Genomic DNA, 63,602 nt, shown 5'->3' on the forward strand with positions numbered 1-63,602 from the left:
CAGACGGGTAACACTCGGTTAAAACTATTGCAATATAATTGGCTGATGAGGGTGTATATCACTCCAGAGAAACTAAATAAATTTAGTGCAGATATTCCGGATACTTGTATCAGATGTGGTAAAGACAAAGGTACACTTTTCCATTGTCTGTGGGCATGCCCAAGAGTGAAGGAATTCTGGGAAGAATTAAGGAGGGAGATTCAGAAGATATTGTTGATAAATATTGAGCTTGACCCGAAACTGTTTCTATTAGGTCTTTATCCACCTGGCCATAAGATTCAGAGTAGCGAACAAAGATTTCTAGATTTATGTTTACTACAAGCCAAAAGGGCTTTAGCTTTATCGTGGAAAAAGATAGGCAAACCCAGTATTACTCAGTGGTTTAGGGAGCTGTCATTGTGTCTTCCTCTGGAAAGAATCACATATACTTTGAAAAATAAACAAGAGATGTTTGATAGGATATGGGGACGGTTTATCCAGTATATTACGGTTAATGATTTATCTTATTTAATGGTGGAAACTGAAATTGTTTAATTGTATTCTCTGCAGCTATTTGGTCTTGTGGCCATAAGGACTCTGTTATTGTTACCAGTCTAAGTGCCCTTATTTTATTTTAATATACTGTATTTATATGTATGTACTGTATGTTTGTTTTGTTTTTGTTTTTGTTTTGTTTGTTTGTTTTTTTAAGTAATTGTATTGTCTGATGTATTATGTATTCTGTTGTATTGTCTGTTTGTAAAAAAGAAAAGAAAAATGCAATAAATATATTGTTAAAAAATAATAATAGGTACACTAGACTACATTACTTTTTGGTTCCAGTTGTACACTCTCAGATGTATGAAGGTCCTTGAAAATAAAATGTTTGAGAACCACTAGCTGTGCTGGTGGACTCCTAATGTGCCATATACACTATACAGTAGTGTCATAGTAAATCAGTGTCATACATATTCTGAAGAAAATCTGGAGACATTCAGTAATTGGGTCGTATGATCAAAATAAGAACATTATAATGTTATGTAAAAACTACATCTAAAAAGTAAAATACAAGGACATATTGATGACCCCTGCTGTACATGATGGCTTAAAATACAGGATGCATGTTAATCATGGTGATCATAACAATGTTTGGCATAGCTGACTCTGAACACGATCCAGAGTAGTGATTTGTTTACCTTGTGTTCAAAACAATGCAGCAACAACAGACCTGCGGAAGTCAGAGAAATCTTCAAGAATTCCCTGTGGTTGATTGATTTAATTGATTGCTTGATTAGTAGACAGCTGTGCGAGTGGGAGTGAGTGCATAAAAGATCTGACTTCAATTCAGTCATGAAGCATGTCTTTCCTTCCTGTTGCAACTGCAGATTCTAGCTCATCATTTTGACACAGTGATTGAGGATGGGTGAGTCTTCTTTAGTTATTTGACTTTAGAGTTTTTAATGGTGCTTGGGACTGAACACATTAGTTTGGGGTCGGTCATGGCTATATAGGGCTGAGGGAACATGCTTGTTTTGTATGAGTTTTTTATTTATTTTTTACATTGAATCTGAACTTACTTTAATCAGCAGATACAGCACACAGCTGCCACAGCTGCCACACCAGCTGCCACGCAGCTGCCACACCAGCAGAAACGACTGCAGAAGCAACAGGAAAGAAGGTACTTATTGTGTATGCCCACCAGAGCCCTCATTCATTCAATGCTGCTGCTAAAGATGCTGCTGTGGAGGTTCTAACTGCTCTGCAGGGCTACACGGTGGAGGTTTCTGACCTGTACGCTATGAATTTTAAAGCCACAGCTACTGCTGAGGACATCAATGGTGAGGCTTTGAGCTGTTTAAGACACTAAATTCATCTCAATCAGCTTGTGCAGGGAAAATCAAATGTGCTCTCATCTGCAGGAGAGGTGCATAACCCTGACAATTTCCAGTATGCAAATGAGACCAAACTGGCATGGGAGGAAGAAAAGCTGTCTGCTGACATCACTGTGGAACATAAGAAACTCAAAGAAGCTGACCTTGTCATTTTTCAAGTGAGTTCTCGAAAGGGAAAGAACTGTTTGCTAAATATTGCTTTCCCTCAACATGAACTAACTTGTGACTTGTTTCAGTTTCCCATGTACTGGTTCACTGTCCCTGCCATCATGAAGGGCTGGATTGATCGGGTGCTCACATTGGGCTTTGCCTACACTCCTGAGAAGAGGTACAGTCAAGGAATCTTCAAGGTAAGGACTAAAGAGCTCTGCATTGGTACACGGTATACTGTATTGTTGCGGCATGTCTTTGAAATTTGAATTACTTTCTAGGACAAGAGAGCCATGCTGTCTTTCACCACTGGGTCTCTGGAGTCCATGTTCAGTGACCATGGAATCAATGGAGACATGAATGTCACCCTGTGGCCAATACAGGTATTGGCAAACTAACTATCCATTTCTAACTGTGTATACATGTGATACATTTCAACCAACATACTGATGTCACTTGTCCCCATTCCAGAACGGAATCCTGCATTACTGTGGCTTCCAAGTTCTGGCTCCTCAGATATTCTGGGCCCCATCACGTTTTGCCTGTGACATCCGTGACACCATGCTGGTGACCTGGCGATCAAGGCTGAAGGGTCTCCTGGCTGAGGTGCCACTTTCCTTCACTCCCTCTGACAGCTTTGATGGAGAGACAGGCTTCCAACTGAAACCTGAGATCAAGAAGATCCAGGCAAACAAGCAGTTTGGCCTGACGGTGGGAACCCACATTGGAAAACCGCTTCCGCCCAACAACCAGACACACAGATACGCAGACTACTTCGGTTAAGCTGGGGTCTGAGTAACTGTACTCTAAAAGTGTCATGTCTTGTTCTGAAATCAAGTTTAATTTTAAGCCTAAATACATTGTCAAGATCTGTCCCTGGTGTAGAGCTCCATAAAATACTCTTTGTCAAAGTGTCTAACCCACCCTGTTGTGCGTATTCTACGTCCACCCCAAAGTGTCTAATTCAGCCATAACATATGGTATGCTTGTGCTGCAGTCTCTAAAACTGTTGTGCAAGTCATGTAGGCTTATAACATGTGTGACCACTTATTAATTGTGCCTATGCAACTGTACTAGTCAAATTGGTATGTACTAGGTAATGCCAGGAATGCAACTAAAAAGTATCTACAGCAACATGAGTTTTATTCTGAACAAAGCCAGTATAAGTGAGCTCCTGGCTGCTAAAAGATCTGTAGCTGTTTTGTCACTATAGGCTTGCTGCATTTTACGTTGCTGCATTGAATATTCAGACTTCTTCCTATAGTCCATTCTACTATTAGACTCATGGAAAACTCTGCTTTTGAATGAGCATGCAATTACAGAAAATATTACGAGATCTTTTGACAGACCTTTATTGATCCTGAAAGCACACACCTTACAGTGCACAGCCCTGGCTAGGCAACCCAGCCAGGTGGAGATATGCACCAGAGGAGCATATATTTCTAATTTTATACAGTTTTCTAGTCTGGGAAGTGCCGTTTCCACATTAGAATCAAAGGGTTCCGAATTGGGGTTTAGGAGCTTGAAGGTATGGATGAATATCTGGTTTAAACGGACGTGGTTTTTTTTAATTTCAAATTAAAGTTTGGTGAGCATTCATTTTTCTAAGCTTCTTAAAAATCACACCTGTTTGAAGTGGGCCCTTTTATCAGTACATCTCATTCCGGCCAATCACAATTTGTGTCCTTTTGTCTTCAATGTTTGTTTACACACTTGTCTTCAATGTTTGTTTACACACTTTTGTCTTCAATGTTTGTTTATACAAACACTCAAAGCTGGGCGTAGGAGGCCCTCAAAAAATAAAAGTGATGCGTGATTATCTCCAATCCAGTTCCCTGTAAAATGAGGTTGTGGTGTGTACTGGGACGATCGTGAGGTCAATAGTATGGAATTTTAATATGAACATAAGCAGTGATGAGCAGCTTTGGGATATTCTTTAATGGAAGTCAGATGATGGACTGTCTCATGGTTTAATGCTGTATTCAGAATGAACCATGTTCACTGAACAGACATTGAAACCGCAGCTACTCACACATAAACACAAACAAAGCCAGGGCGAGCATACGTAGCCCATTGAAAACTGAAGAGAAATTCTGCCCAATTTCCTGTATTTAGCTATTAAGCCTCGGTTGGCGTTATTTGAGGAGCGTTTAAATCTTTTCACATGTCTCTCCAAATCCTCATTAGACCGCCTGCAACTGGTTCAGAACACTGCTGCCAGATTTCTGACCAGGTCCAGGAGATCCTGCCACACCCATCTTGTTTTCCTTGCACTGGCTCCCAGTAAATTATAGAATTAATTTTAAAATTCTTGTCATCACACACAGAACCCTCCATGGTCAGGCACCCCCATATATTTGTGACTTACTCCACCCATATGTTCCTAGAAGGCCTCTGAGATCCTCATCCCAAGCCCTGCTAGTCGTTCCACCCACAAAACTAAAAACTAAAGGTGATCGAGCCTTTGCTAGTTTCGCCCCCAGGCTATGGAATGACCTCCCGGAGCACCTGAAATCTGTGGCCTCAGTGGACCTTTTTAAAAAACTTTTAAAGATCCACCTTTTTAGACAGGCCTTTGTAACATAGTGCTGTATTGATCTCTTGATTCTTATTATTTATTTTTACCAGTGCCGTTTGTTCTGTTTTCTATTTCTTTGCTTTATTTTTCATTCTTCTTCTTCTTCTTCTTAATATTACTATTGTTACTATTGATATGTTTTGCTTTTATTGTTGTGAAGCACTTTGTGACTGATGAAATGTGCTCTATAAATAAAATGTACTTACTTACTTACTTACTTACTTAAATAAACTTTATATCCATCACATAGTGATGCAAGAATAGAATAGAATAGAATATTTCACTGAACCAGAGCAACACATTTTAAGCACAAACAGGAGAAAAACATACTTAGCGTTACATCCTTATGTGGAATACTTTCCTTCATGAGGACTACTCTATTTTATGCCTCACCTGCATGTTAGTATTTGCACAAAGGTCTACGATACATGTTATGTTACTGTTCTATGGCTGCACTTTATATACACCACTCATTCTTGAGATAAGGGACAAAACCTTTTTCAAATCAGATTTTTTTTTATTTTAAGAACCATTAAAATGAAATGGATGTATTTGTAGACACAGGTCTCAACTACCAATCTTGAGAAGGAACAGGTTTTTCGCATAACATTTATTTCTAAAATGGGACATTTATGCACTTTATAACTGATTTATGTCAACTCCGTCAGACACACTAAAATCCCTTTTATTTTAATTTGATAATTTCAACAATACTATAAAGTCCTCAGTTATCTTATAATGGCTTTTAGTAGTCAAGTTAAGTAATACAATTAATTTAATATTGTTTTATTCCAATATCACACTATTATGAAATATCCCATTTCTCAAATCCTTCATTTTCAACCTTTACTTTCAATATTATAACATAAAAACCATGTAAAAAAAAAAAAAAAAGCATCATTAAGTAGTATTTCAGTTGGTGTTTCAATACATAAGCACAAAATATTTGACATTGAATCATCTATTTCTTTGGACAAAAACATCATGTGACCAACGTCTGACGGAGTTGACGGACATCTGACGGAGTTGACAAGTTGAACTGATTTAGGTTCTAGACCACCTAGGATCTTGATTCTGGTAACTAATCCCACATTTTCAAGGATGAGGAATACAGTTAGTAAGAGAAATCTATGAAAATCTGGGAACTAAATCGTTACCAAGAAATTTCTTCACCAATGTGTTTCTAAAGGTGTCTAATAACATGTACTAAAAGTTTGAAATTCAACTCCCGTGGGAAATTGAGTTATTCGCATAATATGTGACCATACCCTTAACATCCTATATAAGGCAAAAAAGTCCAAATTTCATCATTCTTTAAGTAGCATGTGACATATGAAACTAGGGGGTTTTCATGATTCTGAATCCATTCCAAGCATTAGTTTTGCACAAAAAACACTCCTTGGGAGGAAAACGGCCTCACAAACGTGATGAGGTCAGCACATTTGGTCAAGTGGATATGGCCTAATTTAGCCCAAGGAGTGTTTTTTGTGCAAAACTAATGCTTGGAATGGATTCAGAATCATGAAAACCCCCTAGTTTCATATGTCACATGCTACTTAAAGAATGATGACATTTGGACTTTTTTGCCTTATATAGGATGTTAAGGGTATGGTCACATATTATGCTAATAACTCAATTTCCCACAGGAGTTGAATTTCAAACTTTTAGTATATGTTATTAGACACCTTTAGAAACACATTGGTGAAGACATTTCTTGGTAACGATTTAGTTCCCAGATTGGTCAAATACCTGATAAAATGCCCTTACTAAGTGGTACTATTTAGATTTGCCCTGTGACCATGGCAGCCATTTTTCAAAATGGCCGCCACTTGCTGTTACTTTACAATAACTCAAGTTCTACACCACCTAGGATCTTGATTCTGGTGACTAATCATACATTTTCAAGGATGTGGGATACATTGGTACTATTTAGATTTGTCCTGTGACCATGGTAGACATTTTTCAAAATGGCCGCCAACTTTCTGTTATTTCCCAATAACTCAAGTTCTACACCACCTAGGATCTTGATTCTGGTGACTAATACTACATTGTCAAGGATGAGGAATACAGTAGTACTATTTAGATTTATCCTGTGACAATGGCAGCCATTTTCAAAAATGGCGGACCTGCTATTATTTTACCAATTAGTCAGGGAATATTATCAGAATGTCAAATCTGGGAATACATTTCTTACCAAGAATTTTCTTGTTTGTAAAGGTGTCTACTAACATATCCCACATTGGTTTCTATTGAACCACCCTAGGGGAATTTTTGACAGCTGCTGAAAGTTGGGTACCATCAACAACCAATATAAGGCTAAATGTTCTAATTTTCATTATGCTTTAAGTAGCATGTGGCATGTCAAACGAGGGGGTTTTCATGATTCTGAATCCATTCCAAGCATTAGTTTTGCACGAAAAACACTCCTTGGGCTAAAAACGGCCATAGCCATCATCACAGATGTGATGAGGTAAGCACATTTGGGCACATTTGGGCAAGTGGCTATGGCCAAACTAGGGGGTCTATGGCCAAACTAGGGGTCAAACTCCTTGGGCTAAATTCGGCCATATCCACTTGCCCAAATGTGCCCAAATGTGCTGACCTAATCACATTTGTGATGACGGCTATGGCCGTTTTCAGCCCAATGAGTGTTTTTCGTGCATAGCTAATGCTTGGAATGCATTCAGAATCATGAAAACCCCCTAGTTTGACATGTCACATGCTATAAGCATAATGAACATTTTGCCTTATATTGGTCGTTGATGGTACCCCAACTTTCAGCAGCTGTAAAAAGTTCCCCTAGGGTGGTTGAATATAAAGCAATGTGGGATATGTTAGTAGACACCCTTCCAAACACATTGGTGAAGAAAATTCTTGGTAAGGAATTTATTACCAGATTTTATTAATATCCCCATACTAAATAACGTTCTAATAATGTTCTAGACCACCTATAGACCCGACTTCACCAACAGAGACCCGGGTGACACCTAAACAACAAGTTTGGACAGCCCCCCGAATTAGTGTTACGGAAAATAGCAAGTGTCTTGGAGGCAGCCAACATCTGTCGAGGCGATGGGGTGGCCTTTGAGAAGTTTGCGCTTCAAGTACAGTCGCTGGTAGGCATGCTAACAACCCTAGGCCCAGAGGGAGACACAGCACTTAGATTCGGCTCACAAGTTGCACGACTCCTCAACAAGCTGCCACCAGAGATAAGAGTTGAATTCCGCCGCACAATGCTCTGCGGCCCAGGAGCAACCAACACCCTTTTGGAGTTCTCGGAGTGGTTGAAGCACGAGTCCTAGCAGTGGCGAAAGTACCTGGCAGTGGGCCCCGGTGCAAATATTTTGTGTGGGCCCCCTAAAATATAATAATACTAATAATGTGCTGCGGGGGGGGGGGGGGGGGGGGGGGGGGGGGGGATGTGAAATGATGCCCCCCGCCAAAAAAAAAATCCCAACTTTGTCTGTCCAGTGCTCCCCCAGTGCCTCCCCAGTACATCCCCAATGTCTGCCCAGGGCCTCCCTAGTGACTCCCCAGTGCCTCCCCAGTGTCTCCCCAGTGTCTCCCCAGTGCCTCCCCAGTGTCCCCCCAGTGCCTCCCTAGTGCCCCCCCAGTGCCTCCCCAGTGTCTCCCCAGTGCCTCCCCAGTGTCCCCCCAGTGCCTCCCCAGTGTCCCCCCAGTGCCTCCCCAGTGCCTCCCCAGTGCCTCCATAGTGCCTCCCCAGTGTCCCCCGAGTGCCTCCAGAGAAAACACCAAAGAACACCACGGTAGCACATTGCATCCTGTCGGTTGGGATAAACAACAAGGGCCACGCTACCGCTTCAGCACAGAAGTCGATGAGATCGAGCATCGTAGCAGCACAGAACGCCTTTCCAGCCGCAAGTATCCATGTCCCTTTAATCAATTTCTCAAATGACCTCCCAGCAAAGGATAGGCATAACTTAAGAGATTTAAATCGCGTTATTGCAAAACAAAATTTCCTCCCGAAATTGGATGAACGGGATTTTAAAGTGGTTCATGATAACATACATTGGAAAACAGAGACAGGCAAAGCAATGCTTGAAAATTGGCTCCTTAGTTTAAACTAATTGACCCCATAAACCAAGAAAGGAGGGGAGGGAAGTCAAACATAATTAATCTGTCCCATTACTTCCAGCCGGATCAACATCAGACCGAACTGCTGGAAAAGGGACTTTCATTTGTCCCGACCCTAGACATCTACAAACAACAAACCAACAGATTAAAGAAGGACCTCTCCCAGTATCACCGCAGACTGAAACTAGCTACACACTTTAGAATGGACCAGGGGAGGGAAATACCACCCTTCCAGCCAGGATCAAACTGGGAACCTGCAGACGCTGTGCTCCCACAGAGCCTGAAACAACTGATCCAGGACGACACAAACACGGTAAGACACATACCAGGACACCTTAAGGAGAAAGATAACCTCACAACAGAACAAGCTAAAGCACTGAGGGAACTAGCCAACAACCAACAGATTGTAATCAAGCCAGCAGATAAAGGCTCCTGTATAGTAATAATGGACAGACACCAATACTTGTTTGAAGGGGAGAGACAGCTCAGCAATCAGGATCATTATAGGCAATTAGACAGACCAATTTACAAACAAACTGCTGTAAAGGCCAAAGCCATCATAAAAAGACTGAGGGAAAAGAAGCACATAAACGCCAAACAACAACAATATTTGCTCGGACAGGACACTCCACGAGCGAGGATATTTTATCTTTTGCCAAAAATCCACAAGAGCCCGGATTCATGGACAATACCATACGAAATACCGCCGGGGAGACCAATTGTGTCTGACTGTGGCAGTGAGACCTATCAGACAGCAGAGTATATTGAACACTTCCTGAACCCACTGTCAATAAGACACCCCAGTTTTATAAAAGACACTTACGATTTTGTAGACAAAATCAAAGCAATAGTAGTACCAAAAGAAGCCTTTCTGTTTTCGATAGATATAGACAGCCTCTACACAAACATTGAGACGACAGCAGGGCTACAAGCAGTCAAGGAAGTTTTCAGTAAATACCCAGACACAAATCGACCAGAGGAGGAATTACTCCAATTGTTAGACTTAAATCTAACCAGGAATGATTTTTCCTTCAATAACAAGTTATATCTACAAACCAAAGGGACGGCCATGGGAAAGAGGTTTGCACCATCTTATGCAAACATTTACATGAGCATATGGGAACAGACAGCCCTAGAAAAATGCAGACTAAAACCAACACATTACTATAGATTTCTGGATGATATCTTTGGAATATGGGAACATAGCAAAGAAGAATTCCAGGCATTTATTGATGTGTTAAATAGCCATCATAGATCCATAACGATAAAATATGTGACACACACGGAAAGTATTGACTTTCTTGATGTCACAATCTTCAAGGGCCCAAACTTCAACACAAACGGGAAATTAGACTTAAAAGTATTCTTTAAGGAAACAGACACTCACGCCTTACTACACAAAACGTCATTCCACCCACCACACTCGTACACAGGTATAGTCAAATCACAACTGCTGCGATTCCATAGGATTTGCACGCAAGGAAGTGATTTCAAAATAGCCTGTAAAACGCTATTTAATGCTCTCAGACTACGAGGTTACACCAGGACATTCCTACGGAAAGCTCACAATACCTTCTTAGAGGTAAGAGTACGGGATCAAGGCCCAAAAATAGCCCTAGTAACCAGTTATTCAACACAGAGCAGACTAGCCAACAACAGATTAAAAAGGAATTTTGAGAACCGAACAGATGATCTTCTAAAGGAATATAAAATTATATCAGCCTACAGAAAAAACAAAAATCTTAAAGACTATCTGGTACAGAGCAAGCTAAAAGGAATCAACACACCAGCACGCCAGAGACCAGAATACTTCAAACCCAAACAAATAGTTAAAAATAGAACTACAAAACGTGTGCTGGAGATTAAACAACAGATAACAGCCAGCACCAGCAACTGTATTTATTTAATCACATGTGAAAAATGTGGCTTACAATATGTCGGAGAAACGAGTAAAACAATAGCTGCAAGGCTGAGACAACACAGGTACAATATTAACAATGCAAAAAAGACAACTACAAGGATTGTCCAACATTTCATGGCACATGGCATTGCAGATCTAAAAGTGTCTGGACTCCAACACAATCCCAACTGGACAGTAGGACAAAGACGTTTTAATGAAAGACAGTGGATCAAGAACCTCAACACGGATTTTCCTGGAGGTTTAAACATGCCAAAAAATTAGACAAGTTGTTTTGATTTTGTACCAAAACTCCACAGACACATAGACAAAGCCAACACTCAATGGAAATCAGACTTTGAATAGGGGACACATTAGCACATTCCAAATCAACCTGGGACAAGAAACAAAGAGGTGTCACTGACACCAAATGGGCCATTAGACACCGGACCCAGGGAACAAAAGAGAAACACATGTAAATGTTTCTTTTTTGAAATGGAGCCATGGGGTGAATTAACCCCAATAAGGCTAAATAAACCAAAAATCCTACAACAATAGGGTAAACTTAAACTCAGGGATAAACTGGATAAAATCTAAGAGTGATTGGATTAGGCTTCCTTCAAGTACATGGCGAATGCACTCATTCCTTGCAATGTACTTACATACACTTACATATGTTGCGACCTTCGGTCGCAACATATGTAAGTACATTGCACTGAAGTCCCCAGGTCCCCCCAGTGCCTCCCTAGTGCCCCCCCAGTGCCTCCCCAGTGTCTCCCCAGTGCCTCCCCAGTGTCCCCCCAGTGCCTCCCCAGTGTCCCCCCAGTGCCTCCCCAGTGCCTCCCCAGTGCCTCCATAGTGCCTCCCCAGTGTCCCCCGAGTGCCTCCATAGTGCCTCCCCAGTGTCCCCACAGTGCCTCCCCAGTGTCTCCCCAGTGCCTCCCCAGTGCCTCCATAGTGCCTCCCCAGTGTCCCCACAGTGCCTCCCCAGTGTCTCCCCAGTGCCTCCATAGTGCCTCCCCAGTGTCCCCCCCAGTGCCTCCATAGTGCCTCCCCAGTGTCCCCACAGTGCCTCCCCAGTGTCCCCACAGTGCCTCCCCAGTACCTCCCCAGTGTCCCCCCAGTGCCTCCCCAATTTTTGGGACAGAGTAAAAAAAAGATTTTAACAGAAAGATAACGCTCAAAGTGAGTGACAACTCAACACTTGTCAGTCACTTGGCATAGTAGCACACACTACACAGCATGCAAGGCAGCGATGCATGCATGCAAACAACATGTTTCTACAGCTGAGATTTAGTGTCTCCATCTCTCTCTGGAAGTGGTTGCACATTACCTCTACGGCCACACTGAGGCGCTCCAACACAAACACTCTGACATGAAGCTTCAGCTGACACAAATCAACACCATGCTGTTTGTACAAAACACACAATCTCCTCTCCACGTTTCTACTTCCCCACTTGTCCTAATGTTAGTAAAATAATTAACACAACAACATACCTGCAACTTTGCAAGTAATGCTGGTCGCTGGAGCCTCGCAACGTCTGTTTCCTTCATTTTATTTCCTCCTCTTGTAACCAGCGGGGATGCGCTTTTGTTTCAAAACAAACTAATGTTGACAGTACACGTGACTCTGCTACTACGGGGGACGGGAGAAAGAAGGAGGGGCAACTACAGCTGTGTCTGAGCAGAGCACCGCGCAAGTAGCGTTGCAGGAGGAACGCGTGAAAAAAAGAAGGGCTTGCTGCCTCGCTCATTGTGCTGCCCCCCCTCCCCTCCTGATGCCCCAGGCATTTGTCTGACTTGCCTGATGACAGGGCCGGCCGCTTCATTGTACCAAATGCGTCTTTGAACTGTACCTAAGCGATCTGATAAAATATCAGATCAAAATATTCAATCAATTTGCATGTTTCACTTTCAATCATTCTGTATCTGTGTATCTGTAGGACTGCAGGGCTGCAGCCTGCAGGCTATCAGAAATGACTTTGGACAGATGGACAAAACTTTAGTTAAACTTGCAGAGTGACAGATTACTTTACCTGGGTTACATCTTCTGATAGTGCTGACATGACATAATAATCCCATCTAGTGTTTCATTCTATGGTTTCATTAACGTGACGGAACGTGACAGAATAGTCTACAGCTGAGCTATGTTGTGACATCACTGACGAATCCTTGGTGTTACTCTTCCTGCAACCGATAGTCCCTGAAACCAGGCTTTCACCGTGGTCCTGACTCTTTTTTTTCTCTCTTTTTCTTCCCCTTCATGGGCCCCTTGGGGGCGCTGGGCCCCGGTGCATCGCACCGGTTGCACCGTCGATATTTACGCCACTGAGTCCTAGCCATATAGCCTGTGCAAAGGCAAACACCTTGAAGTCCTGCTTGAGGTGAACAGTGAGCGAAAGACTCTGCCTCAACGGAAAACCTGAAGATCTGCCTTCAGAACTATCAGGCAGGATGTGCAGACACTGAAGGCATCAGTGTCGTTCTCTGTGTCCCCAGCATGTCAACCAAAGCAATGTTACCAAATCAAAGGAGCCTTCACCTCAAGTCACCTGGGGCTGGGTGAGCAATCGTATCCTGTATCTAGCCTCACAACTAAATACAGACACTTGGCCAGACTGCCGCTACAACGGTTTGAAAGGGTCAAACCCCTCATCCTGATTGGGGAAGACCACCCCACCTAATCACACCAACCGAACAATTGAGGTTGGGGCCTCCAGGTGGGCCAGCAGCCATCTGCACAAGACTGGGCTGGACCCTGCAGGAAAGCAATCTCCAGCCAAGACAATGTAAGAGCCCCAGAACACAGAGCTCATGAGGACGGAGAAACACTGGCAGGAGGCCACCAAGATACAACGCCCAAGAGACCCAGAGTGTGCCACCGCTCGCAGTAAGGAGATCAACTGCTGCAGCAACGATGTCATGAAAGGCAAGTCTCTACCAAAAAACCCCTGAACCTAATCGGGGTGTCAAGAGACCAAAGTTTCTCCCCCACAGTTCCCTGCAGTGGCCAGTGAAGTCAAACTGTGCGTCTGTGCCTGAAAGGGACAAGTCAAAGGCCATAAAGCCCACCTACTGTAATGTCCTGTCAGTAGCAACTCAACCTGCACCTGAAATAAGCCCTGACCCCTCCCAGAGAAAGTTCATCCTTGAAAATGTAATGATTAGTCGCCAGATCCAAGATCCTTGGTGGTCTAAAACTTGAGTTATTGGTAAAATAACAGCAGGTTGGTGGCCATTTTGAAAAACAATGGCTTCCATGGTCACAGGACAAATCTAAATAGTACCACTGTATTCCTCATCTTTTAAAATGTATGATTACATTGATTAGTCACCAGAATCAAGATCCTAGGTGGTCTATAACTTGAATTATTGGTAAAATAACAGCAGGTTGGTGGCCATTTTGAAAAACAATGGCTGGCATGGTCACAGGACCAATCTAAATAGTACTACTGTATTCCTCATCTTTTAAAATGTATGATTAGTCACCAGAATCAAGATCCTAGGTGGTCTAAAACTTGAGTTATTGTAAAATAACAGCAGGTGGCGGCCATTTTGAAAAATGGCTGCCATGGTCATAGGGAAAATCTAAATTGTACCACTGTATCCCTCATCCTTGAAAATGTAATATTAGTCACCAGAATCAAGATCCTAGGTGGTGTAGAACTTGAGTTATTGTAAAATAGGTGTCAGGTGGCGGCCATTTTGGAAGATGGCTTTCATGGTCACCACGAGACAAATCTGTGATGGCCCTATAGCCAAAAATGTTCCTTAAGGCATGCTCTAACTGTCTGCCAAATTAGAATACTTCCCATTATTCAAAAACTATCATTTTATTGTTTTGGGAACACTTTTGTCAACTCCGTCAGATACATGTCAACTCCGTCAGACACAAAACCTGATGGAGTTGACGTCTGACGGAGTTGACAAAATGGTTGACAAAATTTGTTTTCATCTTAACCCTCTGTAGTACAATTTATCCATTTAGTTTTTCTTCAGTTGTTAGCTAAACCTAACCCTAAACTAAAATACTAAACATTATTTTGGAATTCTTAACAAAGATCATAATAATGTCCTGACGGAGTTGACATGTGAAAGCTGTGACCACATTGATATCAACATTGTTTGTTTAAAATATATGGAGTTGGAACAACAGATGTTCAGGAGGCGGAGGAACACACCTTGACCACACCTTCACGCCAATCTCCGCCCTCCACGCCAATCTACCTGAGCCTACTTATACCCGCCCAATACAACCCAGCATCCTCTATGCTTTTCGTATGCTCGTACCCGCAGTACTCATACCACAGCAAAAGAAAAAACCACAGCAAAAAAGTTATACCAACTTGCTCACCTGCCACCATGGCCTCCTCCAACGTCCCGCTCGCCCCAGACTCGGGCGACGAATCCCCCGGGGACGCTCAGGGCCGGCGCCGGGCGTTCGCCCTCCTTCGTCCCCGACACGTCCAGTACCTCCAACCCAGACGACAACAGTGGTGACAACAGTCCCACCACCGCTTCCCAGACCTTCGCCGCCCCGCCATCCAACGCATCCCACCACTCTGCTTCCAGCCGCTCCTCCGGCGCTTCCTCAGGTCGGTCTCGCACCGGCTCTCAAAGCAGCAGCAGCACCTCACGTTCCAAACACCGCTCTTTTAAGACGAAGGAACGCCACCAACCACCCACCCTCCCACCACCACCCTCCGACGGCACCAAGCGCTCCAGGCGCGCACACCACGCTCACCGCAGCTCCGCCGCCTCGCGCCTCCCCAGCAATCCAAGCCCGCCACAACCCGCCATCACAGACTGGACTGTAGCGGGACTCCATAAGCAGCTCCGCGCTCACAATGTCCCATTTGCCCGCTCCACCAACAAAGCGGGATTATTCAAGCTGTTCTGCGACACCACCACCACAACAACAACAACACAGCCGGGTCCTTCCTCGAGCCAGGCGCTCCCCGATGACGTCACGAGGCGCGCTCCTCGCGCTACCACCACTGCTGTTGACGTCACCCGCCGTTCCAGACGTTCCAGAGTCAACACAGCCTCCTTTCCCCCCCTACCTCCAGCTTTGGGTATCTACACTATATTTGGAATATACTTCATTACTATTACTTAATCTTGTCAAGTTTTAAGTTTAAATGTGGTGTCAGTTACCCACCCTCCAGCGTCGGGTGTCTTACATTACATTTGGAATATATATATTATATATATGTATATTTAATATGCATGTATATATATTATATATGAGGTAATACATATGCCATATGTATTGCCATTACTTTAACTTGCCAAGCATTAAGCCCATGTAGTGTTAGTTACCCAACACCACCCACCTCTACCTCCTCCCTCCCCTCCCCTCCACTCCCGCCACTTCTCCCCACCACTTTTCCCCCATACTGCACATTTCTTCTAACAGCGCAACCCTTCCAAGCTCCCTCCTTTCCACCAGTACAATCCCACCAATCAGCGAAACCCCTCCAAACCCCCCCACCTCAGCGCCTGCCCCCCACAACCTCACGTCCCTCCTGTCCCTCCTGTCCTCTTTTGCCTCGCAGGCTGCACCACCCCCCAACCCCCCCGTCCCCGTCCCCGTCCCTCCACCCCACTCAAACTTCCCCCGTCCCCCCATCCCTCGCCGCCCTCGTGGCTACATTGAACCAGGCTCTGTCCGCCTACCCCCAGGCTCTGCCCGCCTTCCCTCAGGCTCTGCCCGCCTTTCCCCAGGCTCTGCCCGCCTGCCCCTCCCTCCCGGCCCCCCACCACCCTACGCTGGCTCTCCCCAGCGTTCACTCTACGCTGGTACCCCCCAGCGTCTTTTCCGACCCCTCCTTCCCCCCTCCCCCCCCGTCCCCCCCTTTTCTCTCTCTCCACAGCAACCCCGGCACTCGCCCCGTCCAACGCCCCCGCCAGGAACCCACAGAACATCGGCGCCGCCCTCCGCAACCAGATCCTACTAGGTAACGACCTTGACCTAGCCACTCTCCTCCGCCCCTCCATCACCAACTCCGAGTCCCGCATCATTGAATGCGGAGACATCTCCATTCAGCTCCGCAACCCCACCCCCTCACGCTCCGCCATCCTCACCGTCGCCGAGTTCGGCCTGGCTTTTTCCATCTTCAGAGACGTGATTTGCTCCGCCTACCCAGCTCGGCGCCAGGAGCTGGACGACTACCATACCATCATCCTCGACCTAGCCGTGAGGTTCGGCGGCTCCCTCTTCCTAGAATATCACCGCCAATTTTCCGCCACCGCCGCAGCCAGACTCCATCAGCTCAACACAGCCACATACTGGGGCCAACTGGACCTAGAAATATATTGCCGTATCTTCGCCGGAAGGCTCGCCATCGCATGCAGCCTTTGCGGCAACCCCACCCACCCCGCCAGCCAGTGCGTCCACGCCGCCCCCCGCACCCCCACAGCCAAACCCATCACCAACAGACCAACTTCCGGCCCCCCCTCCCTCCTCGCCATCTCCGCACCCCCGCCACGCCCCCAACCCTACCCAGCTTCCCAAAACTCCCTAGACAGACGCGGCCGCCCTGTCCTGTTCTGTGGCTCCTCAGCCATCTGTAACAACTTCAACGAGGCAGGGTGCGCCGCGGCTGTCTGCAGACTGCTCCACGTCTGCACCCACTGCGGGGGCGCCCATGCCCGCTCCACCTGCCCCCAACACCCCACCAAACCTTCCAAACCCAGCTGACATTCGGTCCACCTCTCCACCCCCATCAACATCCCCGCCCTGGCCGCCGCACTATCACACCACCCAGACCCCGCAACTGCCTGCTTCCTCCTCGGAGGCCTTAACTATGGCTTCTCCCCCGGCCTCGTCACCCTCCCCACCAACACCCACACCTGCCACAACCTCCAGTCCGCCCTCACCGACCCAGACTCCGTCACTTCCTTGCTCAACAAGGAAGTGGCGAGCGGCTTTATGATCGGCCCATTCTCCACCCCACCCTTCCCCACCTACCGCATCAACCCCCTAGGCATCGCCACCAGGAAGTATTCAGGCAAAAAGAGGATCATCCTCGACCTCTCCTCCCCCCACGGCACCTCCACCCCCAGCGTCAACAGCCTCATCCCCAGCCCCCCCTTCTCCCTGCAGTACGCCACCATTGACGGCGCCATCAGGCTCATCCGACTCGCCGGCCAAGGCGCTTGGCTGGCCAAAGCCGACGTCACCGCAGCCTTCAAGATCCTCCCCCTCCACCCAGATTCTTGGCACCTTTTTGGGGTCTCCTGGCAGGACGCCTACTACTTCGCCGTCCCCTCACCTTCGGCTGCAAGAGCAGCCCGAAGCTGTTCGACACACTAGCCGAAGCCCTCTGCTGGATCCTCACTAACAACCACAAGCTCCCCTACGTCACCCACCTGCTAGACGACTTCCTCGTCGTCACTCCCCCTCACGCACCCCCCGCCTCCGGCCTCACCACACTCACCTCTGTCTTCAACGACCTCGGCGTCCCCCTCGCCCTAGAGAAGACAGAGGGCCCTTCCACTTCCCTTGAGTTCCCGGGCATCACCCTGGACACAGTATCACTCCAAGCCTCCCTACCCCCCGACAAGCTCAACCGCATCACACTCCTCCTCTCCAATTACCTGAACCTCCCCCAGTGCAGCAAGCAACAGCTCCTCTCACTGCTCGGCCATCTCAACTACGCCATACGCATCGTCCCCCAAGGCCGCTCCTTCATCTCCAACCTCCTCCACCTTTCCACCTCAGTCCCCTCCCTTCACCACCAGGTCACTCTCGACACCCCCTGCCAAATGGAGCTCCGCCTTTGGCACCTCCTCCTCTCCAATTGGAACGGAATCACCTTCTTTTATGACGACTTCATCTCCTCCCCCGAAGACCTCCAACTTTATACGGACGCGGCCCCCTCAGTAGGCTTCGGAGGCTACTACGCAGGACGCTGGTTCTCCTCCCCCTGGCCCGACGACTTCCGCATCCTCGACCCCGACCATTCCCAGTCCTCCACCCTACACGAGCTCTACCCCATCATCATCGCCGCAGCCCTGTGGGGCTCAGAGTGGACCGGCAAGAGTGTCCTCATCCACACGGACAACCAGGCCGTGGTCCACATCATCAACAAAGGCCGCTGCTCCTCACTCCCCGTCATGTCCCTCCTGCGCCGCCTAACCTGGCTCTTCGTCACCCACCAGTTTCTCCTCCGCGCCGCCCACGTCCCAGGCCACCACAACTCCATCGCTGACTCCCTTTCCCGTTTTCTGTTCCAGAAATTCAAGACCTTGGCCCCGCAATCCGATCCCCTTCCAGTCCCGGTCCCTCCATTTTCCGACATCATCTTCCCCTAGAACACCCTCTCCACCACCTCATCCTAGTCCCAGCGCTCCATCCTGCTGAGCGTAGCAGACTCCACCCTCTCATCCTACCGGACAGCTTGGCACAACTTCCGGTCCTTCCACCTCCGCCACAATCTACACTTCCCCTCACTCGATCTCCTCTCCCTCTCCGCCTTCATCAGCTACAGCGCCTCCACCCTCTCCACCCGCTCCTCCACGATCAGAGTCTACCTATGCGGCATCAGCTTCTTCACCAAACTCCTAACCGGTTCGCCCCATCCATTCACACAGCACCCCCAAATCATCCTCCAACTCAAAGGCTTGCAGCGCGGCGAACCGCGGCTTCCTCCCCGGCGCCTCCCCCTCACCATAGAGATCCTGGCCTCCTGCATCCACACCATCCGTTCCGGCTACGCCAACCAAACCCTCAACTCCACCCTCGAATCCATGTTCCTCCTGGCCTTCTACGGCTTCCTCCGCTGCTCTGAGTTCACGGCCGCCAACCATAACTTCGACCCCGCAATCCACCCCTGCCTCTCCGACTTAGCCTCCCACGACCACGGCACGTTGGTCTTCACCCTGAAAAGAAGCAAGTCCTCCCAGCATCGCCCAATTCCCATCTACCTCTTCCGCATCAACTCCCCCACCAGTCCTTTCGACTCCCTGGTCAACCATGTCCGCCTCAGACAATCCCAGCACGCTCTCCCCACTGACCCCCTCTTCACCAATGAACACGGAACCGTCGCCACCCGCTGCTGGTTCCTCCTCCACCTCCGCCAAATCCTCACCACCTCAGGCTACCCGTCAGAAAACTTCTCCGGCCACTCCTTCCGCATAGGCGCCGCCTCCACCGCCGCCAGCCGAGGCCTCCAGCCGAGGCCTCCAGGACCACACTGTCCGCCTGCTCGGCAGATGGTCCTCCCAAGCCTACCTGACCTACATCCGCTCCTCCCTCCACGACATCAGACAGACCCACAACTCCCTGGCCTAGTGGTCGCCCCCCGTCTTCCTTTTGGGGATCACGCCTCCATGTGTGCCGCGGGCTGACCGCCACACGACCCCCTCCCCAAAGACTCCAGGGTCGGCGACCCCCCCGGAACCCACGCCCCGCTCCCCCCACTCTCCTCCTCATCATTCCATTATTTCATTCAATACAATCTTTAAACCTTCCACAATGTGTGTTCATTCCAACTAGTGAAATGGAGTTGGAACAACAGATGTTCAGGAGGCGGAGGAACACACCTTGACCACACCTTCACGCCAATCTCCGCCCTCCACGCCAATCTACCTGAGCCTACTTATACCCGCCCAATACAACCCAGCATCCTCTATGCTTTTCGTATCCCACCTCCATCCCCATCACCACCTCAGGACCAGCAGCACCTCCACTGCTCCATCTCCTCCTCCCTCTCTCCTCACCTCCTCCCTTCCTCAGAGTTCCCACGGGGGGATCACGCCTCCATGTGTTCCGCGGGCTGACCGCCACACGACCCCCTCCCCAAAGACTCCAGGGTCGGCGACCCCCCCGGAACCCACGCCCCGCTCCCCCCACTCTCCTCCTCATCATTCCATTCTTTCATTCAATAAAATCTTTAAACCTTCCACAATGTGTGTTCATTCCAACTAGTGAACAAACAATTAAATGCTTGTCAGACCAGGTGCTCCACTGTTGCAACAAATATAAACAGGACTTGGAAAAGGAGTCTTCAGGCTAAATCTGTCGACAATATTTTCTGATTAATTTAAGACTTTCAAAAAACCTGACAGAGTTGACGGAGACGTGGGACACACATTTGATATGAGATATTTAATTTAAAATATAAATTAAAATTAACTGTGTATATTGTTTGCTATGTTGTTGACAATCTACTTTCATTTAGTATGTATTTTTATGTGATTGTGACAGTATTAGACACTTTTTTGGCAGTTTGAAATTGTGACAACTTGCTGGGGACAGGCTAAATACAGGCCTTTTTGGGTACAGTGCCTGCTTTTAACTAATTTAGATGGCATATGAAAAAATATATAATGAAATTAATGGCATAATAATACACAACTGTATTACATTTAACTTTGCAAGTGCTTTTATTTTTATGAATTAATTTATTTTTAACATAAATAAGGCTCTTATGTGTGGGACATGTTTTTTCCACTTTTGTCCCTCATCTCAAGAATGAGTGTACATATGTAGTTATGTACACATCTGCCACTGCACATACACACAGACTGCTGTCCAACAATGAGCAGCAGCCAGCGACAGACAGCAACATCAATGTCATTACAGACAGACAGCAGCCTACAAGAACAGCAGTAAAGGTAAACAGTCATTCTGGGAATGTGTTCCACTGCCGTTGGTTGATTTCCTTTTATAAACCGAAAATGACTTACCGGTACCTGGAATTCATTGAACAGCCTGCCCTGCCCTAAAGCAATCCTTTCTCCTTCAATTTACAGCTTTTGTTTTGATGTTAATATTAAATTCCATTGCGATGTCAACCAGCAACTTTGGATAGCCTATAGGCCTATGTGATAGGCCTACATAATGTTGGATACATTTATCCAACACAGTAAAGTTTGCGGCTTCTGACACAGTGCAGTGTGTTCCGCAATCCGCATAGATACAAACTCCTCCTTTTCACCGACAAATGTCTCAACGCCCTGGCTCCACAGTATCTCTCAGGCCTCCTCCAGGAACATACTCTATCACAGAACCTGCTGTCCATATGACTTGGACCTCCTCTATTCGCAAACCTTGGGGGACAGAGCCTTCAGTGTAGTAGCCCCAGGGTAGTCCCCACCAGCTGTCCAACTCTCTCCTAGTGGAGATTTGCCATGCTCCAACACTGGACTCTTTAAGGCTTGAAAAGACACCTATTCTCTCAGGCTTATGGCAAATAATTGTTTGTTGTTTTGTTGGTTGTGTGTTTTGCTTGCTGGTTGTTCATTGTTTTTGATGTAAAACATCTTTGGGTTCATGAAAGGCGCTATATAAATTCAAGCTATATTATTATTATTATTTGAAGTTGAAGCCAACTCAACTTATTTTTAGCTTTGTAGTTGTAGCTTTTGTAGCAGCTACATATGATGTATCTTTGTATTTCAGGTTTTACTAGCCTTGTGGGGATAATTTGTTGTCCCCACGTGATTAGTACCTGCATCCTGCGCGCGCACTCACGTCTCACGCACACGCACACGCACACACACACACACACACACACACACACATGCGCAGGGCTCTTGGACATTGGAAATCGGAGAACTACAACAGGCGTTTTAATGTTCGGATCATTGGCCTGGCAGAGGGTTCAGAGGCGACGCAACTAGTGGATTTCTTTGAGGCATGGCTGCCCAGAGTTCTGAAAACGGGCACATAAAACTGGAAATAGCACGACGAACTGCTGCAACTAAACCGAACCCGAAGAAGTTTCCCAGGACTGTGTTGTGTTTCTGCTCGCTCAGAGATAAACAGAAAGTGATGAGCGCAGTGTGTCGTGCCAGACGGTGGCATAGAGCAAGATGGTGCCAGGCTATCTATTTTCCCACGACTTCACAGCGGAGATGAAGAGGCGCAAATCATACAGTGCTGCGAAAGAGCGATTTTTGAAAATACATATCCCTTACAGTTACACTATGATCTTCTTCTCTTTTATTCTGAAGTGACACTTCATGATAGCTCCAAAAATAGGTTTTCCACCCCATAGAAGGTGCTGGAATATCTGCTCTGTGCTACCTGACCATTTTGGTCAATAAAAAGCTTGCTTTTGAGCCTCTTAATTCTGTTATAGACATCCAAAGCCGTTATGTAGGTCACATTAATGAATGTTTATTGCCCCCCCTGGTCACTAGCTCGGCTGATTCTTTATCTATGATGAAAGGTCTTTGCTGAGTTTGCATCTGAGGATGTGTTTGTGAGCAGCAATCTGGGAACCCATCGACAAAAGAAAAAAGGAAGAACAGCACCCTCTGCTGTTTGTTTCCAGAATCTGTTCTTGGGAGATTAGTGGGCAGAGACTTTAACTGCCAGCATCTCTTGACTAACTCCCACCTATATGACTCCTCATCATTATACTAAGATCCCCAGACCCTCCTGCCTCAAGCAGAAACACATTCCAAGGCATATAAGTCACATCTGCCTCCCTCAAAGGAAGCCAGGATGCTCTCCTCTTTTAGATTTGGGATGTTCTGATGTTTTTGTAATGCTCCCCATAATAGGTACACTAGACTACATCACTTTTTGGTTCCAGTTGTACACTCTCAGATGTATGAAGGTCCTTGAAAATAAAATGTTTGAGAACCACTAGCTGTACTGGTGGACTCCTAATGTGCCATATACACTATACAGTAGTGTCATAGTAAATCAGTGTCATACATATTCTGAAGAAAATCTGGAGACATTCAGTAATTGGGTCGTATGATCAAAATAAGAACATTATAATGTTATGTAAAAACTACATCTAAAAAGTAAAATACAAGGACATATTGATGACCCCTGCTGTACATGATGGCTTAAAATACAGGATGCATGTTAATCATGGTGATCATAACACTGTTCGGCATAGCTGACTCTGAACACGATCCAGAGTAGTGATTTGTTTACCTTGTGTTCAAAACAATGCAGCAACAACAGACCTGCGGAAGTCAGAGAAATCTTCAAGAATTCCCTGTGGTTGATTGATTTAATTGATTGCTTGATTAGTAGACAGCTGTGCGAGTGGGAGTGACGTGCATAAAAGATCTGACTTCAGTCATGAATGATGAAGCATGTCTTTCCTTCCTGTTGCAACTGCAGATTCTAGCTCATCATTTTGACACTGTGATTGAGGATGGGTGAGTCTTCTTTAGTTATTTGATTTTAGAGTTTTTAATGGTGCTTGGGACTGAACACATTAGTTTGGGGTCGGTCATGGCTATATAGGGCTGAGGGAACATGCTTGTTTTGTATGAGTTTTTTTGTTTTTACATTGAATCTGAACTTACTTTAATCAGCAGATACAGCAACAGCAACTGCCACACCAGCAGAAACAACAGCAGAAGCAACAGGAAAGAAGGTACTTATTGTGTATGCCCACCAGAGCCCTCATTCATTCAATGCTTCTGCTAAAGATGCTGCTGTGGAGGTTCTAACTCTGCAGGGCTACACGGTGGAGGTTTCTGACCTGTACGCTATGAATTTTAAAGCCACAGCTACTGCTGAGGACATCAATGGTGAGGCTTTGAGCTGTTTAAGACACTAAATTCATCTCAATCAGCTTGTGCAGGGAAAATCAAATGTGCTCTCATCTACAGGAGAGGTGCATAACCCTGCCAATTTCCAGTATGCAAATGAGACCAAACTGGCATGGGAGGAAGAAAAGCTGTCTGCTGACATCACTGTGGAACATAAGAAACTCAAAGAAGCTGACCTTGTCTTTTTTCAGGTGAGTTCTCGAAAGGGAAAACTGTTTGCTAAATATTGCTTTCCCTCAACATGAACTAACTTGTAACTTGTTTCAGTTTCCCATGTACTGGTTCACTGTCCCTGCCATCATGAAGGGCTGGATTGATCGGGTGCTCACATTGGGCTTTGCCTACACTCCTGAGAAGAGGTACAGTCAAGGAATCTTCAAGGTAAGGACTAAAGAGCTCTGCATTGGTACACGGTATACTGTATTGTTGCGGCGTGTATTTGAAATTTGAATTACTTTCTAGGACAAGAGAGCCATGCTGTCTTTCACCACTGGGTCTCTGGAGTCCATGTTCAGTGACCATGGAATCAATGGAGACATGAATGTCACCCTGTGGCCAATACAGGTATTGGCAAACTAACTGAACATTTCTAACTGTGTATACATGCGATACATTTCAACCAACATACTGATGTCACTTGTACCCATTCCAGAACGGAATCCTGCATTACTGTGGCTTCCAAGTTCTGGCTCCTCAGATATTCTGGGCCCCATCACGTGTTGCCTGTGATGTCCGTGACACCATGCTGGTGACCTGGCGATCAAGGCTGAAGGGTCTCCTGGCTGAGGCGCCACTTTCCTTCACTCCCTCTGACAGCTTTGATGGAGAGACAGGCTTCCAACTGAAACTTGAGATCAAGAAGATCCATGCAAACAAGGAGTTTGGCCTGACGGTGGGAACCCACATGGGAAAAAAGCTTCCGCCCAACAGCTGGATAAAAGCTCCGGTCTGAGTAACTGTACTCTAAAAGTGTCATGTCTTGTTCTGAAATAAAGTTAATTTTAAGCCTAAATACATTGTCAAGATCTGTCCCTCGTGTAGAGCTCCATAAAATACTCTTTGTCAAAGTGTCTAACCCACCCTGTTGATGTGCGTATTCTACGTCCGCCCCAAAGTGTCTAATTCAGCCATAACTTACGGAATGCTTGTGTTGCAGTCTCTAAAACTTTTGTGCAAGTCATGTAGGCTTATAACATGTGTGACCACTTATTAATTGTGCCTATGCAACTGTACTAGTCAAATTGGTATGTACTAGGTAATGCCAGGAATGCAACTAAAAAGTATCTACAGCAACATGAGTTGTATTCTGAACAAAGCCAGTATAAGTGAGCTCCTGGCTGCTAAAAGATCTGTAGCCGTTTTGTCACTATAGGCTTGCTGCATTTTACGTTGCTGCATTGAATATTCAGACTTCTTCCTATAGTCCATTTTAGACTCATGGAAAACTCTGCTTTTGAATGAGCATGCAATTACAGAAAATATTACCAGATCTATTGACAGACCTTTATTGATCCTGAAAGCACACACCTTACAGTGCACAGCCCTGGCTAGGCAACCCAGCCAGGTGGAGATATGCACCAGAGGAGCATATATTTCTAATTTTATACTGTTTTCTAGTCTGGGAAGTGCCGTTTCCACATTTGAATCAAAGGGTTCAGAATTGGGGTTTAGGAGCTTGAAGGTATGGATGAATATCTGGTTTAAAGGGATGTGGGTTTTTTTAATTTCAAATTAAAGTTTTGTGAGCATTCATTTTTCTAAGCTTCTTAAAAATCACACTGTTTGAAGTGGGCCCTTTTATCATATGTACATCTCATTCCGGCCAATCACAATTTGTGTCCTTTTGTCTTCAATGTTTGTGTTTACACACTTTTGTCTTCAATGTTTGTTTACACAAACACTCAAAGCTGGGCGTAGGAGGCCCCTCAAAAAATAAAAGTGATGCGTGATTATCTCCAATCCAGTTCCCTGTAAAATGAGGTTGTGGTGTGTACTGGGATGATCGTGAGGTCAATAGTATGGAATTTGAATATGAACATAAGCAGTGATGAGCAGCTTTGGGATATTCTTTAATGGAAGTCAGATGATGGACTGTCTCATGGTTTTATGATGCTGTATTCAGAATGAACCATGTTCACTGAACAGACATTGAAACCGCAGCTACTCACACATAAACACAAACAAAGCCAGGGCGAGCATACGTAGCCCATTGAAAACTGAAGAGAAATTCTTCCCAATTTCCTGTTGATGGATATATTATAGACATGGACACGTATATATCAATCAGTTGATATATTATAAAACAGCTAGGTGCATAGACTGCACACAAGAGGAGAGCGTAAGTTGAGACAGCTGTTTTTCTATACAATGCAATCTGTGGTAACTGGCTCACGGTAAGATCCTTCGAGAAGATGCTTAGTTATTTACAACTAGGCTTGAAGAAACAGAGCTTTTGTTAGGGGGTAATTAAACCCCACAGGGGTCTGCGTGAACTCCTTACCCTAGCTGCATCCATAAGATAACAGCTGCATGGCATATCTTAGGTCAAGCTCTGCTCTGCTCTATCTGTCTGTCCTGTCTGTCATGAATGCAACGTATCTTTGTCAAATATGCATCTAGAGTCAAGAATACAGTCTAACTATTTCATTGCAGGTGTTAAATAATGTTCTGTATATTTTATATGGTACATTCATTCTTATTGGTATAGTTTCATCTGTTGCTAGTTTTCATAGGAAACCTTGCATGACAGTCCTGGCTCACTGATTGGCCAGTAAGTAAGGACACTTCTAAGTCCCACCCTCATGAGAGGGAGGGAGTTTTAAACTTGCATCAGTATATAAACAACATGCTTTCATTCCTATGGTGTGCTCACTCGTACTAAGCTGATTTGAATATGCGTGTGCGGTGACTCCAAGGGCCATTGTCCCCGAAAACTGCCGTGTAAAGCTGCATTCGTATCTCTTTCAATAAAACTTGGATACAACTTTAAGACAAAGAAAACTCTCCGTTTGGACTTCCTTGACACGCCGACACCACTGCAAACTACACAGAACCGTTATTAAATATACATCACTGTATTTAGCTTTTAAGCCTCGGTTGGTGTTATTTGAGGAGCATTGGCGTTTAAATCTTTTCACATGTCTCTCCAAATCCTCATTAGACCGCCTGCAACTGGTTCAGAACACTGCTGCCAGATTTCTGACCAGGTCCAGGAGATCCTACCACACCCATCTTGTTTTCCTTGCACTGGCTCCCAGTAAATTATAGAATTAATTTTAAAATTCTTGTCATCACACACAGAACCCTCCATGGTCAAGCACCCCCATATATTTGTGACTTCTTCTTCTTCTTCGTGGGGTTTTATGGCGGTTGGCATCCAAATAGTTGCATTACCGCCCCCTTCTGATCCGTGTGTGGATCAGACAAACTAAAACGTATTATATATATAACTTATCACCGTCCTGTGCAAACTTAATAGTGCCCACTCCAAAGTGACCCCCCTCTACATTGTCCATTCTGTGCGCTACATCCCAGACCCTGTGGCCTGAGATGGTGTAAATTCTTCTCTTAGTACAATATCCACGTCTTCTGCAGTGACATCCAGTACATGTAGGAACCTCCTCGCCGCTTCCAGCACCATCTTCATTCTTTCCGACTTGGTTTGTATGTCCGCCGCACAGTTGATGATCATGGCAATGAATGCCAAGAACCGTTTCTTGTCCATACAGATGTTGTTATCACTTAAGCCTACATTGCTTCCCCCCTCATTTGCCTGCTGTACTTCCACTGCTGCTTTTCCATCATTGGCCTTGCTCCTCTCCACTCTCTTTACAGCATCAGCGTAGGACAGTCCTTTCCCTTCTGCCCTAACCCTGCTCACCATAATCTCCTTCTCTCTCTTAGGACACACAGCTGATCCGGTGTAATGTCCCCCACCACAGTGCACACACTTCAGTTCTTCTTGGCTTTCTTTACATTCCTCTTCTTCGCATTTTTCCTCCCCACACCAATGTAGGCTTCTCACTGTTTAGCAGTTCTATATATTTACATATTTTTCTATTGACTATTTTCTATTTTGATGTTCTATTTTGATGTCGTTTTTGCATATTGTTCTATGTACAAATAACGTTTTTGGTGCCAGCAACCAATCACCCACTTTGGGAGTTGGCCTGATTGAGGACACTCCCTGATCCCTTGTCCCAATCCTTATAAATATCTGGTGTAACTCCTTGTATGTCATTCCCTGAAGAAGGCAACTTGTTGCCGAAACGTTGGAAAAATAAAGATTTTGATGGCATCATGACTACGAGCTGTGCGGCCTCTCTCCTTTTTCAGTCATATTTATCTCCTGCGGTCAGCACCTCCCCACTACTGGTGTGCGCTCCTACCTTCCTGTTTGTTTGATGATTCCTCCCCACACCTGCCACTCTCTCTGTTCTCCCTGCACACTGCTGCCACATGGCCATATTTTTGGCAACAATAGCACCTGAGCGGTGCTCTTTCATATGGCCTGACCCGATAGCTCATGTAAGTCAGGTACACTCTCTGGGGTAAATGCTCTCCTGCAAACGTCAAACAAACTGACCCACTTTCCTCTCGTTTCCCATCTCGAAATCTGGACAATCTTTTTGCCTCACACACACCTTCAACAAGGCTCACAAACGCTTGTGGCTTCAATGACAGTGGAACTCCACTTATAATTCCCTTGCTCCGTTTACCTTCAAGGCGAAAGGTACTCACGTCATGCTCCCCGTATTTATTAATGTTCAGAGACCTGTTCACCTGATTTGCACTGCACTCAAAAATCACCAGACCACTCCTAGTAACCCTCAAGGATTTAATTCCCCCCACTTTCTTCTCAACAAACTTTCCCAGCGCATATTGGTCATTAAAAATGCCGTCGACCTGCGCCTCCGCTCTCATACCAATGAATCTCTCTTCATCACTTTCTGAATTGTTTGATCCCATTCCTTTCTTTCTTTTCTTTTCTTGTTTAAATCCATCCTTATTTCCATCACTGCACGTTTGACTGTCATGATCAGAATCCTCCTCTGACAACTGCATTTCCCCCTCCCTTCCGTCCGTGTTCACTGGCAGAGCAACTCTGCCATCCTTCCCGTTCCCCACCACTCACTGTGTCATTTGTGACTTACTCCACCCATATGTTCCTAGAAGGCCTCTGAGATCCTCATCCCAAGCCCTGCTGGTTGTTCCACCCACAAAACTAAAAACTAAAGGTGATCGAGCCTTTGCTAGTTTCGCCCCCAGGCTATGGAATGACCTCCCGGAGCACCTGAAATCTGTGGCCTCAGAGGACCTTTTTAAAAAACGTTTAAAGACCCACCTTTTTAGACAGGCCTTTGTAACATAGTGCTGTATTGATCTCTTGATTATTATTATTATTTATTTTTACCAGTGCCGTTTGTTCTGTTTTCTCTTTCTTTGCTTTATTTTTCATTCTTCTTCTTCTTCTTCTTCTTCTTCTTCTTAATATTACTATTGTTACTATTGATATATTTTGCTTTTATTGTTGTGAAGCACTTTGTGACTGATGTCTGTGAAATGTGCTCTATAAATAAAAAATCACACCCGTGTGAACTGAGTGGTGTAATGTCTTATATAGACTGATGAGCTGTGGTCTGACGTAATGTCTGACGTAATGAAATCACACCCGTGTGAACTGGGTGACCATAGCAACCGTGCTCATTTTTTGAGCACAGACAGACAGACAGACAGACAGACAGACTAACAAAGCCAGTTGTAGGAGTGGTTTACACCACTCAAAAATGACTTGCTTACTTACTTAAATAAACTTTATATCCATCACATAGTGATGCAAGAATAGAACATTTCACTGAACCAGAGCAACACATTTTAAGCACAAACAGGAGAAAAACATACTTAGCGTTACATCCTTATGTGGAATACTTTCCTCATGTGGATTACTTTCCTTCATGAGGACTACTCTATTTTATGCCTCACCTGCATGTTAGTATTTGCACAAAGGTCTTCGATACATGTTACTGTTCTATGGCTGCACTTTATATACACGTATGTACACATCTGCCACTGCACATACACAGACTGCTGTCCAACAATGAGCAGCAGCCAGCGACAGACAGCAACATCAATGTCATTACAGACAGACAGCAGCCTACAAGAACAGCAGCCTCCCAGTAAAGGTAAACAGTCATTCTGGGAATGTGTTCCACTGCCGTTGGTTGGTTTCCTTTTATAAACCGAAAATTACTTACCGGTACCTGGATTTCATTGAACAGCCTGCCCTGCCCTAAAGCAATCCTTTCTCCTTCAATTTACAGCTTTTGTTTTGATGTTAATAATATTAAATTCCATTGCGATGGCAACCAGCAACATTGGATAGCCTATAGGCCTATGTGATAGGCCTACATAATGTTGGATGCATTTATCCAACACAATAAAGTTTGCGGCTTCTGTTCTAACTTCTGACACAGTGCAGTGTGTTCTGCAATCCGCATAGATACAAACTCCTTTTCGCCGACAAATGTCTCAACGCCCCGGCTCCACAGTATCTCTCAGGCCTCCTCCAGGAACATACTCTGTCACAGAACCTGCTGTCCATATGACGCTTCATGATGGCTCCAAAAAGAGGTTTTCCACCCCAGAGAAGGTGCTGGAATATCTGCTCTGTGCTACCTGACCATTTTGGTCAATAAAAAGCTTGCTTTTGAGCCTCTTAATTCTGTTATAGACATCCAAGGCCGTTATGTAATTGTCAAGGGGGTTCTTAAAGGTAAAGATGTTTATTGCCCCCCTGGTCACTAGCTCGGCTGATTCTTTATCTATGATGAAAGGTCTTTGCTGAGTTTGCATCTGAGGAGGATGTGTTTGTGTTTGTGAGCAGCAATCTGGGAACCCATCGACAAAAAAAGAAGGAAAAACAGCACCCTCTGCTGTTTGTTTCCAGAATCTGTTCTTGGGAGATTCGTGGGCAGAGACTTTAACTGCCAGCATCTCTCGACAAACTATATGACTCCTCATTATTATACTAAGATCCCCAGACCCTCCTGCCTCAAGCAGAAACACATTCCAAGGCATATAAGTCACATCTGCCTCCCTCAAAGGAAGCCAGGATGCTCTCCTCTTTTAGATTTGGGATGTTCTGATGTTTTTGTAATGCTCCCCATAATAGGTACACTAGACTACATCACTTTTTGGTTCCAGTTGTACACTCTCAGATGTATGAAGGTCCTTGAAAATAAAATGTTTGAAAACAACTAGTTGTACTGGTGGACTGTCATAGTAAATCAGTGTCATACATATTCTGAAGAAAATCTGGAGACATTCAGTAATTGGGTCGTATGATCAAAATAAGAACATTATAATGTTATGTAAAAACTACATCTAAAAAGTAAAATACAAGGACAAGTCTTGCCACGGACACACTTGTCCGTGTATGGACATATTGATGACCCCTGCTGTACATGATGGCTTAAAATACAGGATGCATGTTAATCATGGTGATCATAACAATGTTTGGCATAGCTGACTCTGAACTGTGAACACGATCCAGAGTAGTGATTTGTTTACCTTGTGTTCAAAACAATCCAGCAACAACAGACCTGCGGAAGTCAGAAAAATCTTCAAGAATTCCCTGTGGTTGATTGATTTAATTGATTGCTTGATTAGTAGACAGCTGTGCGTGGGAGTGACATGCATAAAAGATCTGACTTCAGTCATGAAGCATGTCTTTCCTTCCTGTTGCAACTGCAGATTCTAGCTCATCATTTTGACACTGTGATTGAGGATGGGTGAGTCTTCTTTAGTTATTTGACTTCAGAGTTTGTAATGGTGCATGGGACTCTACACATTAGTTTGGGGTCGGTCATGGCTATATAGGGCTGAGGGAACATGCTTGTTTTGAGTTTTTGTTGTTGTTTTTACATTGAATCTGAACTTACTTTGATCAGCAGATGCAGCAACAGCAGCTGCTGCAGAAGCAACAGCAGAAGCAACAGGAAAGAAGGTACTTATTGTGTATGCCCACCAGAACGTTTGTTCATTCAATGCTGCTGCTACACATGCTGCTGTGGAGGTTCTAACTCTGGAGGGCTACACGGTGGTGGTTTCTGACCTGTACTATATGAATTTTAAAGCCACAGCTACTGCTGAGGACATCAATGGTGAGGCTTTGAGCTGTTTAAGACACTAAATTCATCTCAATCAGCTTGTGCAGGGAAAATCAAATGTGCTCTCATCTGCAGGAGAGGTGCATAACCCTGCCAATTTCCAGTATGCAAATGAGACCAAACTGGCATGGGAGGAAGGAAAGCTGTCTGCTGACATCACTGTGGAACATAAGAAACTCAAAGAAGCTGACCTTGTCATTTTTCAGGTGAGTTCTCGAAAGGGAAAACTGTTTGCTAAATATTGCTTTCCCTCAACATGAACTAACTTGTAACTTGTTTCAGTTTCCCATGTACTGGTTCACTGTCCCTGCCATCATGAAGGGCTGGATTGATCGGGTGCTCACATTGGGCTTTGCCTACACTCCTGAGAAGAGGTACAGTCAAGGAATCTTCAAGGTAAGGACTAAAGAGCTCTGCATTGGTACACGGTATACTGTATTGTTGCGGCGTATCTTTGAAATTTGAATTATTTTCTAGGACAAGAGAGCCATGCTGTCTTTCACCACTGGGTCTCTGGAGTCCATGTTCAGTGACCATGGAATCAATGGAGACATGAATGTCACCCTGTGGCCAATACAGGTATTGGCAAACTAACTGTACATTTCTAACTGTGTATACATGTGATACATTTCAACCAACATACTGATGTCACTTGTCCCCATTCCAGAATGGAATCCTGCATTACTGTGGCTTCCAAGTTCTGGCTCCTCAGATCTTCTGGGCCCCATCAAGTGTTGCCTGTGATGTCCATGACACCATGCTGGTGACCTGGCGATCAAGGCTGAAGGGTCTCCTGGCTGAGGCGCCACTTTCCTTCACTCCCTCTGACTGCTTTGATGGAGAGACAGGCTTCCAACTGAAACCTGAGTTTAAGGAGATCCATGCAAACAAGGAGTTTGGCCCGACGGTGGGAACTCACATGGGAAAATCGCTTCCACCCAACAACCAGAGAAAAGCTGGGGCCTGATTAACTGTACTCTAAAAGTGTCATGTCTTGTTCTGAAATAAAGATAATATTAATCCATAACAGATTTCTGACTTTGTCAAAGTGTCTAGTTCAGCCATAACTTCAACGGTATGCTTGTGCTGCGTCTCCAATAGAAGATTTGTGCAAAGTCATGTAGGCTTAAAACTTGTGTAATTTTGCCTATGCAAATGTACTAGTGCTTGCACATGTCAAATGGTAATGTAGGGTAATGCCAGGAACTCAACTAAAGTAGTATCGACACCAGTGTTTCCCAACTTTTTTGTCCCAGGGCACACTTTTCATAGCCTAAAAATCTCGGGGCACACCTAGATATACGGGGGGTGTGCGTGTGTGTGTGTATATATATATATATATAGTAAAACTTATTTGAACCCAATATACTTTTAAAAACACAGCACTCATCAAATAACTTTAAAGAGAACAAAAGGGACAGACAGTGCCTCAGTTTCATCAATTTATTTTTGAAAACTCAATACAAAATATAGCACACATGTTCAATTTGTCAATGCATTTGCCACAATACAATGGTCTTAAACTTGAGCACTTTGTATCCAGAGTTGCTGCAAAGAAACATGTCCAGCTTGCCCTTGCCTGCAGCCTGCGTTTGTTCCGAAATTTCAGTTGTCGTGCTTGTAAGAATATTCTCATTTCGCCCTTGCATTTTCCTGTTCAGTCCATTCAGATGGATACAAATATCCGGCATGTATGCTAGTCTTGCACACCAGTACGGCATATTTGGATTGCTCAGTGGACAGAAAGCACTAATTCCTCCCTCAGTTCATATACACGCGACAAAACCTTAATCCAGTCGGACCAATGCTATGTCTAACACAAGTATGCCTCCCGTCTATAGCTGGGGTGCGCACGCTTATCCGACACACCAACGGACAGACATGCGTTCAAACATGCACTGCTCCCGTGCTTGCGGTTAGGGTTTGAGGTAGGTTGTTCTAAGGACAAACGAATTAGTCTGGGGACATAACATCTGGGACTACATTTCTTACCAAGAATTATCTTAACCAATGTGTTTAAGGGTGTCTAACGTAAGTGGCCCTCGATTGATGAAAGAATGACAAGGTTGGGTGGTCTCGACGGGATAAATACAGTTTACAATCATTGAATAATCAATAGTTTCACTAATAAAATCTGTGCATTAAACTTGTCACTTCAGTAGTACAATCAATAAAATGGTTAATTTATGGTCAATTATAAATACAGTGATACAAAACTCAAGTTATTTCAATTATAAGACAAGTAGAGGAAAATGCACAATAACCAAAGGTACCACAACCAAACGAAAACCAAACAAAATACAATCATGAATGATACTCCAAATGGAAACCAGACAAATAAATAATCATGTATACCTCACTCCGTGTTATCGAGGGTGCTAAAGGGCTGCATAACCAACTTGAACCTCAGGGCACATAAACAGTCACCGATGGTCACATTCACAACATAGTGTGACAGACAGGCACTGTAGACAATAGACAACTTCAGTCACTAAAAGTTCACTAAAACTGCAAATGTCACAGGCTTCAACATTGCTTAATCAATAAGAGTACAAACATAAGCGTCACATAAACAGTCAAACATTTCATACCGTGTGGTCTGGTGCAAACACACACACACTGGTGCTCTCTCCCCCTCTGCTCACTCTGGAGTCTGGCTGTGTGAAATGAGTCTATGGGTCTGAGGTGAGTGAAGCTAACAGGCTTCAGCTATATATGGGTAGGTAACAGGAAGTGTCAAAGTAAAGGTATGCCAAAATACAGGAAGTATCAAAATAAACAACAAAATAAGACCGACAATAAATAAAGAATATAACAAACTTCAACTAAAGAAATTATTGCAAAAACAAGTGTCACGGGCAGTTACACTCCCCCCAATCATGTTACCTAGGGCAGATCATTCTGAATTGCACATAACATGATTCACAACATCTCTTTACAATGTCAATGAGGTTTGAGAGAACCATGTCTTTAATTTGCCTTTTGATGACAGAAGGTTTAGGGGAAAAACCTTGCCTTCAAATGGTTTCTGGGAGGCTTTGGAGGAAGTATTGGAGTGGTGGCTGGTGGTAGACGTTGAATCATCACTATTTGTTATGGAAGGGGTTTTGGGTGGGTGCAATGGATGGGTTCCACGGGAACCCATCCATGCATGGTTTTTTGTCCCCTCTGATGAGTCAGAGATGACAGTTGCTGTGTCCAAAAATAGACCCATACTGATCCTTATCCAAGGCCATTCTGATACGTAACTTCGCAAGCACGTCGTTGAAAGGCTGACCAACGTTGTCCAGGAATTTATCCACTATATCGCATATTTCTGAGGTGATCATTATACATGCGTCCATTTTCTTAACAATATCTGGAGTAGGGGTGGAGTTGCATTGGACGGATTCGTAGCATTCACTTATTGCATTATGTTGGTTCTGAATACATTGTTTGATGCCATGGAGGTCCTCTGCTGAACAAAATGTTTTTAATACTGTTCGAATATGTCTTGCAGAGTGCGTCCAGGTGGTATAAGCCTGGGTGAATCTGACCTGGTGTGCATTGGTTGCTGCCTGTCCAAGTTCAGTGGCATCCTGTGTGTTGGCTGTTGTCTCTTCAAAGTGTGTTAGCTGCTGCATACCGACTGCAGTCTCTACAGGTTCAGTCCTTCAGAGGCTATTTGGTCTAGGTTTAACATTCAATGTACATAGACCAAAACACAGATAGGCTCCACAGACATGTACCACTTAACTCTGAAGGAATTATATCAAAACGGACAGACAATACATTTCAGCACAATTACACAAATGTCCCCTTTAATTATCTTGATGTGTCAATGCAGCTTGAATAGTTCTCAGTATGAGTTAAATACCTTGTTCTGTGCAAAACTTTTAAATCCCTTCACCTTGGAAACAATTTGGTTTTCACCCCTTTTTGTTTTGTTTTTTATACTTTGTCTATATTTTATACCTTTTGGTTTTTTTTTTTTTTTTCATTTTATTGTCCTTTTTAGCAACCTTCAGTCCAGCTATGGAAATGGGGGCTACCAGTCATGAGTCCTTGTAGTGAATAGGTTACTGTGGTGGTGTTGTGTGACAAACTTGGATGACTTGAAGCACAGGATGGCTGTAGGCGAGGTGTGGACTGTGGATGGAATGTTGGTGTCGACGTCGAGTTGTATCTGCGATGAGTTTTCACTGTAAGCGGCCCTCGATTGATGAAAGAATGACAAGGTTGGGTGGTCTCGACGGGTGTGTTTATTTGTTCCAACACCGTGAAAACTATAAGGATATAGAATAAATACAGTTTACAATCATTGAATAATCAATAGTTTCACTAATAAAATCTGTGCATTAAACTTGTCACTTCAGTAGTACAATCAACAATAAAATGGTTAATTTATGGTCAATTATAAATACAGTGATACAAAACTCAAGTTATTTCAATTATAAGACAAGTAGAGGAAAATGCACAATAACCAAAGGTACCACAACCAAATGAAAACCAAACAAAATACAATCATGAATGATACTCCAAATGGAAACCAGACAAATAAATAATCATGTATACCTCACTCTGTGTATCGAGGGTGCTAAAGGGCTGCATAACCAACTTGAACCTCAGGGCACATCAACAGTCACCGATGGTCACATTCACAACATAGTGTGACAGACAGGCACTGTAGACAATAATAGACAACTTCAGTCACTAAAAGTTCACTAAAACTGCAAATGTCACAGGCTTCAACATTGCTTAATCAATAAGAGTACAAACATAAGCGTCACATAAACAGTCAAACATTTCATACCGTGTGGTCTGGTGCAAACACACACACACTGGTGCTCTCTCCCCCTCTGCTCACTCTGGAGTCTGGCTGTGTGAAATGAGTCTATGGGTCTGAGGTGAGTGAAGCTAACAGGCTTCAGCTATATATGGGTAGGTAACAGGAAGTGTCAAAGTAAAGGTATGCCAAAATACAGGAAGTATCAAAATAAACAACAAAATAAGACCGACAATAAATAAAGAATATAACAAACTTCAACTAAAGAAATGATTGCAAAAACAGGCAGTTACAAACGTATTCCCCATTGGTTTCTATTTAACCACCGTAGGGGAATTTGACAGCTGCTGAAAATGGGGGTACCATCAACATGGCAATGTTCTGAATTTCATTATACTTTAAGTAGCATGCAATCTGAGAATCCCATCGTCAAATATTCGGGTAAACAGAAGTAGCATGTGAAGTGTCAAACTAGGGGGTTTTCATGATTCTGAACCCATTCCAAGCATTAGTTTTGCATGAAAAACACTCAGTTCACACGGGTGTGATTTTGTATATATAATCTGGGATGTGTGACCACTAATATTTGTCTATACAAATGTAGACTAGTGCTTGCACCAAGCATGTCAACTGGCTGCAGGAATGCAATTATATCTACTGCAACCTAGAGTTTTATTCTGAACAATAATGCCAGCAGTATATAAGTATGCTCCTGCTACAAGCTCTTTAGCAGTTTGATCACTATAGGATGGTGGTGCAAATCCTAGTAGCCTAGTTGTGGTTTTCTACTGGAATAACGGTATTTCAACAAGGTGCTTTTCTGGTGCATAGGGCTTGCCACCTGCTTGAGACAGCAAAGGAACCCCAGGCAAGACTATAGAGCCAATGGAACATGGATGGGAGGAGCATTTTGGTACACTCCTGCCATCACTCCTGCGACATACTAGCGTCATGTCCAGGGGTTGTACTTGTACATCAAGCTGCCTCACGCTACAGAAACAGGAGATAGGCTCCTGCCCTATGGGCCTCATGGCTCGGCAAGGCTACCTGCCATCAAAATGTCTGAAGCTCTTACCACCCAGTTTGCTCACAGTATGCAAGTGTGCAGGTTAAGTGTGACAGTCGGTGATGTGGCTGCCGTGCTGCAGGAGTTCCCTGCATCATATTTTGCCACTAACTTGCATGCACACAAAGGTGCACTGTGTGTGAAATTGTTATTTGAAATTAGTAGAGTTGCCTCCATCCCAATTTTGGGAATAATGGTTGATGAGAAATTCTGAGTTCAAAAGCTAGGGTCCGAAGTGTTGATTGTTGTTCTTCATATCTTTGTGCACAAAGTATTTTTGTTACATTCTCCTTGGAACTTTAGCCTTCACCTTTGAAATGGAGCTGCTAAGGACTAAATATATGTGTTGAGACGTGGTCTGGTATAATTATGTCTTGGTGCTCATAAACCCTTTATACTCACAGACAAGCTGGTGACCTCTATTGCGCCTCTGCAGGTTTGGGGTTCTCAGTATACGGTAGGCCAGGGGTTCCCAAACTGTGGTGTATGCACCCCTTGTGGTGCGTGCACCCCTTGTGGTGTGTGCACCCCTTGTGGTGCGTGCACCCCTTGTGGTGTGTGCACCCCTTGTGGTGCGTGCACCCCTTGTGGTGCGTGCACCCCTTGTGGTGTGTGCACCCCTTGTGGTGTGTGCACCCCTTGTGGCTCATTTTTTGAGCACAGACAGACAGACAGACAGACAGACTAACAAAGCCAGTTGTAGGAGTGGTTTACACCACTCAAAAATGACTTGCTTACTTACTTAAATAAACTTTATATCCATCACATAGTGATGCAAGAATAGAACATTTCACTGAACCAGAGCAACACATTTTAAGCACAAACAGGAGAAAAACATACTTAGCGTTACATCCTTATGTGGAATACTTTCCTCATGTGGATTACTTTCCTTCATGAGGACTACTCTATTTTATGCTTCACCTGCATGTTAGTATTTGCACAAAGGTCTTCGATACATGTTACTGTTCTATGGCTGCACTTTATATACACGTATGTACACATCTGCCACTGCACATACACACAGACTGCTGTCCAACAATGAGCAGCAGCCAGCGACAGACAGCAACATCAATGTCATTACAGTCAGACAGACTTCTTCCTATAGTCCATTCTACTATTAGACTCATGGAAAACTCTGCTTTTGAATGAGCATGCAATTACAGAAAATATTACCAGATCTATTGACAGACCTTTATTGATCCTGAAAGCACACACCTTACAGTGCACAGCCCTGGCTAGGCAACCCAGCCAGGTGGAGATATGCACCAGAGGAGCATATATTTCTAATTTTATACAGTTTTCTAGTCTGGGAAGTGCAGTTTCCACATTTGAATCAAAGGGTTCAGAATTGGGGTTTAGGAGCTTGAAGGTATGGATGAATATCTGGTTTAAAGGGACGTGGGTTTTTTTAATTTCAAATTAAAGTTTTGTGAGCATTCATTTTTCTAAGCTTCTTAAAAATCACACCTGTTTGAAGTGGGCCCTTTTATCATCATATGTACATCTCATTCCGGCCAATCACAATTTGTGTCCTTTTGTCTTCAATGTTTGTTTACACACTTTTGTCTTCAATGTTTGTGTTTACACAAACACTCAAAGCTGTAAAATGAGGTTGTGGTGTGTACTGGGATGATCGTGAGGTCAATAGTATGGAATTTGAATATGAACATAAGCAGTGATGAGCAGCTTTAGGATATTCTTTAATGGAAGTCAGATGATGGACTGTCTCATGGTTTAATGATGCTGTATTCAGAATGAACCATGTTCACTGAACAGACATTGAAACCGCAGCTACTCACACATAAACACAAACAAAGCCAGGGCGAGCATACGTAGCCCATTGAAAACTGAAGAGAAATTCTTCTTTAAGCCTCGGTTGGTGTTATTTGAGGAGCATTGGCGTTTAAATCTTTTCACATGTCTCTCCAAATCCTTATTAGACCGCCTGCAACTGGTTCAGAACACTGCTGCCAGATTTCTGACCAGGTCCAGGAGATCCTACCACACCCATCTTGTTTTCCTTGCACTGGCTCCCAGTAAATTATAGAATTAATTTTAAAATTCTTGTCATCACACACAGAACCCTCCATGGTCAAGCACCCCCATATATTTGTGACTTCTTCTTCTTCTTCGTGGGGTTTTATGGCGGTTGGCATCCAAATAGTTGCATTACCGCCCCCTTCTGATCCGTGTGTGGATCAGACAAACTAAAACGTATTATACTAGAATTTCGCGGGACTTCGGCCCGCTCATCCCAGAGTTGCGTTGCCCCGCGTTGCGATACAGAAGTCCACAGATACAGAAGTCCACAGTGACACGCGTTGTATGCAGCTGTTTTGTGTTGCAGCGCGTGCGCGCGCGCGCGTGTAGTGTTGTTGTTATCCATATATGCGCCTCGGTTCGTCCCGTTTGTTCCACGCCAGGTGTCGACGCAGTCGTTTGTGCGATTGGCGTGTTTGCATTATTGTAACTGTAGGCATACCATATTCTGAATTACCAAAAAGGACACATGCGCGCGTGCATGTGGATGTGGATGTGCTCATGCGCGTGCACGTCGTGCACGTCGTGCATGTGCCGTGCGTGGGCGGTTCTGTTAAATTGAGATGTCAAAAGAATCTATAGCCTAACAATAAATGGATCAAATATGCTCTGTATTAGTTATGTATTTATTTAAAGCAGTGGCTGTGAAAGGTGTGATCCAGGGACCCTCATGGTTCCTTGAGGGGGTTCCAAATGGACCCATTATAGGTCTGTAACTGTGAGAGTGTAACACATGGACCCAAATGGACCCTTACAGGTCTGTAACTGTGAGAGTGTACAAATGTAACCAAATGGAGTGTTGTATAACTGTTAACTGTGATACTGTAGAAATGGAATGAAATGGGACTGTTATGGGTCCATTTGGTTTGACTCTCAGAGTTATGGGGGTCCTTGAAATTAAGAAGTTTGAGAACCTGTATGCAATGGCTTATCTGTTGTAAAAAGAGAGACCAGCCTATTCTCCAAACCATCATATGTTATGCTTTGCTAGGTTGTACGAAATAATATTGGGTCATTATAATTTGCAGGACTCACCGCGCGCACAGCTGCCTTGTCTGTGTTGACATGACATGGGCTTGCAGGACAGAACTTGTATTTGTGACAGACACATAGTTCCTTTGCAGACAATACAATGTGCTTCTCATTGGTCAGTCACAAAGCTAAGAAAACAGCAGCCTACTTTTTCTGCATGTCAATGATGAGATAGTTCTCCGCTGTCTGTCTATCTGCAGACAGCGGAGCAGCCAGCGAGCCTTTCTCTGATCTGCGGTCGGGACCAGTGGTAGTGGTGTGAGCGTGCAGCGCATGCAGAGTTATGAAGAATACACATTCCGGGGTTCGGGCTGAAAGTCCACCTCTCACAGTGTTTTGCCACTACGAACCATTGAACGTGCATTGTAATACACATTGGTGTGAATGGTCTGTGAGCGTAGCGATACACTACAGGCGATACGTGTGAAACCCCGGACATTTGAAGGAATGTATAAAACCACCCGGACTGGCCGGACAGGCCCCCAGAAGAGGACGTATGGTAAACTGTGTATGTAATCGCGGCGCTGTCCATCCAAGTTAGAATGAGTGTGTGTGTGTGTGTGTGTGTGTGTGTGTGTGTGTGTGTGTGTGTGTGTGTGTGTCTGGCTGCCCTGTGTTTTGCAGCGTGGGGATCGCCATGTGAGGGGGCTAGCCAATAAGGGCCCTGTGTTGCATGTGGAGAATTCTGTAGGTTAGTGTGTGTGGTGCAGCCGAACGGGGTGGTGAGAACATGAGGGGGATGTAGCACAGCAATCGGTGACCCCTACATTAAGCTGTGTTGCTCCCAAGATGCAGTGCAAATGCGTGTTGTAAGCAACCGTAGCCAATGGGAAAACAGGATGCAGTGTTGCCAGGTCCGCGAATTGTAAGCGAGTTGTAAGTAGCGTGTTGAATGGCATTTTTTCTGGGCTTGTTTTCATAGACGTGGCAACAAATTAGGCGGGGGTGTCGGTGCTTGTGGCGTGTTTGTGTTTATTATTGATATTGATATTGTTTGCGAGTGTGGACGGGAGCCGGCTTTAGTGGCAGTGCGATGACAATTTTTACGCGGCTGGTGTCGAGTGTGGCCGTGCGGCGCGACATGAGGAGATAGCCGTGGATCGACGCGGAGGGTAAGGCTGTGTCGTGTTAGTGTGTTGTTGCAGTGTGTGTTGCAGCGTGTTGCAGCGTGTCAGTGACGTAGTAGCTGGTGCCTTTTGTTCCTGTGCGTGCTTTTGGGCACATGTTTTCAATTGTAATATAGGATATATAACTTATCACCGTCCTGTGCAAACTTAATAGTGCCCACTCCAAAGTGACCCCCCTCTACATTGTCCATTCTGTGCGCTACATCCCAGACCCTGTGGCCTGAGATGGTGTAAATTCTTCTCTTAGTACAATATCCACGTCTTCTGCAGTGACATCCAGTACATGTAGGAACCTCCTCGCCGCTTCCAGCACCATCTTAATTCGTTCCGACTTGGTTTGTATGTCTGCCGCACAGTTGATGATCATGGCAATGAATGCCAAGAACCGTTTCTTGTCCATACAGATCATTGTTATCACTTAAGCCTACATTGCTTCCCCCCTCATTTGCCTGCTGTACTTCCACTGCTGCTTTTCCATCATTGGCCTTGCTCCTCTCCACTCTCTTTACAGCATCAGCGTAGGGTAGGACAGTCCTTTCCCTTCTGCCCTAACCCTGCTCACCATAATCTCCTTCTCTCTCTTAGGACACACAGCTGATCCGGTGTAATGTCCCCCACCACAGTGCACACACTTTAGTTCTTCTTGGCTTTCTTTACATTCCTCTTCTTCGCATTGTTCCTCCCCACACCAATGTAGGCTTCTCACTGTTTAGCAGTTCTATATATTTACATATTTTTCTATTGACTATTTTCTATTTTTATGTTCTATTTTGATGTCGTTTTTGCATAGTGTTCTATGTACAAATAACGTTTTTGGTGCCAGCAACCAATCACCCACTTTGGGTGTTGGCCTGATTGAGGACACTCCCTGATCCCTTGTCCCAATCTGGTGTAACTCCTTGTATGTCATTCCCTGAAGAAGGCAACTTGTTGCCGAAACGTTGGAAAAATAAAGATTTTGATGGCATCGTGACTACGAGCTGTGCGGCCTCTCTCCTTTTTGTCTCTACCAGGCCGAAGGCATGGGGAGAGAGTATGTTTTGCACTCCGTCCGTGTGTGTGTCCGTCCGTGTGTCCGTGTGTGTGTCCTTCCGTCCGTCCGTTACCAGCTAATCTCCGGCACCGTTAACCCGGTCGATGCCACACTTTGCACACACACTCCCTGGATGCCAACAATGAACCTCTGCCCCACATTTTCCAGAACGGCCTGTTATAGCGCCACCATGAGGCAGCTTTTCACATGTTTTACCTAAAACTGCACCGATCTGCGTGAAACGTTGCATGCACACTCCCTAGAGGCCAAGGACAAACCGTTGACCTGCATTTTCCGCATCTGCCTTTTATAGCGCCACCAGGAGGCCGACTTTTGTAAAACACATTTTTTGATATTACTCCTCCAGATTCTGTCCACAAATCGTTACACACTATCTCTATGGTCATGTGCTCAAGTCGGATCTGTCCGATATTTCATATTCCATCCTAATTGGCTATAATTAGCTTTCACAGTTTGCAAGATTGCCCCGTTTTGAACAAAAGCCTCAAATCATGAACGCAGCTTGCAATTTACGTGAAATCTTTCACACATTTTCTTACTAGGCTGAGGAATATATTCCACCCTTTTCACATTGGCCTGTTATAGCGCCACCAACATGTTGATTTTTGCAAAACACATTTTTGGAACAAAATGCCTCAAAAACATGTTTATATTAATCCTAAACATTTTGCCAAACATCTCACACAGTCCTATCCTCCTGGTGGAGACCTGTGCCCAGAAGGGCACTTTTTCTAGTTCAGTCATATTTATCTCCTGCGGTCAGCACCTCCCCACTACTGGTGTGCGCTCCTACCTTCCTGTTTGTTTGATGATTCCTCCCCACACCTGCCACACTTTCTGTTCTCCCTGCACACTGCTGCCACATGGCCATATTTTTGGCAACAATAGCACCTGAGCGGTGCTCTTTCATATGGCCTGACCCGATAGCTCATGTAAGTCAGGTACACTCTCTGGGGTAAATGCTCTCCTGCAAACGTCAAACAAACTGACCCACTTTCCTCTCGTTTCCCATCTCGAAATCTGGACAATCTTTTTGCCTCACACACACCTTCAACAAGGCTCACAAACGCTTGTGGCTTCAATGACAGTGGAACTCCACTTATAATTCCCTTGCTCCGTTTACCTTCAAGGCGAAAGGTACTCACGTCATGCTCCCCGTATTTATTAATGTTCAGAGCCCTGTTCACCTGATTTGCACTGCACTCAAAAATCACCAGACCACTCCTAGTAACCCTCAAGGATTTAATTCCCCCCACTTTCTTCTCAACAAACTTTCCCAGCGCATATTGGTCATTAAAAATGCCGTCGACCTGCGCCTCCGCTCTCATACCAATGAATCTCTCTTCATCACTTTCTGAATTGTTTGATCCCATTCCTTTCTTTCTTTTCTTTTCTTGTTTAAATCCATCCTTATTTCCATCACTGCACGTTTGACTGTCATGATCAGAATCCTCCTCTGACAACTGCATTTCCCCCTCCCTTCCGTGTTCACTGGCAGAGCAACTCTGCCATCCTTCCCGTTCCCCACCACTCACTGTGTCATTTGTGACTTACTCCACCCATATGTTCCTAGAAGGCCTCTGAGATCCTAATCCCAAGCCCTGCTGGTTGTTCCACCCACAAAACTAAAAACTAAAGGTGATCAAGCCTTTGCTAGTTTCGCCCCCAGGCTAAGGAATGACCTCCCGGAGCACCTGAAATCTGTGGCCTCAGAGGACCTTTTTAAAAAACGTTTAAAGACCCACCTTTTTAGACAGGCCTTTGTAACATAGTGCTGTATTGATCTCTTGATTATTATTATTATTTATTTTTACCAGTGCCGTTTGTTCTGTTTTCTCTTTCTTTGCTTTATTTTTCATTCTTCTTCTTCTTATTATTATTAATATTACTATTGTTACTATTGATATATTTTGCTTTTATTGTTGTGAAGCACTTTGTGACTGATGTCTGTGAAATGTTCTCTATAAATAAAAAATCACACCCGTGTGAACTGAGTGGTGTAAGGTCTTATATAGACTGATGAGCTGTGGTCTGACATAATGTCTGACGTAATGAAATCACACCCGTGTGAACTGGGTGACCATAGCAACCGTGCTCATTTTTTGAGCACAGACAGACAGACAGACAGACAGACAGTGATGCAAGAATAGAATAGAATAGAATATTTCACTGAACCAGAGCAACACATTTTAAGCACAAACAGGAGAAAAACATACTTAGCGTTACATCCTTATGTGGAATACTTTCCTCATGTGGATTACTTTCCTTCATGAGGACTACTCTATTTTATGCCTCACCTGCATGTTAGTATTTGCACAAAGGTCTTCGATACATGTTACTGTTCTATGGCTGCACTTTATATACACATATGTACACATCTGCCACTGCACATACACACAGACTGCTGTCCAACAATGAGCAGCAGCCAGCGACAGACAGCAACATCAATGTCATTACAGACAGACAGCAGCCTACAAGAACAGCAGCCTCCCAGTAAAGGTAAACAGTCATTCTGGGAATGTGTTCCACTGCCGTTGGTTGGTTTCCTTTTATAAACCGAAAATGACTTACCGGTACCTGGATTTCATTGAACAGCCTGCCCTGCCCTAAAGCAATCCTTTCTCCTTCAATTTACAGCTTTTGTTTTGATGTTAATATTAAATTCCATTGCGATGGCAACCAGCAACATTGGATAGCCTATAGGCCTACGTGATAGGCCTGCATAATGTTGGATGCATTTATCCAACACAATAAAGTTTGCGGCTTCTGTTCTGACTTCTGACACAGTGCAGTGTGTTCTGCAATCCGCATAGATACAAACTCCTTTTCACCGACAAATGTCTCAACGCCCCGGCTCCACAGTATCTCTCAGGCCTCCTCCTGCAGGAACATACTCTGTCACAGAACCTGCTGTCCATATGACGCTTCATGATGGCTCCAAAAAGAGGTTTTCCACCCCAGAGAAGGTGCTGGAATATCTGCTCTGTGCTACCTGACCATTTTGGTCAATAAAAAGCTTGCTTTTGAGCCTCTTAATTCTGTTATAGACATCCAAGGCCGTTATGTAATTGTCAAGGGGGTTCTTAAAGGTAAAGATGTTGCCCCCCTGGTCACTAGCTCGGCTGATTCTTTATCTATGATGAAAGGTCTTTGCTGAGTTTGCATCTGAGGAGGATGTGTTTGTGTTTGTGAGCAGCAATCTGGGAACCCATCGACAAAAAAAGAAGGAAAAACAGCACCCTCTGCTGTTTGTTTCCAGAATCTGTTCTTGGGAGATTAGTGGGCAGAGACTTTAACTGCCAGCATCTCTACAAACTCCCACCTATATGACTCCTCATCATTATACTAAGATCCCCAGACCCTCCTGCCTCAAGCAGAAACACATTCCAAGGCATATAAGTCACATCTGCCTCCCTCAAAGGGAGCCAGGATGCTCTCCTCTTTTAGATTTGGGATGTTCTGATGTTTTTGTAATGCTCCCCATAATAGGTACACTACTAGACTACATAACTTTTTGGTTCCAGTTGTACACTCTCAGAGGTATGAAGGTCCTTGAAAATAAAATGTTTGAGAACCACTAGCTGTACTGGTGGACTCCTAATGTGCCATATACACTATACAGTAGTGTCATAGTAAATCAGTGTCATACATATTCTGAAGAAAATCTGGAGACATTCAGTAATTGGGTCGTATGATCAAAATAAGAACATTATAATGTTATGTAAAAACTACATCTAAAAAGTAAAATACAAGGACAAGTCTTGCCACGGACACACTTGTCCGTGTATGGACATATTGATGACCCCTGCTGTACATGATGGCTTAAAATACAGGATGCATGTTAATCATGGTGATCATAACAATGTTTGGCATAGCAGACTCTGAACTGTGAACACGATCCAGAGTAGTGATTTGTTTACCTTGTGTTCAAAACAATGCAGCAACAACAGACCTGCGGAAGTCCGAGAAATCTTCAAGAATTCCCTGTGGTTGATTGATTTAATTGATTGCTTGATTAGTAGACAGCTGTGCGAGTGGGAGTGACATGCATAAAAGATCTGACTTCAGTCATGAAGCATGTCTTTCCTTCCTGTTGCAACTGCAGATTCTAGCTCATCATTTTGACACTGTGATTGAGGATGGGTGAATCTTCTTTAGTTATTTGACTTCAGAGTTTTTAATGGTGCATGGGACCGAACACATTAGTTTGGGGTCGGTCATGGCTATATAGGGCTGAGGGAACATGCTTGTTTTTAGGTTTTTTGTTGTTTTTACATTGGTGGGCATACACTTATTGTGTATGCCCAGTTTGCCCAGAACCCTCGTTCATTCAATGCTGCTGCTAAAGATGGTGTATTGGAGGTGGAGGTTCTATAACGGCTCTGCAGGGCTACACGGTGGAGGTTTCTGACCTGTACGCTATGAATTTTAAAGCCACAGCTACTGCTGAGGACATCAATGGTGAGGCTTTGAGCTGTTTAAGACACTAAATTCATCTCAATCAGCTTGTGCAGGGAAAATCAAATGTGCTCTCATCTGCAGGAGACGTGCATAACCCTGACAATTTCCAGTATGCAAATGAGACCCAACTGGCATGGGAGGAAGAAAAGCTGTCTGCTGACATCACTGTGGAACATAAGAAACTCAAAGAAGCTGACCTTGTCATTTTTCAAGTGAGTTCTCGAAAGGGAAAGAACTGTTTGCTAAATATTGCTTTCCCTCAACATGAACTAACTTGTAACTTGTTTCAGTTTCCCATGTACTGGTTCACTGTCCCTGCCATCATGAAGGGCTGGATTGATCGGGTGCTCACATTGGGCTTTGCCTACACTCCTGAGAAGAGGTACAGTCAAGGAATCTTCAAGGTAAGGACTAAAGAGCTCTGCATTAGTACACGGTATACTGTATTGTTGCGGCATGTCTTTGAAATTTGAATTACTTTCTAGGACAAGAGAGCCATGCTGTCTTTCACCACTGGGTCTCTGGAGTCCATGTTCAGTGACCATGGAATCATGTTCAGTGACCATGGAATCAATGGAGACATGAATGTCACCCTGTGGCCAATACAGGTATTGGCAAACTAACTATCCATTTCTAACTGTGTATACATGTGATACATTTCAACCAACATACTGATGTCACTTGTCCCCATTCCAGAACGGAATCCTGCATTACTGTGGCTTCCAAGTTCTGGCTCCTCGGATATTCTGGGCCCCATCACGTGTTGCCTGTGACATCCGTGACACCATGCTGGTGACCTGGCGATCAAGGCTGAAGGGTCTCCTGGCTGAGGTGCCACTTTCCTTCACTCCCTCTGACAGCTTTGATGGAGAGACAGGCTTCCAACTGAAACCTGAGATCAAGAAGATCCATGCAAACAAGCAGTTTGGCCTGACGGTGGGAACCCACATTGGAAAATCGCTTCCGCCCAACAACCCAACAGCCCAACAACTACAGCCCAGCATTGAATATTCAGACTTCTTTAGTCCATTCTACTATTAGACTCATGGAAAACTGCTTTTGAATGAGCATGCAATTACAGAAAATATTACCAGATCTATTGACAGACCTTTATTGATCCTGAAAGCACACACCTTACAGTGCACAGCCCTGGCTAGGCAACCCAGCCAGGTGGAGATATGCACCAGAGGAGCATATATTTCTAATTTTATACAGTTTTCTAGTCTGGGAAGTGCCGTTTCCACATTTGAATCAAAGGGTTCAGAATTGGGGTTTAGGAGCTTGACGGTATGGATGAATATCTGGTTTAAAGGGACGTGGGTTTTTTTAATTTCAAATTAAAGTTTTGTGAGCATTCATTTTTCTAAGCTTCTTAAAAATCACACCTGTTTGAAGTGGGCCCTTTTATCATCATGTACATCTCATTCCGGCCAATCACAATTTGTGTCCTTTTGTCTTCAATGTTTGTTTACACAAACACTCAAAGCTGGGTGTAGGAGGGCCCTCAAAAAATAAAAGTGATGTGTGATTATCTCCAGTTCCCTGTAAAATGAGGTTGTGGTGTGTACTGGGATGATCGTGAGGTCAATAGTATGGAATTTGAATATGAACATAAGCAGTGATGAGCAGCTTTGGGATATTCTTTAATGGAAGTCAGATGATGGACTGTCTCATGGTTTAATGATGCTGTATTCAGAATGAACCATGTTCACTGAACAGACATTGAAACCGCAGCTACTCACACATAAACGCAAACAAAGCCAGGGCGAGCATACGTAGCCCATTGACAACTGAAGAGAAATTCTTCCCAATTTCCTGTATTTAGCTTTTAAGCCTCGGTTGGTGTTATTTGAGGAGCATTGGCGTTTAAATCTTTTCACATGTCTCTCCAAATCCTTATTAGACCGCCTGCAACTGGTTCAGAACACTGCTGCCAGATTTCTGACCAGGTCCAGGAGATCCTACCACACCCATCTTGTTTTCCTTGCACTGGCTCCCAGTAAATTATAGAATTAATTTTAAAATTCTTGTCATCACACACAGAACCCTCCATGGTCAAGCACCCCCATATATTTGTGACTTCTTCTTCTTCTTCGTGGGGTTTTATGGCGGTTGGCGTCCAAATAGTTGCATTACCGCCCCCTTCTGATCCGTGTGTGGATCAGACAAACTAAAACGTATTATATATATAACTTATCACCGTCCTGTGCAAACTTAATAGTGCCCACTCCAAAGTGACCCCCCTCTACATTGTCCATTCTGTGCGCTACATCCCAGACCCTGTGGCCTGAGATGGTGTAAATTCTTCTCTTAGTACAATATCCACGTCTTCTGCAGTGACATCCAGTACATGTAGGAACCTCCTCGCCGCTTCCAGCACCATCTTAATTCGTTCCGACTTGGTTTGTATGTCCGCCGCACAGTTGATGATCATGGCAATGAATGCCAAGAACCGTTTCTTGTCCATACAGATCATTGTTATCACTTAAGCCTACATTGCTTCCCCCCTCATTTGCCTGCTGTACTTCCACTGCTGCTTTTCCATCATTGGCCTTGCTCCTCTCTCTTTACAGCATCAGCGTAGGGTAGGACAGTCCTTTCCCTTCTCAGAGATGGGCAGTATTTGAAATACATGTATTTGAAATACGTATTTGAAATACTTTTTTGTATTTTGTAATTTGTATTTTGCTGGGATGGAAGAAATGAGATGTATTTTGTATCTAGATACTTTCAGATCTAGTATTTTCTGTATTTCAAATACATAAAATACTTTTTAATGTCATTTTACACAGCCTCAGGTTTAAACTGTAGGGGCAAAACACATAACCTGACTCCGCCAGATGGGGCAGCAGAGAGTACACTGGGTTCCCCCCTCCTGCTCCCATCTGGGAACTCTCAGGCAGACTTGATGTCCGGCCACAAAACGGCCTGGCCAATCAGCAGCAGCTAGAGGCGGGATAGCCGCTGCTGATTGGCCAGGCTGTTTGAGGCCTGGCAAGGAACGGTGAGCACAGGGCGGGCGGAGCCGTGGGGGCTTTTTACGTTATTTGCGCAGTGAGTGTAACGCTGCTCAATGGTGAAATCTTCCGCCAACAGCGTACCTTAGTGATCAGAATCAAGGACAGGCCTATCGTAGTAGACATTTCCACCACGTGGAAACGCCCCCCTTTCAAAGTGGGGGGGCGGCGGGGGTGTGTATATATATATATATATATATATATATATATATATATATACACAATTGAGTTTTTTTTTATCCTTGTGTTTGTATCTATAATTTCCAGGGGCTATGCTTAAGTTTGTGACTAAAGCCACAACACAGCCTCCCCACTGGGAGCACTGTTTATACCAGTCAGTCTGTCATACCATCCCTCCCCACTGGGGGCGCTGTTTATACCAGTCTCTCTGTCATACCATCCCTCCCCACTAGGGGCGCTGTTTATACCAGTCAGTCTGTCATACCATCCCTCCCCACTGGGGGCGCTGTTTATACCATCCCTCTACACTGGGGGTGCTGTTTATACCATCCCTCCCCACTGGGGACGCTGTTTATACCAGTCTCTCTGTCATAGCATCCCTCTCCACTGGGGGCACTGTTTATACCAGTCAGTCTGTCATACCATCCCTCCCCACTGGGGGCGCTGTTTATACCAGTCAGTCTGTCATACCATCCCTCCCCACTGGGGGCGCTGTTTATACCATCCCTCTACACTGGGGGTGCTGTTTATACCATCCCTCCCCACTGGGGACGCTGTTTATACCAGTCTCTCTGTCATAGCATCCCTCTCCACTGGGGGCACTGTTTATACCAGTCAGTCTGTCATACCATCCCTCCCCACTGGGGACGCTGTTTATACCAGTCTCTCTGTCATAGCATCCCTCTCCACTGGGGGCACTGTTTATACCAGTCAGTCTGTCATACCATCCCTCCCCACTGGGGGCACTGTTTATACCAGTCTGTCATACCATCCCTCCCCACTGGGGGCGCTGTTTATACCAGTCTGTCATACCATCCCTCCCCACTGGGGGCGCTGTTTATACCAGTCTGTCATACCATCCCTCTACACTGGGGGCGCTGTTTATACCAGTCTGTCATACCATCCCTCCCCACTGGGGGCGCTGTTTATACCAGTCTGTCATACCATCCCTCTACACCGGGGGCGCTGTTTATACCAGTCAGTCTGTCATACACAGACAGACAGACAGACAGACAGACAGACAGACAGACAGACAGACAGACAGACAGACAGACAGACAATAAATGTTTATACTTTATTCTGCTCTGTTTGTCTACTTAAAACTGTTTTAAACTGTTTCAAAACCCCCCATTTTTTCATGGGGGGCCCCCTTGCTACAATCATGCTTAGGGCCCCTTGGAGGCCAGAATCGGCACTGCATGTGCACATCTTGTTACCGGGGAAGACCCTATTCATCTTAGTCATTAGTATCTTGTTTACTTATCTTGTTTTTTATTGTTGGTTTAAATGTAAATTGGTGGTAGGCCTAATCAATCAATCAATCAATCAATCAATCTCTTTCTACATTTTTCTTGAGGTAGAAGTCAAAGAGGAGTGACAGTGATGAATCAGATGGCCAATCCATTCCTTTGTGGGTCCTGTTTGATACAGTTATAGCACATTGATTTGCTTAAAATATAAAGTGTATCATTCTTAATAACCTTCAATGTATTAGACATTCTGACAGGTCATTAATTTAATATTTGGCAATTAATTATGAATTTACTTATCATTATATACATTTTAATGAAAATGTATTTTCATGTATTTTCAAAATACAAAATACGTATTTGTATCTCAAATACATTTCTCAGACCAGTATTTGTATTTTGTATTTAAATACATTCTGTGACCCAGTATTTGTATTTTGTAACAAAAATACCATCTCTGTTCTGCCCTAACCCTGCTCACCATAATCTCCTTCTCTCTCTTAGGACACACAGCTGATCCGGTGTAATGTCCCCCACCACAGTGCACACACTTTAGTTCTTCTTGGCTTTCTTTACATTCCTCTTCTTCGCATTTTTCCTCCCCACACCAATGTAGGCTTCTCACTGTTTAGCAGTTCTATATATTTACATATTTTTCTATTGACTATTTTCTATTTTGATGTTCTATTTTGATGTCGTTTTTGCATATTATTCTATGTACAAATAACGTTTTTGGTGCCAGCAACCAATCACCCACTTTGGGTGTTGGCCTGATTGAGGACACTCCCTGATCCCTTGTCCCAATCTGGTGTAACTCCTTGTATGTCATTCCCTGAAGAAGGCAACTTGTTGCCGAAACGTTGGAAAAATAAAGATTTTGATGGCATCGTGACTACGAGCTGTGCGGCCTCTCTCCTTTTTCAGTCATATTTATCTCCTGCGGTCAGCACCTCCCCACTACTGGTGTGCGCTTCTACCTTCCTGTTTGTTTGATGATTCCTCCCCACACCTGCCACACTTTCTGTTCTCCCTGCACACTGCTGCCACATGGCCATATTTTTGGCAACAATAGCACCTGAGCGGTGCTCTTTCATATGGCCTGACCCGATAGCTCATGTAAGTCAGGTACACTCTCTGGGGTAAATGCTCTCCTGCAAACGTCAAACAAACTGACCCACTTTCCTCTCGTTTCCCATCTCGAAATCTGGACAATCTTTTTGCCTCACACACACCTTCAACAAGGCTCACAAACGCTTGTGGCTTCAATGACAGTGGAACTCCACTTATAATTCCCTTGCTCCGTTTACCTTCAAGGCGAAAGGTACTCACGTCATGCTCCCCGTATTTATTAATGTTCAGAGCCCTGTTCACCTGATTTGCACTGCACTCAAAAATCACCAGACCACTCCTAGTAACCCTCAAGGATTTAATTCCCCCCACTTTCTTCTCAACAAACTTTCCCAGCGCATATTGGTCATTAAAAATGCCGTCGACCTGCGCCTCCGCTCTCATACCAATAATGAATCTCCATCACTTTCTGAATTGTTTGATCCCATTCCTTTCTTTCTTTTCTTTTCTTGTTTAAATCCATCCTTATTTCCATCACTGCACGTTTGACTGTCGTGATCAGAATCCTCCTCTGACAACTGCATTTCCCCCTCCCTTCCGTCCGTGTTCACTGGCAGAGCAACTCTGCCATCCTTCCCGTTCCCCACCACTCACTGTGTCATTTGTGACTTACTCCACCCATATGTTCCTAGAAGGCCTCTGAGATCCTCATCCCAAGCCCTGCTGGTTGTTCCACCCACAAAACTAAAAACTAAAGGTGATCAAGCCTTTGCTAGTTTCGCCCCCAGGCTAAGGAATGACCTCCCGGAGCACCTGAAATCTGTGGCCTCAGAGGACCTTTTTAAAAAACGTTTAAAGACCCACCTTTTTAGACAGGCCTTTGTAACATAGTGCTGTATTGATCTCTTGATTATTATTATTATTTATTTTTACCAGTGCCGTTTGTTCTGTTTTCTCTTTCTTTTCTTTATTTTTCATTCTTCTTCTTCTTCTTATTAATATTACTATTGTTACTATTGATATATTTTGCTTTTATTGTTGTGAAGCACTTTGTGACTGATGTCTGTGAAATGTTCTCTATAAATAAAAAATCACACCCGTGTGAACTGAGTGGTGTAAGGTCTTATATAGACTGATGAGCTGTGGTCTGACGTAATGTCTGACGTAATGAAATCACACCCGTGTGAACTGGGTGACCATAGCAACCGTGCTCATTTTTTGAGCACAGACAGACAGACAGACAGACAGTGATGCAAGAATAGAATAGAATAGAATATTTCACTGAACCAGAGCAACACATTTTAAGCACAAACAGGAGAAAAACATATTTAGCGTTACATCCTTATGTGGAATACTTTCCTCATGTGGATTACTTTCCTTCATGAGGACTACTCTATTTTATGCCTCACCTGCATGTTAGTATTTGCACAAAGGTCTTCAATACATGTTACTGTTCTATGGCTGCACTTTATATACACATATGTACACATCTGCCACTGCACATACACACAGACTGCTGTCCAACAATGAGCAGCAGCCAGCGACAGACAGCAACATCAATGTCATTACAGACAGACAGCAGCCTACAAGAACAGCAGCCTCCCAGTAAAGGTAAACAGTCATTCTGGGAATGTGTTCCACTGCCGTTGGTTGGTTTCCTTTTATAAACCGAAAATGACTTACCGGTACCTGGATTTCATTGAACAGCCTGCCCTGCCCTAAAGCAATCCTTTCTCCTTCAATTTACAGCTTTTGTTTTGATGTTAATATTAAATTCCATTGCGATGGCAACCAGCAACATTGGATAGCCTATAGGCCTACGTGATAGGCCTGCATAATGTTGGATGCATTTATCCAACACAATAAAATCCGCATAGATACAAACTCCTTTTCACCGACAAATGTCTCAACGCCCCGGCTCCACAGTATCTCTCAGGCCTCCTCCAGGAACATACTCTGTCACAGAACCTGCTGTCCATATGACGCTTCATGATGGCTCCAAAAAGAGGTTTTCCACCCCAGAGAAGGTGCTGGAATATCTGCTCTGTGCTACCTGACCATTTTGGTCAATAAAAAGCTTGCTTTTGAGCCTCTTAATTCTATTATAGACATCCAAGGCCGTTATGTAATTGTCAAGGGGGTTCTTAAAGGTAAAGATGTTTATTGCCCCCCTGGTCACTAGCTCGGCTGATTCTTTATCTATGATGAAAGGTCTTTGCTGAGTTTGCATCTGAGGAGGATGTGTTTGTGTTTGTGAGCAGCAATCTGGGAACCCATCGACAAAAAAAGAAGGAAAAACAGCACCCTCTGCTGTTTGTTTCCAGAATCTGTTCTTGGGAGATTAGTGGGCAGAGACTTTAACTGCCAGCATCTCTACAAACTCCCACCTATATGACTCCTCATCATTATACTAAGATCCCCAGACCCTCCTGCCTCAAGCAGAAACACATTCCAAGGCATATAAGTCACATCTGCCTCCCTCAAAGGAAGCCAGGATGCTCTCCTCTTTTAGATTTGGGATGTTCTGATGTTTTTGTAATGCTCCCCATAATAGGTACACTACTAGACTACATAACTTTTTGGTTCCAGTTGTACACTCTCAGAGGTATGAAGGTCCTTGAAAATAAAATGTTTGAAAACAACTAGCTGTACTGGTGGACTGTCATAGTAAATCAGTGTCATACATATTCTGAAGAAAATCTGGAGACATTCAGTAATTGGGTCGTATGATCAAATTAAGAACATTATAATGTTATGTAAAAACTACATCTAAAAAGTAAAATACAAGGACAAGTCTTGCCACGGACACACTTGTCCGTGCATGGACATATTGATGACCCCTGCTGTACATGATGGCTTAAAATACAGGATGCATGTTAATCATGGTGATCATAACAATGTTTGGCATAGCTGACTCTGAACTGTGAACACGATCCAGAGTAGTGATTTGTTTACCTTGTGTTCAAAACAATCCAGCAACAACAGACCTGCGGAAGTCAGAGAAATCTTCAAGAATTCCCTGTGGTTGATTGATTTAATTGATTGCTTGATTAGTAGACAGCTGTGCGAGTGGGAGTGACATGCATAAAAGATCTGACTTCAGTCATGAAGCATGTCTTTCCTTCCTGTTGCAACTGCAGATTCTAGCTCATCATTTTGACACTGTGATTGAGGATGGGTGAGTCTTCTTTAGTTATTTGATTTCAGAGTTTGTAATGGTGCATGGGACTCTACACATTAGTTTGGGGTCGGTCATGGCTATATAGGGCTGAGGGAACATGCTTGTTTTGAGTTTTTGTTGTTGTTTTTACATTGAATCTGAACTTCACTTTACTTTGATCAGCAGATGCAGCAACAGCAGCTGCTGCAGAAGCAACAGCAGAAGCAACAGGAAAGAAGGTACTTATTGTGTATGCCCACCAGAACCCTCGTTCATTCAATGCTGCTGCTAAAGATGCTGCTGTGGAGGTTCTAACTCTAGAGGGCTACACGGTGGAGGTTTCTGACCTGTACGCTATGAATTTTAAAGCCACAGCTACTGCTGAGGACATCAATGGTGAGGCTTTGAGCTGTTTAAGACACTAAATTCATCTCAATCAGCTTGTGCAGGGAAAATCAAATGTGCTCTCATCTGCAGGAGAGGTGCATAACCCTGCCAATTTCCAGTATGCAAATGAGACCAAACTGGCATGGGAGGAAGAAAAGCTGTCTGCTGACATCACTGTGGAACATAAGAAACTCAAAGAAGCTGACCTTGTCATTTTTCAGGTGAGTTCTCAAAAGGGAAAGAACTGTTTGCTAAATATTGCTTTCCCTCAACATGAACTAACTTGTAACTTGTTTCAGTTTCCCATGTACTGGTTCACTGTCCCTGCCATCATGAAGGGCTGGATTGATCGGGTGCTCACATTGGGCTTTGCCTACACTCCTGAGAAGAGGTACAGTCAAGGAATCTTCACGGTAAGGACTAAAGAGCTCTGCATTGGTACACGGTATACTGTATTGTTGCGGCGTGTCTTTGAAATTTGAATTATTTTCTAGGACAAGAGAGCCATGCTGTCTTTCACCACTGGGTCTCTGGAGTCCATGTTCAGTGACCATGGAATCAATGGAGACATGAATGTCACCCTGTGGCCAATACAGGTATTGGCAAACTAACTGTACATTTCTAACTGTGTATACATGCGATACATTTCAACCAACATACTGATGTCACTTGTCCCCATTCCAGAACGGAATCCTGCATTACTGTGGCTTCCAAGTTCTGGCTCCTCAGATCTTCTGGGCCCCATCAAGTGTTGCCTGTGACGTCCGTGACACCATGCTGGTGACCTGGCGATCAAGGCTGAAGGGTCTCCTGGCTGAGGCGCCACTTTCCTTCACTCCCTCTGACAGCTTTGATGGAGAGACTTTCCAACTGAAACCTGAGGTCAAGGAGATCCACGCAAACAAGAAGTTTGGCCTGACGGTGGGAACCCACATTGGAAAATCGCTTCCACCCAACAACCAGAGAAAAGCTGGGGCCTGAGTAACTGTACTCTAAAAGTGTCATGTCTTGTTCTGAAATAAAGATAATATTAATCCATAACAGATTTCTGACTTTGTCAAAGTGTCTAGTTCAGCCATAACTTCAACGGTATGCTTGTGCTGCGTCTCCAATAGAAGATTTGTGCAAAGTCATGTAGGCTTAAAACTTGTGTAAGTTTGCCTATGCAAATGTACTAGTGCTTGCACATGTCAAATGGATATGTACTATGTAGGATAATGCCAGGAACTCAACTAAGTAGTATCTACAGCACCATGAGTTTTATTCTGAACAAAGTCAGTAGAAGTGAGCTCCTAAAAGCTCTTTGGCAGTTTGGTCACTAGGCTGGATTAAAACTTGTTGCTGCATGATGGCAAATCCTACGTAGTCTAGTTGTCAGTGGCCAGTCATTCCCACTTGCCCTTGTAAAGTACGTTGACTGTTCCTACCTTAATGATTGCTTGAGGTGTCTATAGCGGGTGCATGCTTTTGATTAGACATACCATTGGTCCGATATCTCAAACCCTCACCCTACCTACCCTTAAAACACCCCCACAAACCTTAATCCAGTCGGACCAATGCTATGTCTAACACAAGTATCCCTCCCGTCTGTAGCTGGGGTGCGCACGCTTATCCGACACACCAACGGACAGACATGCGTTCAAACATGCACTGCTCCCGTGCTTGCGGTTAGGGTTTGAGGTAGGTTGTTCTAAGGACAAACTAGTCTGGGGATATAACATCTGGGACTACATTTCTTACCAAGAATTATCTTAACCAATGTGTTTAAGGGTGTCTAACGTATTCCCCATTGGTTTCTATTTAACCACTGTAGGGGAATTTGACAGCTGCTGAAAATGGGGGTACCATCAACATGGCGAAATGTTCTAAATTTCATTATACTTTAAGTAGCATGCAATCTGAGAATCCCATCGTCAAATATTCGGGAAAACAGAAGTAGCATGTGAAGTGTCAAACTAGGGGGTTTTCATGATTCTGAACCCATTCCAAGCATTAGTTTTGCATGAAAAACACTCCTTGGGCTAAATTCGGCAATTAAGTATATAAATTCGGCAAGTATTCGGTAACGTGTGACAAATCATACGACTTTGACTTTTTATTTTCTTGCTCGAGATGAAGAGACAAACAAGAAGTGCCAGTTTCTCAGCAATGTTTATAAAGAGGTCCAGAACCGCCACAAAAGTCCTCTGCTCTGGGCAGGGCCCCTGCCCAGGCTCTCACAGGCACTGGCCCCCGGGCACCATTCTAGTAACCTTAATAGAGAAAATGCATAAATACATACTGAAACCAGATATAAATCATTAAGGAAAGTTTATGCATGTATTGTAAACATTCAATTGCTTTATTTTTTGAGTGGTGCAACCACTCCAAGGAACAGCAATGTCCATGTTCACCTACCTATGTGACTCGTGTCAAAGATGGTTTATGTATGAAGATGGGCCATCTTCATTGGATCCACTAGAGGCGAAATGGTACACAAAGCCTACAAATGGTCTCCTAAATATAGTAGGCGTGGTTTGCTTCTCCCCGACCCCCACCCTCCCCCCACCCTCCCCCCTGACAACAACACTGTTTCCACACTCAGTCTAGTAGGTGGCGGTAATGCACCATTTAGGTTTGCCAACCGCCATGAAACCCGATAGAAGAAGAAGACAACAACACTGACAAGTCATTTAACAAAGTACATTGAAAACAACTGACAAGGTGTACTTTTGAAATAGTCATTTTAGTTTCTCGAAGACCTCCAACCATATAAATTCACGATTCATTAAAAAGTCTCTCCCTAATAGAGTTGTAGAATGGACAATAAAAAACTAAATGCTTTTCATTTTCAATTTCCTTTAGATCACACAGACTACACATAATCTATCCTCCTCAACCGTGCCTACATATCTGCCTGTCTCAATATGCAGACCAAGTATGCCAGCTCTAATTTGGGCACATAAGGATCATTTCTAATCGTTTTAAATATGTCCATTCATTTCACATTATAATATTCACATATTCACATATTCTCATCTTAAATATGGGTCCAGAGCCCCCTATGTGTTGTCCGTGAAATTGCAGATGGACAGAGAGAGGCTTCCGGACTCATCTCAAATCTCGCGAGAGTTTGTTGCTGGGATAAAGAAATGTCATTAACAAAGTAGATTTTCTCCTGATTTGTCTCGCTAAAAGAAGCCATTTTACTATGAATATTTTGTAAATATTGTGTGCCTTGTGATGATTGGGTCCAGTATTTAGTTCAGTGAACATGGAGTTAAGGAATGGTTCAGAAGCTGTGTTCACGTTCATTCTCCCATTGGAAATGAATAGACTCCAACATTCTTCCCGTCTCCTAATAATGTTACCGCCCACCTCACGCAGATACGGGAAGTAAGCAAAGTTGGCCTCTCTTGCTAATTCTCCTCTTGGCTCGTGTTAATGTGTGTGACTCATGTGTGACTCATGAGTACCAGTAGGGGCGCTGTTGTGGCAGAAACAGAGACAGAGAGATGCACTGTTGCCTGCTAATGAGTGAGAGGGGGGTGGGGGGGGGGTTTGCACCACTCAGTTCACACGGGTGTGATTTTTTATATATAATCTGGGATGTGTGACCACTAATATTTGTCTATACAAATGTAGACTAGTGCTTGCACCAAGCATGTCAACTGGCTGCAGGAATGCAATTATATCTACTGCAACCTAGAGTTTTATTCTGAACAATAATGCCAGCAGTATATAAGTATGCTCCTGCTACAAGCTCTTTAGCAGTTTGATCACTAGGATGGTGGTGCAAATCCTAGTAGCCTAGTTGTGGTTTTCTACTGGAATAACGGTATTTCAACGAGGTGCTTTTCTGGTGCATAGGGCTTGCCACCTGCTTGAGACAGCAAAGGAACCCAAGGCAAGACTATAGAGCCAATGGAACATGGATGGGAGGAGCATTTTGGTACACTCCTGCCATCCTCCTGCCATCACTCCTGCGACATACTAGCGTCATGTCCAGGGGTTGTACTTGTACATCAAGCTGCCTCACGCTACAGAAACAGGAGATAGGCTCCTGCCCTATGGGCCTCATGGCTCGGCAAGGCTACCTGCCATCAAAATGTCTGAAGCTCTTACCACCCAGTTTGCTCACAGTATGCAAGTTAAGTGTGACAGTCGGTGATGTGGCTGCCGTGCTGCAGGAGTTCCCTGCATCATATTTTGCCACTAACTTGCATGCACACAAAGGTGCACTGTGTGTGAAATTGTTATTTGAAATTAGTAGAGTTGCCTCCATCCCAATTTTGGGAATAATGGTTGATGAGAAATTCTGAGTTCAAAAGCTAGGGTCCGAAGTGTTGATTGTTGTTCTTCATATCTTTGTGCACAAAGTATTTTTGTTACATTCTCCTTGGAACTTTAGTCTTCACCTTTGAAATGGAGCTGCTAAGGACTAAATATATTTGTTGAGACGTGGTCTGGTATAATTATGTCTTGGTGCTCATAAACCCTTTATACTCACAGACAAGCTGGTGACCTCTATAGAGCGTCGCAGTCCCGCCCCCTACCATGGACCAGGAAATGAAACCCAATGCATTTTTCCCATAGACATTTCTTAAAGTATTTATTTAAAGACGGTTACGCCGCGGACAAAGCCAACTCGAGTCGTGACAACTCATGACAACACAAACAATATTTTGGACCAAACAAATAATTACAAAGAAGAAAAACAACAAAAAAAGTGTTGTAACCTGCCGTTTTTTTCTTCTTTCTAATTATTTGTTCGGCCCAAAAAATTGTGTTTGTTGTCATGATTTGTCACGACTCGAGTTGGCTTTGTCCGCGGCGTAAACGTCTTTAAATAAATACTTTCTGAAATGTCTATGAGGAAAATGAACGGAGAATCATTTCCTGGTCCAGGGTAGGAGGCGGGACTGCGACGCTCTATTGCGCCCAAGGACTGTCTAAAGAGGACGAGACGCGAAGACCGTACGGGCGACGCCATGTTGCTTATGGAAGGAAAGAAACATGCGCAGTTGAGACCAAGGAAGCTGAACGCGGAAGTGTTGGCTGCATATAGCCCATTGCGCATGTTTCTTTCCTTCCATGGAGCACTATAAGCAACATGGCGTCGCCCTTACGGTCTTCGCGTCTCGTCCTTCTTAGACAGTCCTTGATTGCGCCTCTGCAGGTTTGGGGTTCTCAGTATACTGTAGGCCAGGGGTTCCCAAACTGTGGTGCGTGCACCCCTTGTGGTGCGTGCACCCCTTGTGGTGTGCGGGGTAGTAAGTAGCCTTGCCGAGCCATGAGGCCCATAGGGGCAGGAGCCTATCTCCTGTTTCTGTAGCGTGAGGCAGCTTGATGTACAAGTACACCCCCTGGACATGACGCTAGTATGTCGCAGGGACTTACCCCCAATCCAACCCTTGATGCTGAGTGTCAAGCAGGGAGGCACTGGGTCCCATTTTTAGAGTCTTTGGTATGACCCGGCCGGGGATCGAACCCCGACCTCCCAGTCTCAGGGCGGACACTCTAACCACAAGGCCACTGAGCTGGTGCGGGGTAATGGCGGTTTTATGGTGTTATTTAACAAACGGCAAAAAAGGAGATGTATAGAGCAGCTGCGGGAGTATACAGCAGCTGCGTCTTATCAGTGCAGTGACATTCCGTGATTATTTTCCATAAACAGGTATCATTTTCGGCAAAATACAACAAGAGTAGGTGTTGGGGGTGCGTCAGCTAGGTTAGGAGGTAACAGGGGGTGCACGGGCAAAAACGTTTGAGGACTGCTGCTGTATAGGCTAAGTGAGACAGCTTTCATTCCCAGAGAAGGCGGTTTTGTTTTGTTATGGAGGAAACTGAGGTAGGGGGGCACTTGAGTCTCGGCCTCCGGTCAGGACAGAGGAAATGGCCTTGCACTCTCAGATGTACAGACAAAACAGCCTGAGAAGTGGAATTCCAGGACAACTTTGCATGGCAAAGACTTATGAGGTCAGGTCACCTGCATCTCTCTGCTGTCGGGGAGAACTCCAAACTCCAAAATATTCATTTTTCAGGAAAGGATTTTTTTTCATGATTTTTAAAACAATGCAATACTGCCTCACCCAAAGTTGGTATTGTGACTTTATATATTTATATATTTATAACAGTGACGTTATGCCACCACCGCTAAATCCTGAATTTAAATTGAGTGTACAAATGGACCCTTCAGTTCTTACTTCTTACAGTCTTTAAGTTAAACTAACAGGACTGTGTACATTCCCTAAATATTTAGCCCTGGTCATTCACTGTTGGCATCTTATAACACAAGAAATCCACTGATCCTGAACTATACACCCTGTGATCTGTTTGAGTAAGAACAATCTTTCTATGGCTTGCAAGCCTTGCATGCAATGCTTAGATTTGATCCCCAGGGAGAAACCATGTTTCGGTTGAACACACCTCTGAGATAACGCCCTTCTCCAGTTTACCACATGGTAACAAGTACAACAGACAGACAACCTGGACAAACCATTTAGGTTCACGTGGAGAACAATCGTTGCTGTTAAGTCTGAATTGTATGAATCACTGATTTTCATCTACATTCCTACGATTCCTGCCTGAATTGTTCCTTCCAACAGACCCATTCTTTTAAAGAACAGCTCCTTCTACTCTAACTGTATATTAATATGGAGTAGTGGGCAATGTAAATGAGAAAAACATCATTTTTATGTTAAAATGGCTGGGATGAGGTGTG

At 44.4% G+C, this 63,602-nt stretch overlaps 4 protein-coding genes, 1 long non-coding RNA gene and 1 pseudogene across 16 annotated transcripts in view; 5 read left to right on the forward strand and 1 right to left on the reverse strand.

Annotated features, from left to right (window-relative positions):
• Positions 1–2,944, forward strand: part of LOC306935680 (ribosyldihydronicotinamide dehydrogenase [quinone]-like) — an 11,084-nt gene extending 8,140 nt beyond the window's left edge. Inside the window, exons 1-6 of one of the 5 annotated variants that reach the window (XM_079518847.1) lie at positions 1,296–1,402; positions 1,566–1,817; positions 1,899–2,029; positions 2,108–2,221; positions 2,303–2,404; positions 2,493–2,944. In XM_079518847.1, coding sequence (XP_079374973.1) covers positions 1,399–1,402; positions 1,566–1,817; positions 1,899–2,029; positions 2,108–2,221; positions 2,303–2,404; positions 2,493–2,804 — 915 coding nt within the window. In that variant the 5' untranslated portion in view covers positions 1,296–1,398 and the 3' untranslated portion in view covers positions 2,805–2,944. Of the gene's footprint in view, positions 1–1,295; positions 1,403–1,565; positions 1,818–1,898; positions 2,222–2,302; positions 2,405–2,492 lie in introns of those variants that run through there. The other 4 variants (XM_079518843.1, XM_079518845.1, XM_079518844.1 and 1 more) reach the window with 4 other exon arrangements.
• Positions 2,945–23,609: 20,665 nt separating this feature from the next.
• LOC306935683 (ribosyldihydronicotinamide dehydrogenase [quinone]-like) lies at positions 23,610–25,136 on the forward strand. Its single transcript, XM_079518850.1, has 6 exons — positions 23,610–23,725; positions 23,885–24,103; positions 24,185–24,315; positions 24,392–24,505; positions 24,587–24,688; positions 24,777–25,136. The coding sequence occupies exons 1-6, from the start codon at positions 23,722–23,724 to the stop codon at positions 25,074–25,076; spliced, it is 870 nt and encodes a 289-aa protein (XP_079374976.1). The 5' UTR covers positions 23,610–23,721; the 3' UTR covers positions 25,077–25,136.
• A 6,671-nt stretch (positions 25,137–31,807) lies between these two features.
• LOC306935684 (ribosyldihydronicotinamide dehydrogenase [quinone]-like) lies at positions 31,808–33,323 on the forward strand. Its single transcript, XM_079518851.1, has 6 exons — positions 31,808–31,914; positions 32,074–32,286; positions 32,368–32,498; positions 32,575–32,688; positions 32,770–32,871; positions 32,960–33,323. The coding sequence occupies exons 1-6, from the start codon at positions 31,911–31,913 to the stop codon at positions 33,257–33,259; spliced, it is 864 nt and encodes a 287-aa protein (XP_079374977.1). The 5' UTR covers positions 31,808–31,910; the 3' UTR covers positions 33,260–33,323.
• A 2,134-nt stretch (positions 33,324–35,457) lies between these two features.
• LOC306935102 lies at positions 35,458–37,169 on the reverse strand. Its single transcript, XR_013791353.1, has 3 exons — positions 37,085–37,169; positions 36,847–36,955; positions 35,458–36,557 (listed from the first exon to the last, which is right to left on the reverse strand). It is a non-coding gene; the product is annotated as an uncharacterized lncRNA (long non-coding RNA).
• Positions 37,170–46,294: 9,125 nt separating this feature from the next.
• On the forward strand, positions 46,295–49,195 carry LOC306935538 (ribosyldihydronicotinamide dehydrogenase [quinone]-like; annotated as a pseudogene). Its single transcript, XR_013792554.1, has 6 exons — positions 46,295–46,342; positions 47,634–47,837; positions 47,919–48,049; positions 48,128–48,241; positions 48,323–48,445; positions 48,534–49,195. The product of XR_013792554.1 is annotated as a ribosyldihydronicotinamide dehydrogenase [quinone]-like (transcript).
• A 7,211-nt stretch (positions 49,196–56,406) lies between these two features.
• On the forward strand, positions 56,407–57,944 carry LOC306935825 (ribosyldihydronicotinamide dehydrogenase [quinone]-like). Of its 7 annotated transcripts, none has more exons than XM_079519062.1 (6): positions 56,407–56,530; positions 56,696–56,751; positions 56,990–57,120; positions 57,199–57,312; positions 57,394–57,495; positions 57,584–57,944. In XM_079519062.1, the coding sequence occupies exons 1-6, from the start codon at positions 56,433–56,435 to the stop codon at positions 57,878–57,880; spliced, it is 798 nt and encodes a 265-aa protein (XP_079375188.1). In that variant the 5' UTR covers positions 56,407–56,432; the 3' UTR covers positions 57,881–57,944. The 7 variants fall into 7 exon arrangements, with proteins under 7 accessions (XP_079375188.1, XP_079375189.1, XP_079375186.1 ...); XM_079519063.1 differs by having other exon boundaries at positions 56,411–56,530; positions 56,699–56,751; XM_079519061.1 differs by having other exon boundaries at positions 56,421–56,530; positions 56,696–56,908.
• Positions 57,945–63,602: the final 5,658 nt, after the last annotated feature.

This window comes from Electrona antarctica (genome assembly GCF_951216825.1).
Source record: "Electrona antarctica genome assembly, chromosome: 13".
Lineage (NCBI taxonomy): Eukaryota > Metazoa > Chordata > Actinopteri > Myctophiformes > Myctophidae > Electrona > Electrona antarctica.

Bases quoted from the DNA above. Each gene is read 5' to 3' on its own strand.
- LOC306935683 (XM_079518850.1), top strand. The intron at 24,316-24,391 runs GTGAGTTCTCGA...AACTTGTTTCAG, and splicing joins CTGACCTTGTCTTTTTTCAG to TTTCCCATGTACTGGTTCAC. The intron at 24,689-24,776 runs GTATTGGCAAAC...TACCCATTCCAG, and splicing joins TCACCCTGTGGCCAATACAG to AACGGAATCCTGCATTACTG.
- LOC306935684 (XM_079518851.1), top strand. The intron at 32,287-32,367 runs GTGAGGCTTTGA...TCTCATCTGCAG, and splicing joins TACTGCTGAGGACATCAATG to GAGAGGTGCATAACCCTGCC. The intron at 32,872-32,959 runs GTATTGGCAAAC...TCCCCATTCCAG, and splicing joins TCACCCTGTGGCCAATACAG to AATGGAATCCTGCATTACTG.
- LOC306935825 (XM_079519059.1), top strand. The intron at 56,909-56,989 runs GTGAGGCTTTGA...TCTCATCTGCAG, and splicing joins TACTGCTGAGGACATCAATG to GAGAGGTGCATAACCCTGCC. The intron at 57,496-57,583 runs GTATTGGCAAAC...TCCCCATTCCAG, and splicing joins TCACCCTGTGGCCAATACAG to AACGGAATCCTGCATTACTG.